This window comes from Polyodon spathula, chromosome 11, assembly GCF_017654505.1.
Source record: "Polyodon spathula isolate WHYD16114869_AA chromosome 11, ASM1765450v1, whole genome shotgun sequence".
In the NCBI taxonomy this organism is placed as follows: Eukaryota; Metazoa; Chordata; class Actinopteri; order Acipenseriformes; family Polyodontidae; genus Polyodon; species Polyodon spathula.
Window position 1 is genome coordinate 7876013 of NC_054544.1, and position 72089 is coordinate 7948101.

The following is a 72089-nucleotide window of genomic DNA, read 5'->3' on the forward strand; positions in this document are numbered from 1 at the left end:
TTCAAAAATACACCACGTGCAAATATGCGAAATCTTATTCCCACAACCTACAGAAATGACCTAAGAAAATGGGAAAAAAAACTTCATTATTTAAGACCTGGTATAGCTCCACCGATACCATAGTTTGTGAATTTGATCTGCAGATTCCTCCAATCAACAATCTACAGCAAAACAGTCTGCTTTAACCTGATGCAGCATCATTCTTTGCACTAGTTGATGAAAAATTGAAATAACAGATTATTGTACCCTTTGCAGCAAATTTGATATTTTATAGAAAACAAGTACCTATTAAATGATGTGATTACGCAATAGGATTTCTATTTAGATGTATCACATTTTTTTTGGTTTTTGCTTGTTGTTTTTAACAACTCTGTCTTTATACTAAAACAGAGCAGTGTCCAAAGCAACTGATAAGACAGACCAGTATGTCTTTGTGTTGAATTAAGTGGTTGGGTTATTTCTTATTTATTCCCATTTAGTGTAGGAGAGAGTCATGCGGTCTCCCGCATGATGGACATGGCGGAAATCTGTGTTTTCTCAACAGTCTAAAACACATGCCAGATTTCTCTTTTCCTTATCATGCACTTCATGTGAGAACTATTTTGTGTTCAACTCATCAATGAAAATTGTGCTTTTAAAGACTGCCAAACTGACAATACAATATATTGTAGAAGTGAAAGCAGTAATCGCTAAGGAACTGCAGTATAAACCTTATGACTCACTTAAATACAAGGTTACCACTGGAGAAAAATGATCACATTTTATTAAAACTAATTGTACTGAATATAGAGAAGGTTACCAGCTACTGTATAGACTGCGTATTATTAGGGGGTAGTTTGGCTATGCTAGTAATCATATCTGGCCTTTGCTCTCCTGCATTGCAGATGTACTTTCAGAAAATATTATTTGTTGCAAGAACAAATGTATGTAATAGTGGAAAACATGGTAATGCTTTATATTATGTGGCATAAATTAATATTATAATATATATATATATATGCAATTGCATATTAAATTAATATTTAATAGATATGCATTGATATTGAATTTACGTTAAATTATTTCTTGTTACTTTCCATTGACATTTAAGTCAGATTAACTGTATTTTCAATTAAAAACATGTAAACAATGGGAAATTGCTACATATTTTCAAGGGTAGCAAAACATAATATAAATGGACGTGATATGCAATTACATTTTCAATCGACATTTGGTTAACATTTAGCAAGAAACCAGCTATTGCATACTTATTAAATATTAATTTAACACTAATTTAATATGCAATTGCATATCTATTTAATATTAATTTATGCCACGCAATATAAAGCGTTACTGAAAACATTTATGTTAAATGTATAGTGACAGGTAATATTCATAAACTGATTTACAAACAGTACCTGCAGCTTACTGTGGTTCAGTATGCAATCAGTGAAACGACTCAAATTTAACAGCCATATGGTATAACAAACGTTCAGAACATCCACACATTGAAGGAGCCAAATCACAGTTTAAATTGTTTTACTGTCAGCTGAACCACATCAAAGCTGTAGAGAAGTGCAGTGTTCATCAAATAATTCTTTGAATCATCAGGATAAATCACTTTATTCAAAGCAAATATTTCCTTGTCATAAGCCTATATACTATTATTTATTTATTTATTTTTTAAATAAAAAGTTCAAGCTAATGTTGTATAGCTTTCCACTATGTATGCTTTAATGGAAACCCCTCTTGGATTTAAATACGTTGAAAACAATAACAAAAACATGCACTGATGAATTCACTTTTCAACAAGGCAGAGCAGCTGTGCCTATTGTTTATTGAGTACATCTGAACAAAAAGATATGGAATTTGTGTACTGTGATGGAACCTATGCTCCCAGAGATTACATAATCATAACATATCAAATAATTGTAACATTCTGACCCAGTATTTTGATAGGGATCATGCATCTAGGTCAGGGTTAGTGTTATTTAAAGTGATTATTAACACTGCCTTTTGAAATGATATAGCTGGGTTTCCTCAGGGAAATACACATTTCTCTGACGTTGGAACATCATATATTAATATTTTGTTTATAAACATACCTACAGTATGCCTATAACCTTTATAACATTCATTTTAATACACCAGGAAAACAAAAAAATAATAAAAAAAATACTAATATGAATTTTCAGCTATAATACTATTTTGCTAAATTCATAAATCTAAGGAGAAGAAACTTGGAACAAATCAAACATTTTTAACAAATTATGAAATAAAAACAAAGAATGATTTGAAAGCCTGAAAGGAATTCAAAATATTTTTCTCTGCTTTGACTGAATGGAAAAACATACCTTAAGAAATATTCAAATGTGTCCAACTTCTACAAATTGAAACAAAAAATGTATTTGGCTCATTCTGTTTCACTAATCTCTAGTACAGTAGGTCACAGACTATTTATACAGTAGAGTAAAGAAAAAAGAAAAGTGTATCATAACCAATTGCTATCTTGCTTGGAGAAACCTTAAGGTACATTGATAGGATTGAAGTTGATTTAGTTCAATATGTGCTCTTTAACTTTTTTAGACTAATGACAATATTATTAGTTATAGTGCATTGTCTGTGTTGTCATTACCAAAATGAGTTACTTAAACATGACCTCAATTTGTCCAGACTTTGACTCCAGCAAATCTTAATGTCATCATTTAAATCAGATGGATTTATGTATTCTGTTTTGACATGTCATCCATCTGGCTGTTATCCTGTGACACTGACTTTTCCCCTAAATGTATCAACCTGCTAATAATTTCATTTTCTGCTTGAATATTTCCAAATTAAATTAATCTGAAGAAATGTGTTAAGAGTACAGATTCCTCCTTACACCTCTGGTTGAAGGGCATTTTCTGAAGAGATGATTGTAAAACCTGGTGACAGACATGACAGGCTGTGAAGAACGTGGAGTTCATTACGAGAGTCTTTGCAGTCCTTAAAGGTTATTCACTCCTCTTTACAAGAAATCTATGATATGGAGTGGCATGTTACTGCCAGATGCCAAACTGTAAAAAAAAAAAAAAAGTTGCAAAGCATCACTGAGAAATCATAATTTGACAATCCATCATATCTTAAAAAATTTCAATTAAATATGTTTAAGGAAACAGTGTAATAGATTGTGCCCTCCACAGATCTTGGATAATGTGTAAAGTTAAAGATGTATCCAATCAACCACTATGAACTTATTCAAGTCTCAGGCTAAACTGTATGCTGACAGACTGATATCACACAGTTTCACCCTTTGAATGAAAGCATTGCAGAACAGTCTTCACATCGGATTACTCCAGTGTCTTACATATTGCTTCAGATACTTTTTACAAATTACACAATGAGTTGATATTATTTATTCACTGTTACTCAGTTCCAGTCACCCATATCATCTCTGTTCTACATGCTTATATTGAAATAATATCACAATAACAATCTCTGTTAGTGTTTATTGGAAGTCATATTTAAATTATTTTAACCCTTCCCCAGCAGTATTTGTTTATTTTCCCCAGTACAGGCAGACACTTTCACTCTTCGCCTGTACAGTCAGTATATAATTATTTTATTGGTCATTTATTTAAGTTTAGTAATTAAGTCGATAGGATGTGCTTGATTTTTTGTCGTCTTTCTCCTGCTTAAAAACTTTGTTTAGAAAATAATGTATGCTAAGTATGTTAGTGGTCTTGGAATCTAAATTAAATCTAATATTCATGTTGTATACAGTGCATTTTTAAACATAAGCTGGCAGTGTGTAACCACTACTATGACTACTACCACTAATAATACTATGAAAGTGTTACCAGTCAGAATGCAATAATAAAATTCTACTTCTGCTGGGTGCTTAATGGGACCCCCAAACCCTCTGTCTTTTTTCTGCCTTCCATTTTTTTTTTTTTTTTGCCAATCACCACTATTTACAATAATAATGCAACAGGTTCCTGTATACAAAACAATATTACAAATTATCACAGATGAGTAAAACAATTTTAATCTTTAAAAAATGAATAAGAATCAGCTCATGACTTTATCAACAGGTTGCTGATATCCTTACAGCCGTATTTAAAACTGACCAAACAAAACAAACACGCGTGCTAAACAAAGATGTTGTTATTCTGTGCTTTTTAAAACTGTTTGTAAGAATAGCAGTGACATAATTGCATAACAACCATAACAATTATTTTGATTCTGAACATTTTTCCTTGCCTCTGACCCTAATTGAGCTATTGGATGAAAATCAAATAGAAAATGCTTTTTTAGACCTTCCCTTTTGTAAGACATCTACTGCTTTTCATTGACATGGGTGTGTGTTGAACCTGGACAGAAAATGGATCCCATCTCAAAGCCAAGGCTGTTTCTCAGTTGTTCACATGAGAAAACTATTAAGAACATTAAAGTTCACTGTTACAATAAGTTTTGTATTCACTTTGGGAGAACATCCATTTCTCATTATATTTCAATAAAAAATGTTTGATTTGTTCTGTTTTTAGATCATTTCTGATGTGGTTTGTGAATGAAACTTTTTCCATTTAGAGGAGACAACGATTCTATTACAATATCTTCTTAGATTGAAAGCACTATAGCACAAAAGAAAAGAAAGCTACATGTGGCTTTGTATATATAATTCTATCTATCTATCTATCTATCTATCTATCTATCTATCTATCTATCTATCTATCTATTTCCATCCTATTTGTCCCAATAGGAAGCAGGTCCCAGACGGGATGTAGCCCATAAATAAATAAAAACGTAATTGAAATCATCCAATATATATAATGTTTATGGTGATTTGTATTATGTTTCCATCATTATTAAAACATGTATGAATATTTTAAAGACCATTAACAAATAATACTAATATTTATGTCTATATTTTATTTGATTAACATGTTCTCCCTGAGGATTGCTTCATGATACGCATCATCTTATTTCCACGTGGTTAAAAAGTGCAGATATGCAGCACAATCCTGTAATTTTCTGCTCATGACACCATATATCATTAAGACTATTACAGTTTTGTCAAGCCAAGTAGACAAAATATAGGCCTGTATTGTATTACAATGATCCCTGATGATAAATGCTTCTGACGGTGATAAATATTACACTCTCCACCATACATCACCAGTTGGTTTTCTATTGCACCACTGATCACTTGATCAAGTGAAAAGGACACAACATTATCAACCACAACATCAAAGTAAAAATAACAGTTTGTCTGTCAGCATATACAAATAAGTCAAGTCAAAATACATGCAACAATGGTGAAAATTTACAACATGGATAAGACATCGGTTTACCTTCCTGTACTATTACCTGACTGAGAAACAACCTGGCCAGAAAACTGCTTTGATCAATATACAACATCACAATATTTAAATTGTAAGGTACCTAACTTATCTTCTTTTCTGTGGTTGGTTCAAATCACAGTTTTTCCCAGATTTATACCCACTGTATCTCTCAGTTCAGTTTCTATGTTGTGTACTCAGTGTACAGCAAACACACTATCCTTCTTGGCAACTACACATGTAGCCTCAGGTGTTGTTTTTGTGGGTTATCCCTGTTTTCATGACAAAAGAAACAGATACACATCAAGAGCAAGAAGAATGCTGGGTTACTGCATGCTGCAGTACCACAGTGCCTGCTTCGGTAATCATAGTAACAAATTGCTAACTGCACAACCCTTAACCTTTCCAGGCGGGCTACCAGCTCTAATATTGATAGCACTGTGTCTAGAACACCAAACTACATGGAAAATCATTACATTCTGTTAACTTGGTCATGAGTGCCAAATAAAGGTCTTAAACACAGAATACAATGGATAGAATGTCACCCCTAAATAGTAATATTTTATATATTACACTGTAAAATAATTTTACATAACCTTTAATACATTTGTATATATAAAATACAGCTTAAACTTATAACCAATATTCTGTTTTTATTTTTTTTTAATAAATTTGGAATAGCCAATTATTTTTCTTATTTTATCCCCAATTCGGTAAGCCGAATTACTGTTTATTTCAACCCGGCTCAACGTTGTCACCCCTCACTGACTTGGGAGAGACGGAGATGGACACAGGTGTCCTTCGAAACATGTACCGTCAGTCTTCGGCTTCTTCCTCCGATGCTTCTTCTACAGCATCGGAGGACCACGCAGCTCTGGGTAACTTACAGGCAGGTGCCTGGCCAGTCTACAGGGGTTGCTGGTGCGTCGAGAGCTGAGGACACCCTGGCCGACCTAAGCCTCTCTCTGCCAATTGTGTGCCGCCCCCTGGGAACACCCGTCCACGGTCAGCAGCCGAATAGCCTGGACTCGAATCGACAACCTTCAAAGCTATAGGGTGCATCCTGCACTCCACACGTAGTGCCTTTACCGGATGTGCCACTCAGGAGTCCACACCAATGTTCTGTTTAAATATTTTATGAGTTTAAATCAGTATAAATATATTTTTATTAACATGATGAATTCTGATCTTTAAAGCTCAAACAAACTCCAGGAAAATAAGTTTCTTGGCAACAGCCATGCTAGTTATAAAATAAAGCCAGATTTCCAGATGAATAAACTTTATAATAAAATGAGTAACGTAAACCTTTTCCAGTTGTGGTTGAATATATTTGAGAACATCGAAAGAATGAAAGGAAAATTCCCCATGTGAAAATTAACAACTCTTGTCAAATAAGTGTGTGCTCCATCTGCACGTAAGGTGACATCAACTAAACGTTTAATATAAAAAAAAGTGGTTTAAAAAAAAAGTGCTCAAAAAAATGCTTCAGCTACAGTAAGTAATGTTCCTTTGGCAAAGAACCATTGCAGGCAGAGGCGTCATGGCGCCACCTCAAATATTTCAGTGTGGTTGAGCCTGCTCAGAGCACATGGCATTCATTTTTGGCTGCAGAGTTACTCTATAGATACTCCTCTTTCCAGCAGTGGGATGCCTACATAATTAAGGTCACAATTAGGGTGGGTGGATCCTTTGCGAATAAAGGCCAAGTTCAGTTTGATCCTTCTTAAAATCAAAATGTTTTTAATCCAACAGTGTTAAAAAATCTACCAGTAAATAGATTACAACATAAATAGTATGTTGTGTCATGTACTACAGTGCAGTTCTGTAATTTATTAGCAGTGCAAATTTATAACACTCTTACAGACATAGAAGTTTTACATTAGAATTGTATGATTGATTGTTTGCAGTTGTGGAGTACTCTCATTTTCTGTATGTTCGAGTAGTACAGATTACAGATGTTGGCTTTTGAGGGTTGCATTTTATGCCACACTCACCTCTGTTTCCACCCTCCCCCTTTTTTTCTGGAAAAATGTTATTTATTTAGAGAGAAAAAAAACAAAACAATGCAGTGTAAAGCTACTGTCAAGCGAGAAAACCTTTATCCAGAAAATTGAGCTTTTCAGCTAAAAGGCTCACAATTGTAATTTAAACTTACACCCTTATAGATCTTTTGATCATTAAAATGTACATTTTGTTTCCTAATATATATGTGCCTGTAATTAACATCCATATAATTCTCACTGAAAATATATATTTTTTATAAAGTTTGCATTTCCTAAGACAATTAGGTGGTAACGAGTCAACGCTTCTTTTCCGCATTGAGCCTAGCAGATACATATTATCATCTTAGAGCTCTATGTCAGTAAACAGGAGGCGCCGAGCCAATCATAGCCAAAATAGAGAATCCCAAACAAACCTTCTTCAAAACACAGACACCACAAAACAGCAAGAACATAGCCGTCCGTACCAACTGTTTAAACCAGAGCTTTAGAACCTGATAGAAAGCTGTGTATTTTTTGTTTGAAAAAAAACTTCATTTTTAAGAGGTATCATCTTTTTTTAAAATAATCTGTCTGGGCTGAGATGATCAGAATTTTTGGAAAGTACATGAATCTGTGGTACAAATAAACATTGTACAGTTAGCATTGCCTTCCCCTCTGATAATAAGATTAATTGGGAAATCCCCCCCCCCCCAAAAAAAAAAAAAAATAAAAATCTTTGGAAACAACACACATGAACTAAATGTCCTTTTCTGTTATTTAGAGACAGAGTAAACAAACATTATGGCTATGCATAAACAGATTGCATTCCATTTGCAAATATAAAAAACACCATTAATAAGTGACAGTACAGTAGCACACCTTCACAATCAATTAGTAAAATAATCTCAGTTTAGGCCATAGGTGACGTCAACTGTAGAACTGTAATAAACTTAAGTACTAAAATGAAGTTGATTATTGAATATCTGGAAAAACTTGCCTAGCTAAGGTGTTAATATCCTGTTTGGTATAAATAATGTTTTACATCATGTAATAAAGAACCAGAGAAGGGATATGGTTGTGAAACACTAAGCAAAGAGAAGAGACACAAAGCATTTTTGCTGCCATGAATTGGCGTAATGTTTATTTAAAGTATTAAAATATACCTCCTGGCACCAAAGTAGAAAGTGCTCTTTTTAGAATGTATAAAATCTGTAATCTGTTAGATGAGACCAGTTTGCTGCTTTTTTGGCATTTAATCACAAAATTAAATCATATGCACATTTCTTAGACTCGCAAGATAAATGATGTAATAACCCTTTGGAGTTTCTTCAGAACCTTACATGCACATCTTGTTTTGCTTTTTTTTTTTTGTTTTTTTTTTACTTGAAATGGTGGGGAAATTCTATTAAGATGCTTGCAGCAGTTCCTCTACACTCCCATCTTTTTTTTTTGTTGTACTGTACTTAATATAAAAACAACAAGTTATGAAATATGTATATATGTATGTTTTGTAAAAAAAAAAAAAAAAAAAAAAAAAAAGCAAATTTAAGCTTTAATTGTTGTCATTTTTCATGGAACTGGCAAGGTGCTTACATCCTTGGCACATTTTTTTCCATACAATTGCTGCATTTACGTTCCAGAATGGTAAGTATTTAAGGTTCTGTTATTACACTGTATGCAAGGGAATACATGTTAGGCTTCATTGATAACAGAAACTTACAAGAATCATCTTCTAGTTTATTTAATTACTGAGAGCATTTTCTGCTTCTGTGTATAGTGTATATATATTATATATATATATATATATATATATATATATATATATATATATAGAGAGAGAGAGAGAGAGAGAGAGAGAGAGAGAGAGAGAGAGAGAGAGAGAGAGAGAGAGAGGGAGGAGAGTAAGTAAGTAGGTAAGTAAATATGGAGTGGAGAGGAGGGCTGTAGTGGAAAATTATCGATCTGAGAGAAGAAAGGGGGCTTTAATGCCCAAAGCCACACTCTGGAGTTAACAATAGTTTTCTTAGGGGACATTTAATTTTCCACTATGGCTGAGTCTGCAGTACATATTTAATATATGAATCAGTCCAGAAAATAAGTGAGGCAAGATTGGATAGTAAAAATGACTTTATATATTTTGTTTAAATACAGCTGATACAACCTATGTAAATAAATATTGAAATATAATTTGTTTAAATATAGCTGATATAGCATAAGTAAATAAATAAATAACAGAAATAAATAACAGAAAATGTTTTGGAAGTTCATACCGCATAGTTATCAATGTTTTTTTTTTTTTTTTTTGATGTACAGCTCTTCGTCTGGTTTGCTGACTGCTGCATATGTAGTTTATATCCCGCCCATTTTGTTTTCGTTGCGTTGAATCTGCTTGAATTTCAGAAAGTCAGAAAACAGTGACAGTCATGTTTTAGTCACCATTTTAGCTCTTGCAGCATCTTTATTTTGTAATATGTTTTGCAATGAATCACAGAATCAGTGTTCAGCCATTTTCTCTTGTGAGGAGTAAAGATGAAAGATGTTCCTTTGAAAAGGGGTGGGACTGACAGTGATGTGAACCAATCACATCACAGATGCAGACTATTGCCCAGTGGTATAAGGATGTCAGGGCAATAGTTCAATCTATTTTGCTCCTATGATGAGGTTTCAACCAATTACATCATAGAACTTCCAACCACTGATTCATAATTTTATTTGTCAGAAGACCTGTTAAAAATAAATAAATACATAAATATTTTCACTCGTATTTAAATAATACTTTACCTTTTGCAAAAACAATGCAGGTTAAGAAAGTGCAGATGCTTATTTTTTACCTCAGCCCTAGACTAAATAGACTGGAGTGCAGTAAGCTTGAAGTGGATGAAGATCAACATTAGGTGATGATATGCACTCACCATAGTGTGTGTGTGTGTGTGTGTGTGTGTGTGTGTGTGTGTGTGTGTGTGTGTGTGATTAGAACCTCACCCATTTTAGTGGCAGACCTACTGAAAGGGAAAATAATTCCCTGCAATTACATGCATGTTTAGAAATTATATAAAACCTGCAGACCTACACATTTTCAAAATGAATTTCAAGCTGTTTCAAGCTTGAGAAAGGATGGAAAAGTTGGTTTTAATGTAGTAAGGTTTGATAATAAAAAATATCATTCATGAACGTTACATTAGAAGTAAAACTGTTGTGTTTGTCATCTGTTGTTTTATGCTCTCCTCTGCATTTATTATGAAAAGTTATTTTGACACATCTTATTTGAATTAAACAGTGGCTTGACATGCACAGCCTACTCATTTTCACTTCCCAGATAATTACCATACTGTACATTACTGGTGTGCATTACATATGTTAAAAAGTATTTCGATTTTAAGAAGATAAAATTAAATGCGTTACAATCCAAAGTTAGCATGCAAAAAGTGCATTAACAGTGCAAATGACTAAAAGCATTTTTTCCTGTCTAACCACCAATTTTTTTTTTTTTAAATGTGAATGATACAACAGCAAGACACAGCAGTGACCTACATATGAATCAAACATGCTCATTCATTCACTCGTTCAAATATTACATTTCTCAGTATTGGAAAACATATCTTTCTATATTTTAAATAGGGTTTGTTTTTACATAATTTTACATTCCAAATATAAAACATTTGCCATTCTGATGGATGTTTTTTTTTTTTTTTAAATAGTTCAAAATTCAATAAATAATTGTTTTTATGAATGCAGCATAAATATCTGTTACATTTTGTTTTGCATTTTACATATGATTGATTGGTATGAAGATTGCTCTGACATCTAAAATGTTCTTCATGTAGTGCACAGGAAAGGCCTAAATAAATAACATACAAATGCTCTGAATATGTCAAGAATACACTCAGTTTATTACGTAGGCAGAGAATACTGCAAACTACTGTTTTAACACTGACATAGTTTTTGCTGTCCTTTTACTTGTGGTCATGCATTGGTTTATATTGCAGTTTTTTTTTTTTTATATTACCTAAAGAAGGAAGATGAAACAGTGGTGGACCAGCCACCACTTTGTGTTTTGCCTCAGATTTATCAATATGAAACAGAGAAATGTCAAGAAAGCCAAATTTCAAGAGATAAAGGCAAATGTTTTATTTGAAAGTTAGTCATTCATAAAGGTATTCTAATTTAAGCTTCTAGATGCTTTGCATCATCCATCTAATTTTTTTTTTTTTTGCATAATCCAAATACAACTCACAGAGGGTTGCATGACAAATATGTCTTTATTACTTTACAGGATGATCAAATGAGGAATTACAATGATGTAAAGGAGGTAATAGTTACCATTTAGCTTTCATTATATTTGATATAGTGGAAGTATTTTATACTGTTATATTCCACAATAAATCCTCTTTATATGTCTAATGTATATATGTCTAATAAGTAAGTTAAAATAATTATTTTAAATAAAAAAAAAAAGATATCTTTATATTGTTTGTACTACAGCTGGTTTGTCCTAATATATATATATATATTGTATGTGTGTGTGTGTGTGTGTGTGTGTGTGTGTGTGTGTGTGTGTGTCCGAAATGCCTGGGCAGTTCACACAGTGCCCAGGTGCGGTGGGCAGATGCCGAATTAGCATTGAATTTTATGTCATTTTGGCATCTGCCCGGGCAGTCCATCAACTGCCCACAGCCATCCAGGTTGATGACAAAGAAAGATTTTTTACAGATACAGCAGCTACTAATAGAGAGTGAATTACTTCTGGCAAAAGCGCATGGAACTCAACAAAATATCAATCCACAGGTTATATCATGGATTAGATACAGAGGGGGGATCAGAATAAAATGCAGCAATGTTTTATTGTAGTCTTATTGCAGTATTGCATCCAGATCTCAGTGCAGAGTTGCTTTGTTTGAATGAGAGATCATAAAACAGACAAAGATACAGAAACTCAGTTATGTAAAATGGAGTTCATATCAACCACATCATGCGTTTAAACTTTAATTTTCATGAAGCCGCGTCCTGGTCAAACTTCACTTGCAACATCTTTCATTCATTCGTGCAGCACTTTCTCTCTATTCTAGTTGTATTCCCAAAATATGATTAATATTGCTATGATAAATTAGTTGTTTGGCACTGTGTTCTTCCTGAGTTTCAGGTAACTACATATAACTGGGCCGTTTTTACACGTTTAAACTGTGATTATTAATCTCTTGCTGATATTGAATGATCTCTGATTCAACGAAACTCTGCACAGAGATCTATATTGCATTACTGCAGTAAGAATACAATAAAATATTTTTGCATTTCATTCTGAGCTTGTTCCCTCCCCTCCCCCAATTACTAACCTCCATATCTAACCCACGATAAAAATAACCTTGTACATTGATATTTTGCTGAGTATAATTACAATTTTGCCTTTCCAGTCCGATGTCGGACATAAAGCACAGGTCTAGTTGTTTTTTCTCTGGTAAAAGCAGAGAAAACCTTTCAATGGCTGAGTGTGACCAATAGGAGCTGCATGAACCGAAGAAAAGGGCGTATCTGATAGCCCCATGCACCACACAGATAACACGGACACAAATAAAGGACATAGCTGCTTCCACATTCAGCGCTCAAGGACTATCATGGGCATTTGCAGATCTTTTTGAAGTGTTATAGTAATAAAATAATGACTTGGATCGCATTATTGAGGATTTTGGTGACAAAATGAGTGATCAGGAGAGGATTTGTCAGTATGCAAGTCTATAAAGAGGTATGTGAAAAATACAGCGAACAAGGGGTGGGGCTTAGCTCGAGATGCAGTACTGAGTGTCCTTTTGCGGTTCAGTGTTCCTTTTAAACCTGTTTTACTCTGAAAAGAAATATTTTAAATAACATGTGTAAAATAAACAGTATGTGTGACAATAAATCGGACTGCTAAGGGTTAAATAAGCATGGTAATGAGTAGCTAGTGGTGCACTTTTGCGTTTAAAGGCAACAGAGGTCATTTACTATCTATTAGTAGTGTATTTTCAGCCTGGAAGCTGTAGTCAGTTAACCCCCGTCAGGCTTTAACACCCGTCAATTAGTTGATGGGCCCGTCCACGACTTTTATGTATTTTTTATGTATCTTTAAACTACGATTAAGCCGTAACGGGTAGAGTCGATCCGTGAAGTACTTTGACTGGACCCGTAAAGCCGTCGTCGACGGGTTAAAGCCTATTCAGCATTGATATAATATATATATATATATAATATATATAGATATATATAATATATATATATATATATATAATACTATATATATATAAGATTAAATTATTGTCGTGATTTTTACACATGCTTGGATTTCATTTTTGCCCATCAGCTAAAGCGTGGCAGGGCAGTGTGAAGTGAGTTGAATGAAAAAAGATTTCTCCTTTATTTACTGATGTGTGAAAGAGCAAACAGTGTACAAAGCTAAGAACAGTGACGAAAGAAAATAACACATTCCTTTGCAATCAACCACACCTTTAACAATGAGTTCAATTAAAAGAATATGAGCCAGTTGAATGCCTTTAGATATAGAATATGCTTTTATATGAAAATAAATCACACTTTGCAGGAGCATACATCATATTCAAGAGTCTAAACATCTCTGATCTCTGATCTATCATATACATTATTTAATTACTTTTGTTTTAGTGGTACTCTGTACGGTTGACTTAATAAATAACTGTGATTTAACAATACAGATTTTCTGCACATGTGCAACTTTAAGTCTTATTTAAAAATTGACAACCAAGTGTACAGCTAATACAAGCATAGTTTCCAAATGTGTGTATTTGAGTTATACTAGAGTTTTAAAACATAGTCCACAATGCAGCAAATGTATTCTGTCGTATTTCAGGGTCAGCTTCCCACTGATCAAGAGACTTCAATCAACAAGCTAAATAAACATTTAAATCTTACAATGCTACCAAAGCCTGAATACAAATTACATGTCCAAGGAAAGATTAGAAAGTATAACAAACAATAAATCTTGTGCTTTAAAAAAAAAAAAAAAAAGTACCCATTTCTTTCACACTGGAGTTCTATTTTAAGCAACTGCCACATCAATAACAAGTTAACATTCTGCTGAATAATTGCAGCTGCATTGTTTCAAATCCATCATAAATATTGTACTTAATTACAGCTGTACCTTGTACAGCAATAAACATATACATGTATTATCACATTCAGAGCTTTTTTTTTCATCATACTGCCTGCTGATGTTTATATTGTACCCATTTTACGAACATTTCCATGAGCATCTCATGCATCCTGCATGCAGTAAAAGCCCTGCATTAAGCTCTACATACCTACAGGGGTACGTTTGGAGGAGAGCGTAGTTCAAAAACCCACAGCCTTTCCGTTTTGGGTTTATAGTTTACCAGTTTCTTCAAGACTGCTAGTAGTTGTTTTCCTTCTCCTGCCAAAAGTGTGACTAAATTAGAAAAAAATGTATGAGAATAAAGACACAGAAGATATTTATAAATGTGTTTCAGATAAATCATAACAGTTATATTTGGAAAAACAATGGGCTAGATTCTCAAAGCCTTTTCATTTGTCGTTAGAGCCTTTTCTTCAGAGAGGAAAAATAAACCCAATAAAGTCACCAAACCAGAAATAAACAAAGACACCATTTAATTTTGGAGCTTGGAAGAAATTGTCAGCTGGTTATTATTTTACTTTTAGAATTGTAGTGTTTTTTTTTTTTTGTTTTTTTTTTACTTTCAGAAAATAAATGCTAATAACTACTTGACATGGGAAGCTTTGTGGACCTTCAGTAGCTTGAGGTTGTGTATTGCCCAGTAGCGATAACTCAGAATGTACTGTAAAATGAATAGGTATTTGATTATATAAATGCTGATATGAAGTTGGATGCTCTAAAAGCAAAGTGTTTGATTACCACATATGTGTACTATGAAATAGGAGTGAAGGAATGCAAAATTATTAGCAGTTGTTTGTATAATAATAATAATAATAATAATAATAATAATAATAATAATAATAATAATAATAATAATACAGCTGTGGTGGAGACGTAACAGTGAGTGTAACTTTCAGTATCACTTAGCTATTGTGTGAATCCTGTTGATTTCATTTTGTCTAAATGAAACAGCTCTTATGACGTCCAATAGCCTACAGCAGGTTTCTTCTTATTGTCCTAATGGAATGTCACAGTGTATGCATCAAAGGATGCCTCATGTTTATGAAAAGTACAGTTTGATGTTTAAGTATAAGGAAATTATTTTACAGCGACTAACATTTTTTTAATTGTATGCCGACTGTGTCGACACAATTATGTTTTATCATCTTTAAATACTGTAATGTGTAAGGCTGATTGTCTTTAATACAATCAGCAGTACATTTCTTTTTACCCTTTTGCTCATCTGTTGCCTTGGAAACACACAAAGTTCTTAATTTTTACATAAACAGGCCAGATGGGAACGCAATAAAAGTTCTAATGTCATCAACTTTGAATGTTATACTGCTTTAATGTTCCTGTATGAAATGAGTAAGACAAAAATAAATAAATAAATCTCTAAAATATTGAATAAAGACAGTCCAGGATGGCGCATGTATTTAATGTCATTCTAAAAAATTTCCGTAAGATAGTTTTGAACCTTATGGTAGACTTACACACTGTACCAGTGAAGTAAGAGTTTGGAATAATATAATATAATATAATATAATATATAATATAATATAATATAATATAATATAATAATACGAGTATGACAGTATGTGGCATTAGTGGTATATGTGCACTTGTAAAAGAGAAAGAGGCAGTTGGAAGACTAGTAAGAAGGGGAGAAGCGGGACTATTATAGGAAGAAAGCCCCCTGTACAGACAGGCTGACGCCAGATGGCTTCTTCTAATAAATATTCAACCTTAACTCGGTTCCCATGTAACTTTTTTGTAATGCTGCCAGCACACCCACACGGATCTGGGCCAGCAAAATGATTACAGTAGTACAAACAAAAAAAGTGCAATAGAGGAAACAGGCAGACAGGGTCCTGTATACAGAGAGATAGAGCTGCGATGTGTGCTGAAAGGCATTATGGTTTGTAAGTGGGAAAGTTAAAACAGTGGGAGGATAAGAAGGAAAACAAACTGAAAAATAAATTCTGATGTGAGGCTGAGGTTTCTGTGTAGTATTTTTAAAGCTCAGGAGAAAGGGTGTGAGTTAAAACCTGTATACTCCAATGTAATGATTTTCTATTATTTTCTGTCATTCGGTTATATACAATATTATGGTACTTATAATAAAACTTTGATGAATAGCAGTTCATCAAAAGAATAAGCCTAGCAAATAAAGGTTAATACTGAAAAACCAATAGCAAAAATCTTATTGGATGAATACAAAATGCATAATTAATGTATGTACTAACAATTAATTGTTACCAACAGCTAAAAAATATAGGTGTTTCTTTTACTTTGGAAAATTATTTTACATGGAAGAATACATATTTCCCTGTTACTTCATTTCATTCATTATCAGCTGTAAAATTGCATTAATTGGTCCTTATGTCCTCCTATATTATAGACACAAAGCTAGGCTAATCGAAGAGTGTTTTTATAGCAGTTGCCATATCATTCGAGATACTTTTACACTGAAAATGAATAGTATGTTATTGTAAGAAGTGGATAGGAAAGACCTAATAGGTAATATCAGCATAATAGCTGACCCCAAAGTAGGCAAATATATAAATAAGGAGATAAACACATCAAACCTTTCCAAAAAAATGCACTTTTATGTTTGACATATGTCACGTCTCAATGCCTGGAAGAATCCCTACAGTGCTGGTCGGCTTAAAGCCACATAAATATGCAAATTAGTGTACTGCCAAAAACACTGATGGGGCTCATAATTTGTGAAACTCTGACTAAAAGGTTTGTTGTAACGTTTATAATGTGGATTGAGGATTTCAGAAAATTCTTGAGGACAACGAGGAGTTTCAGACATAATTTGTTGTGATCTATTCAGCAGAAAAGGGTAAATAGCTTTATCCCACAACAGACCTTAGAAGGAATCATATGTGAGGTGTACTAATGTTTTACTGTTCAGCAGTGACACACCTCTATTTTTCTTTTTATATTGTAGTTCCATCTAAAATGGGTCACCCCTTGTGGCGTGTTTTTGAAGTGGGTTACAAATGAAAGAGTTTGGAGTGGCAGTGTGAAAAAGCCAAGGACTGGTGGAACATGGAGACTAAATTCTCCCCTGGAAAATACAGGTTTGTGATATTCCTGTGTGCTAGTCATATGTGGTAATGTGTATCACAATACACATTTACTGTACTTAACCATGTTATTATATATGTTTATATGTTACACAGAAAAGCACAAAAATGTATGATATATACTTTACATGTTGTCTCTCTGCAATGATAACATTTACTGACTGTAAATATTTTATTGGGAAGCTACCACCCATCCCTGCCATATGGATTACCTGAGTTTCATTAAAAAAAAATCGATCAAAACAATGTTATTTTATATTAATATATGTAACATGTTTGTTTTCATGTAACTTTTTTTTTTAGATGTCATAATTAGATTTACACTGCCCTTATTTGTGTGTGGGTTATTAATTATAAATACACATATACATAATGTATGTGATAAAATAACAATACTTCAGGGTTTTCAAACTCAAGGTGCCAGCTTGAATGTTGCTAATTGAAAACTGAGCCACTTGTCCAGTAAACTCTATTTACTCAGTAATATTTACAGTAATGGCAGTATACAGCTGCAAAAGCAAAATAAGGGCTTTTAAATCTTGGAGAACAAAACATCATACAATTTAAAAAAGCCATCATAATAATAATAATAATAATAATAATAATAATAATAATAACGCTCATAAAAAAGAGTCTCAAAGGGATTTTATTCAGGCCTGCTAAATTAACTTGCAGACATTTTTTTTAAAGAACTGTATGGGAGGATAATTAAAAGTCAATAAATACTAGCCTTCATTGTTTCAATATTTGTTAATTAGCTCCAAAACACCTCGCTGGATTGACTTGATTAATTTAGCTGAGAAAGGATCTGATTAAAGTGTTGTTCAGAATCTTAAGCCCCTTTCACACCAGCATACTCTACCTAGGTCAGAACCTGGAACCGGTAATAAAGCAGGGTTGACCTGGGTGACAGACGCAAGTACACAATATGCTTATCCACATCCCAGAAGCAGCTTGTTATGGACGCTTCCATCCAAGCTTCTCTGGATTGAACTAGCAGCCCAAATGTTGATTAGAGCAAACGTTTCTTCATCCCTACTGCAATCTGGTTCATGGTGTGTCTCAAGCAACACAAATATGGCTAACCAGAATAAACAGAAATGTTTCTTGTGGAAGTGAAACCTTCACACAAGTGTGACTGTTATTTCATCAGCTTACTATTTTGTCTCACTCAACCCAGGTCAAAGTGAGTCAACCCACATCCTGAGGTGGGTTTCTGCAACCCAGGTTAACCCGGTTACGACCCAGGTACATGGTTTCACACTACATGTGATTGTGACCCGGGTAGCCAGAACTCCGATTGGGATCCAGGTAGGAGTGCCAGTGTAAAAGAGGCATTGGTTTGTGAGAATTAACAGTTTTGCATTACTGTAAAAAAAAACAAAAAAACAAAAAACAAACAAAAAACATAGACCGATACAAAAATGCCAGAGGTGGAAATAAAACCTGATCTGTGATCCAAAATGCAAAAATGTACCTTATGATTTGGACTTCAGGGCTGTATAATGTAGATAGGGTACATAAAACTGTATTTATAAAACTTTGTAACAAATACGTTTTCAATTATGAATGTGAAAGTATGCTGGCACTGTCGGAAAGCTGATTTTCCATTTGCTATCGAAAAAAGAATAAAGGTAATTTCTGGTAAATAATTATTGCCATCCTCAACTATCACAACATTACATTTCACTGCTAGTTAAATATTACCTTCAGAAAGTGGCAACATTCAGTAATTATTTTCAATTACAGGTACATTTACTATATGTAATTGCAATGTAGTTTCCTTCTATTAATGTGTATTGCATGCACCTTTAACAGTCATTTTCACAATCAAATAAATTAGTTGTAAATACATGTATTAAATAATGTAATACAAGTGAAAGTATGGTATAACTACTGTGTAGTTAATGAACCTGTGTTTTGATATGTTTCCAAAATCTGCATATTTTAGAACTTCCATTTTTATATTCATCTTAAATAATAAATTTAGAGAAAACAGGGGAGTATTCCTATAATTTATTATTGTCACAAGTATTTCAGATGGCCAATATTTATGGACTATTATTTACTACCTCTTAGAATTTTCAGTCCAAATGTTAATTTAAAAAAAAAAAAAGCAAACGTTCCATCAAATAAAACAAGTCTTTATTTTAGGAAGTAGGCATTTCAATAGGGTGTAGTTTGTTTTCTTATGTTACAAATTACCATATTATAGCATCATTTAAAGAAAAAAGGGTAATTTTAAGGTATGTTTAGTCTCAAAATATGCTGTGAGACCACCAATAATTATATTTTGGCTCAGTTCCCTCAATATATGTGTTTCTAAGTACATGGGGAGCTAACTTTTATCTTCAAGAACGTGTTTATCTTAATTAGGAAAGTCAACAGACTTCCATAGGGAAGGACTGGGTATTTTTTCTGTGGTATCCCAGGCATCAAAGGCCCAGTTCTCATGCTAAACCAATCTTCCTTCCTGCATGCCTTCCAAACCCAGGTGATTGTAGGCAGCTGAACAGATACTTTCCCAGAAGCTTCTATTGACCTGGCTTTAGCCTCTGTCTGCTTTTCTTTGTATTTTTTGTATTTTTTGCCTCAGGAAACCCAGGGATATTCATGGCACTGAGGCAAATAATCTGGAATTAAAAACTAAATTCTTCAGGCCTTATCCTAGCAACAGGCCCATCACCATCTGTTCAGAGGACAGGGCGGCCATTATCTGCTGCAATCTTTGTGCATATCCCATCACCTGTGAGGGGGAGAGACATGGCCCCTGCCCAGGCGTCTTTGTCTTTTAGATAACAGGCCTTATTAGAAATTAAACCATTTTTACACTCTTTTGTCTTATGATAATCCATATTACAATTCAGTCTATGAAAAAAAAAAAAAAAAAAAAAAAAAAACATCTATAGCTGCATTACAAAGCATTTACCAATTAAAACTTAAGTTCTGTGAGATTTTAGATTGGACAAGCAAGGACATTTTCTACTTTATTTAATTTATTTAAAATGATATTTACAGTGTTACATTATATATATATATATATATATATATATATATATATATATATATATATATATATATATATATATATAGGCTTATGGTAGCTGCATAATTTAAACTAACTCCTTCCACATGAGTGAAAGGAAAGTGAAATACATTTGTACCGGATAATGCAATGTTGAGCCTCATTAAATTTGAGGTGTTATCTCCTGGTTGACTTTAGCAATGAGAATTGCTGGCCTATCCTTTTTTTCTGTTGGCTATCTAGGTTTATCAAGCTCAGAAATAACCGATACTGATCCAAATAAGTTCTAGTCTTTTTTTTTGGAAGTCCCTTGACTAGTTTTCACAGGATTACAGTGTAGACAGCTGCCTTATTATAGCCAATGTCACATATATATATATATATATATATATATATATATATATATATATATATATATATATATATATATATATATATCTATAATATATATATATATATACAAGTGTTTGTGTTAGTTTAAAATTAAATGAAAAATTTTAATTTAAAATACAATTATATACTACAAAATGACCTCCCTCCATTGCTTTTTTAAAACTCCTAACCTTAAATAAATATTTTTCCCCAAACCTATAACTTAATCATAACTGTAATTTCATTACCACTGTCCAGTCACCTTGGAATTGAAATATTACTCTATTGAACAGATGCAATTCAGTGTGCAGCACTGATAGAGTACAATGAATCAACAACTTACACTCAAGTGTTTGTCTAACTTGCATTCATGTTGCTGTTAAAATAAGACCTCCTTGTCCTATAAAAAAACCAAAAAAACAAACAAAACACTGCATACATTTTGTAGGAAACAAATGCAACAGTCAGTGCAACAGTCACCCAGCCAAGCTGTCTGCTGGGCTTATTTCTGGAACAAAAAAATAAAATAAGACTGGTTGACATTATCTTATGTATTGGGTTGATGCAGCTTTTTTTTTTCCCCAGAGGCCAATTTGAGGGGCCTGGAGAGTAAACTGCTCCCTCCCACCCCAAGACGACGGTTCCTACAGGACATGCTTGAGACATGCTTGCAGGATAGTGTGGGGAAGCTCACATTGTCATTGATTTTGCTTTAAATAAAGAGAATTTAAGTCCCGTGCATTTCTAATCGAGCAGATTTCTAGAGCACTGTTCAGCACAAAATGACTCAAATGAATATATAAATAATAAATATATGAATTGATAACTTGACGAATGCCATAAATCTTCCAGACTCAGCAGGGTAGCTGTTAGGTAAATGTTCTTGTTTATTAAAACATGTGTAAGCAGAGCATCTATTACAGTAGATCATTTGTTAGCTATAATGATAAGATGAAGGCATATTTATAGTTTAAATAATATTTTAAATATTTAGTAATATATAAACCTAAACGTGTAGTACTTTACTGTAATTAACCAAGTATTTAATAATATATTATTAATACTTAAGAACAGGCTTAATAACACATATTAGCACATATTCCATGTAAAGTAAAAGTGACCTAATCTGAAGTGACAGAGCCTTTGATTGACTTGTGATTGATTGACAGGCAGCACGCAGAGATGGGAGTGCAGCAGGTGTGGTGACAGCTTGGTTTTGTGTGTGGTGTCCCAGGCAGTGTCACATCCTCTTCTCAGACCTGACTTTAGTCACTTAAAGTGTATTTCTGTTTAGTAACGGAAGACAGTTTTCACAAACAAAAATAAACTTGATTGTCAGAGTGATGTGTCAAGGTTTAATTTCAAACAAGGGATTTCACTGCTAATGAGAGGTTTAATAGAAGTATTCACAGAGTAAACACTAAGGGTTTCTTATATCCCAATAACCTGCAAAGATTGCAGAGTTCAGCTGCAGCCTCTTTATCTCAGCATCATTTGTTTAAGATTAGATCAGAGGTTATAGATTATATATATATATATATATATATATATATATATATATATATATATATATAATATATATATATTTTTTTTTTTTTTTTTATTGATTTACTTAATGCATTTGTTAAGTATGCAGATAACTAGTAATAGGAACACAAATATATATTTTAAGAGGCATTCATTTCAAAGTTTTTTTGTCAAGCCAAATCCTAGAACTCAATTTAGTAAGATTTTTTTTTTATTATTATTTTTATTTTGTTTTTTTATGCTCAACAACATCATTTCAGATTACGTTACTTCTTATAATGGACTGAACCAAGGTTCATGGCAGGATTTGTCTCTGTTGTCATTTGCAATGTTTGTTGGTTATGTTAAACAAATAATGCTTAGAATCAATTTGTCTTTGGAAATCATTGTGATGAAAAACAGCCCTAAAGCCAGTCAGTACAGAAGACTGTAAACAAAGTATTGCACCCACAGGTGAGAGGACCAAAACCGCACTCAGCAACAAAGAGCAGTTCATCAATCACAGACTCACTGGAATAGTCATTCTATACTGCACATCCTCTAAAATCCATCAGCTGTCAAAGGCATATATGTACAGTATGTCCTGTTTCAACCAGGACCTAAATATTGGTTTTCGGTTTGCTCATAAAAGCTCATTCAGTCTTTGAAGGTCAGTGGTTTCCATCCCATTTCTAAAAATCTAGAGGCTCTCTGAATGTTCTAACCTACTTCCCTGGTATTGGAAACATAAAAACACTACAAAAGTACAATCACTAAAATCAATCTCAAAACCTCAGAGGCAGTTCGTTATTCTGCACAGCTTACACTGACCTGATGGTTTAGCCTGCTTTAAAAACATAGTGTACAACTTGTTAATCATTGAGATGAGGTGAAATGTTAGCTAAGATATAAACTATAGCAGTATAAAGTATGTTGCTGTATGAAAGGTTTATATGAAATTGAAAATATGAAAAGAATAAAAGCAGGTTAGAAGACTTCTTCAATCCAGGTCAGGTAGGGAACATTGAAAAAGCAAGTTTGTTTTACACATGACAGTTGACAAGTAATGGGATAAAAGGAAATATGAATGAATGAATGAATGAATGCCTGAGGGAATGTATTTTTGCATCTATTAGTAAATCAGCCACCCAAGTCTATTAAGGACAAAGAACACAAAATAATTTAAAAAATGTAATCTATTATATCGTATAACATTTCGGACATGACCTGGGCAGTATAACTATTTACCAGATTTTAGTCTATAAAAGAATTGAATTAAACATCTAAATTTCAGCCTTCCATTTCATGCATGAAATGTGTTACTACTACAAGCGTTTTTTTTTGTTTTTTTTTGTTTTCCCTGAACAGAAGGATAGACAGACCTACGACACTGACAGCTTTATCAGCTGCCTTGCCATTTGCTGAACCCAAAAACTCAGTTAAAAAATAATACCCACAGGCTGCATTGTGTTACATTTTAAGAAAAAGCTAAAAGTTATCTGTTTGTAATGAGATTTCAGTTGGGATTTTTTTTTATTGATTTACTCAATTCTTTCAGAATATCTTGATGTAATAAATTAAAAATTATGTTACATTTAAAGTTGCATGAAGTATATTGATGCACTACTCTATTTACAGTATATTTGTGTTTGATTTTAGTATTATTGACAGATTTTAATGTATCACAGTAATGTCTTCTTTATGTCTATAAGTGGAAGCAAAGCATAAGCATTGTAAGAATTTAAAGACTTGCCCTTTTAAGTTTGTGATTTTCTACAAGTTAGAGGAAGTATTAGGCTATAAAAAAATAAAAAAGCCTTTCAAGTTATGTTTGAAACAAAGCTGCACACATTTCCAGAACAGAAGAATCACAACTATAATTGTTTTTGTCATTTGCACAGCAATTTTACTCCTGAATGCATCGTTTTAGGCAGGAATCAATAAAAATTGCATGTGCTTCAGGTAGTACTGAGCTCACCCTTTTCCACACAGCCCAGCCTGAAGCTGTGAATGCTCCTTTTCTTATTATCAGTTAATAATTCCTTCTCATTCAGGCAAATTAGGAAACTTGACTGTGTTAGAAAGTCCAGAATGCAGCTTGAGGCAAAGAAGAGGCTAAATGGCAGAAATTCCTCCATGAGCAAAGACGCATGAAGCACAACATTGTGTCCACCACAAAAGCTGCTCTGTATTTTTGATCCTTTCTAATTTAATTAGCCCAAGAGGTAATGCATTAATTTGCCAAGAATTCTTCTGATGCAGAAAGCTGCCCCCAATGCAGAAAGGGGAAGAAAATAACTTGTGTGTTACTGTGGCATGCCAGCAAATAGAAAGGGACTATTTTAGTGCTACAAATTGCTTTCCAGTGTTACATAAGACCTTTAAACTTTTTTTTTTTTTTTTTTTAACTATGGTTAGGCCATATGTGTTACAGTGCATTACAAAGTGCAATTAACCTCTTCCACAATGAGATTCTGTTTGGAACTTAGATCCTTCATAATATCAAAGGAAAAGTAATAATAGTTCAGGACTCAGACAAAAGTGGTTCACATTGAATACAAAGCCTTGCCTAAAAAAGAATGTAACATTACTTGTGATTGTTTGTTACTACCACCAATTTTAAAACAAACAAAAGTGTTCCTTTACAAAACAGTAGAATACAATGTTAAACGAGGGTGGCTGCGTACTTTATATGGTGTTTGCTTGAGATTTGAAGAATTAGTGTGATAATGTGGAAAATCTTGGACTTTTACTGATATAGTTTACAGCCAAACAATGTGGTTTTGAGAGAATTACTTTATAAGGGCTCAAAAACGCTGTCCACACCTGTGGTTACTGAACTTGAAGCTTTATGAGTCACTATGCACAAGATTTCCATTACATGAGAGTAGATGTTAAAACTTCATACTGATGTGAACTTGGCGCTCGCCAAGATAAGCACCAACTAAGACGTAGCTTTACAGTAAACTAATGTGATCGATCTGCATCTCCATCCATTTACATTTTTTTCCATTTGATGATGTACATATACTTCTGCCTGGTATTGATGGCTGAAGTGTAATGCTGGCTCCAGGGATTAGCTTATTTTGCCTCCCCAGCACATCAGCACACAGACCACTGCGAGGCTGGCTCCGGGAATCAACCAGTGTGGTCTCCCCAACACATCAGCATGACAACTGTCTGGATTGAGCTAAGTAGGGTAAATCTCTGGGGTCTTCAAGTGGGCACCTTCCATCCTCTATGTTTCGTCCACTAGCCCGCGACACCTCAAGAGGGCTCGACAGTGATTCTGGCGTCCCATCATCAGCCCCGTCCTTCCCTCACTCAACTCAACCCAGCTTACTTACCCATACATGAGCATTGCTTTCTTTCTATTGTGCCCGAGATCTCCAGCCAGAATCTTTCCATCTCAACCACAGCCAGTTGCTGCTCCTTTCTGCTGCTTTAAATAAGTTCTTCATTGTGCGATGCAACTTTTGGCCACTGAACCCAACATCTCTGAGAAACCGGGTTGTAGAGTGTGTCACAAATCCTGGACTCTCCATCCTCGCTGTTCCGACTCTCCATCCTCGCTGTTCCGCTTCAGCAGCTAGTTGAGCATACCGAAGTTTCTTCCTCTCATACTTCTCATCCACAGCATCCTCCCATGGCACTGTTAACTCTACCAGATGAACAAGGCGAGCTGATTCAGACAACAAGATGATGTCTGGTTGCTTGAGGTTTGAAGAATTAGTGTGATAATGTGGAAAGTCTTTGACTTTTACTGATACAGTTTAAGCCAAACAATGTGGTTTTGAGAGATTTACTTCATAAGGGTTCAAAAACGCTGTCCACACATGTGGGTGCTGAACTTGAAGCTTTTTCTAATGGTTTCTAAATCTTTAAATTGATGTGTAAAACGGTCTCCAGTAATCAATTATGATAAAATATTACACTCTTAGATTAATATGAAACCACGTGTACATGACCATGGAGTTAAATGGAACCAAACATGTATATATGTGTATTAACTATAGAAAAACGTTGAGACTCTGGCTTTTCTGACAAAAATGTGAAAAGTTATAATAATTATATGTAGTGGGCTTCTATATGTTTTACATACTCAAATAGATAAAAGAGACATTTCAAAGTTTCCACCATATCATTAAAACCTTGACAAGCACTATACACTATCTTAAGCTGTTAATTAAAGCTATGATATCCCTCACATTTGTTTTTAGACTGGAACTCATAATTGTGGCTCTGGGCTTTCATATTCTATTGTTATCTAAAGCACCACAATTGTACAGGATTTCATTTATTTTTAAACATGCCTTTCTCTCTTTACCATTTAACACAAAATATGGGAGACATGTCAATCAAATGTACTGTTTCTGTTTTCATGAAGTTAAAAAAAGCAAGTATAGTACAATGTTTAAAGGGTAGGGAGGAAAACCTCAGCGAAACACAATGCCAGCAATCTGCTGCATATTTTGTTTAAGCTATGACTGTGTGATGTGCACATTTCTAGTACTCTTATTGAAATGTGCACTGTTAGTTATCCCTGTTGTATGTTTCTTGGGAACAAGTTTTTGTATTTACTTTAAATATGAAAGCTATTACAACAATTCATGAGGAATGTGTTGCTCCAAAATGACTGGCCTTTTCAAAATGAATGAATTTTGAACACTGAAGGTGTGCTGATTTGATTTTTGGAGAGCATCCATTTTATTTGGCGTACAAGTAATAATTGTGTTCCCAATGCTGTTCTTCTTGTTAGCATCAAATAAAATACACATCTGTGCTTACAAATTTTAATTTTTTCTAAAATTCAAGAAGTAAATACTTTTTTTATAGTTGTTTGCCCCACAAGAACCTGCAAATTCCAAAAATGCATGAAAGCATTTCCTTGCATATTTATTTATTTATTTTTATTGCATGCATTTTCACTTTCTGGAGGTAAAAGCAAGAGTGTAGAACCTAACAACACTAAACATGATTAATAATTTAAAGGAACATGTTTGAGCAGGTAAGGAAATTATACTACAAGTTGCAGACAGAAGGTGTTGTACTGTTTCCATAGTCAGAAAGAACTCCTGTGAAAACCAATTGTGACCAACCCTACTGTTATCAAATATTAATACAGGTGGCATTGTTTGTAGGCATGAGTGTGATGTCCTGGTCTGGGCATAAAAATATAACCAAGTAAGTAATCAAATGATCTCTTGGTGAGCTTTCTTTATCAGCTATGTGTTGCTGGCTTACAAGGTAGAACACTCACTTCTGGATAACAGGTTCCAACACATTGTCTATCTACCAATACTCCAACGACACATAATCTATCTACCAATACCCGAACAACACATAGTCTATCTACCAATACCCGAACAACACATAGTCTATCTACCAATACCCGAACAACACATAGTCTATCTACCAATACCCGAACAACACATGGTCTATCTACCAATACCCGAACATAGAATCTTTTGTGTTTGTTTTTCTTTGGTGGTGGGTTTTGGTGGCAGTGCTTTACATGGCTTTTCTACCAGATGTTCTCTTTTCAACTGAGCATCAACGCTGAAGGGGTTACTCTGTGAAAATGTTAAATCTATTTTATACAAACTGTGCAAGCACTTCATGAACATGGAAATTGGGATGTGTCAATAAAACCAACTTTCAAAAGATAAATATAGCACAACTATTGCGCTGCTGACAACTTATGGATAATGGTTATCACGTTGTTGACAACTCATGCTTTTCTCTCACAATAGCTGTCATGAGGGGTGTCTGAACCTCTTGCTTTTACCTGATAAGATCTCAATATATTGTTGGGTCTGCCATTCTGATGCATAAAATGACATGTCAAGACCATATTAAAAGTGGCACATGATCCAGCCCTCCTCTTTATTTCAGTCCCTACTTTCTTATATACTCCATCACTGCAGTGCAATCAAACACTTGACTGTCTCCTTTGTGTGCAAGTGACTCAAATGTTCACAAAAATGTAATGCAAAAATGTTTTTTTTTTTCCCCTCACACAAGTAGCCATCTATATTAATAATATCAGGTGTACTTCCTTGTCACCTTTTTGAATGATTTATTGGAGCTTTAAAATGTATTTATTCCCAAAAGACTGTATTTCTACATTTGCTAAGCTTTTTTTCCATTTATAAGATGAATGAGCTTCAAACATATGTACAGAGATTCAAGAATTTACAAACCTCACCCACCCTTTCCAATAGTAAAAAAAGGTCTTTAAATCTTCATAATAAGATTTAAAAGAACACATAATCATACATTTACAAACTGGCAATCTCTTTTAAAGAGGACATTTGGAATTACACATGTCCGAGAAGAAATGTACATGGCATGAGCAAGAGGATGGGGCTTCTACAAACATGAACAAGTAAATTAACTCCTACATCTCTGGTAAAGTTGCAGTAATTCAACATTAGATTTAGACAAACATATAATTCCATGGTGCCTGTACACTGGAAACAGAACAGGCTGTAAAGAACATAGGTCCACTGGTATACAGTACACCTAAATGAACCAATTGGGGTCAAGAAGCAGATAATTTCAACATGATCTTACAAGGCAATCCTAGCAAAGTTTTTATTATTATTATTATTATATTATTATTATTATTATTATTATTATTATTATTATTATTATTATTTGTGAGACCACCTTTAAGATATGGTGAAAGAGATATTGCTTTGGCATATCAAAGTGATTTTTTTTAAGCCACTGTTAGCTTTCTCTTGCCTTTGGCCTGGCAATGCCCAGAAACACTGTGCCCTTCACGTTGCTGCTTCACTGACACCGTACTGTCCTGCAGTTAGAAGAAAAGGGGGGAAGAGCCTGAAGGCAGAGGGATAATTAAGCAAACGCAGTGACAGCTGTGGCAGGTCCTGGGCAAGGCTGGCTCCACTGAGCTGAATTAATAGCATCAACAGCCCAGCATCTCCATTAACATTTGATCATTAATTATTACCCTTTGACAGCATGATTTGAAACTTGCCTACTAATGTTGAGTTACTAATCTACCTTACCTGTCCTCACGCAAACGTAGACCATCTTTTCCTTTGCATAGCAAAGGGGCCAGGGGGCTTACTTGCCTTTCTTAACATTAAACCTCAACAATGTGCCCTTATCTCCACCTTAGGTTATGCATGCCCCACTTCCTATTTAACCTATCAAGCAATTGACTGAATAAAACCACAGTGTGGTTCCCAAACTAAAATGTGTCTAAATCATATAAAGACCTGTATATCCTGCAGATGCCATGTGTGTAGTAAGTTGATTGAGAGAGGGAGGACACATCCAATGCATTATTATTATTATTATTATTATTATTATTTATTATTATTATTATTATTATTATTATTATACAGAAGTTTTAACCATTGAGACCAAGGCCTTGTTTACAAGGGGGGCCTGTTAGACAATAAAACAATTACAAATACAAGCAACACAATAATACATGTGTAGTTCAAACTTAGACAGCAGTCTACAAAAAAGAACAACATAAATTGGATACATCTAAATTTTAATGTTGACTGAAGGAAAAACAATGTAGAAAACAGTACCAATGAAAAGCTTACAATTTGTTAATGAGAGCCAGCCTAGATTATATACATATGACAATAGTGTGTCAAAGAGGGAACAAATCTGCAGCATGAATTATATATTACATTCAATTTGTGTTAGGACTGCTTGGAAGCAAATTGGTAGACATAGTCACCACAATCTAGGATAGGAAGAATAGCAGCAGTCACTAACTTTAGTTTGCTAGACTGAGAAAAACAGTCCTAATAATTATTCCTAATAAGGAGACCTAATTTAGGTCCTAATTTTGAAGTCAATTTATTAATATGGTAGTTAAACATAAGATGCTCATCAATCCATATGAAGAAACTTTCTCAAGTATCTCTCCATGCAATGTAACAATAACACAGGACAGATTTCTAATCTTTCTCCTATTAGAACAGAACAACGTTGTTTGTGTCTTAGATACATTTAGTAATAATCTATCTTGAAATAATTTTTGCTGTGCAATATCAAATGCAGTGTGCAGATCACTGGGTACAGCCTGAATAGCATATCCTACCATGTACAAAATAGTGTCATCAGCGTATTAATGTATATTTGTGTTAGTGTTAACCAAATCAGATCTTAGGTCATTAATATAAAGAGTTTGTTAAAAAAGAGAATTATATGTGGGCAATAGGAGTTACATATGACTAAATTCTTATGTTGTATTGACTTATTTAAAAGTACTCAATATTACATAATATTATGCACACACACACACACACACACACACACACACACACACACACACACACACACATATATGTGTGTATGTATTATATATATATATATATATATATATATATATATATATATATATATATATATATATATATATATATATAATTTGCCACTAGAATTGCTAACTGAAAAGGACATTGTTAAAGAAATATATATACACAAAAGCTATCAAACATTGAGTTCTAAACAAGTCAGCCCAGTTCAAATGCTACTTGAGTTCACCACAGTATTCTTGGGTTAAACAGACTTATAGCACTGTATAATTGGCTGTAGGTGGGCTCATTTGACAGTTGCTGTCTAATTGTTTTTTGATTGGTTGACACCATCATGCAAGAACTTCTAATTGGACTATTAAAGTCTAATAAACAGAATGTTGGTGGAGGCCAATTTGGCTTGCTGTAGGCTCTAAATGTAGATTTACCTTTCTATATCTGAATCATGAAAACAGACAACAGTAAAACACTGCAGAAAAAAAAAACAGAATAATGTAAGCATTATCCAAAGCCTCATTTGTGCTTCCATTCAGTACACAGGCCATGAGCTGAAAACATATAAAACTAATGGGCATACCTTTTTATCTTCTGAATTTTTAATGAGTCTTATTTTATTTTTAGTCCATTGAACTAGACACAGACATGCTGGTGGGTATCATTTAATTTACCTTTTCCTTCATTTGAATTAGGATTGCCTGGTCAAACAGGGCAGGTGGTGAATATTCTGCTGTGGTTGTAAGTGGAAATTACCGTTTCATTAGGTGTTCATGTTTATCAACCATTATAAACTGTAAAAATGCTTCCTGACTGAACGTAATAATTTTACAGTACCACTGCCCACATGCTATACAGACGTTATCCTTAGGTTATGTAACATGACTGTGCCTCCTATATCTGTTAACTGCTAGTGCAGCTGTGGTTTTTTGCCGGTCTGCACTTCTCAGGAGGAGAAACATTCATAGCTTCCCTTTTTTTCATTGCAAAATCTCTGAGGCGAACAGGTGTGTGCAATCACTGACCGCAGAAAAGAACCCAAAGTGCTGTCTTTGTAAAAATTCCATTACTGTGTGACACCCATGGGTCAAGGTTACACAACTTTGTTTTCCTGTAAGCCATTTTGATGACTCATTACCCTCAAGGTGGTGGATGCTTTAGATAATTTTACCCTTCAGCTTCTGTCTTTGACTTGTTCAGTTTTTTCTTTTTTTTTTTTTAAGACTTGTTCCCCTCTGTTCCTTTAATGAGCAGTTCTAAAAGCAAGTATATTCAGGTATAGTAACACATTGATAGATTTATATGTACAAAGTATTATTATTATTATTATTATTATTATTATTATTATTATTATTATTATTATTAGTGTAGGCGGGGTGATAGTCATCAAGAAGGTTTAAAAGCAAATAATATGCAAAGCATGTATAAAATACTCATTCTATATTATTTCAAGCCTTGATATTATCGATTGGCAACAAACCTGAATTTAATTAAGGTATCAAAATTTCAAGAACATTGAATTAGAGATTCAGTGTAATTTCCAATATGATTAAAACTTGCAATCAGTTTTTTTTTTTTTTTCTTATTTGACTCCTTAGCTCAACCAACCAGCCTTTCTAGCTGTATACTATTGTAAGCAACATCATTATGGCAACACAAATTTCTCCCACTAGAGCTCACTATATTGATGCCAGCCTGCAAGGTCTTGCAGGACCTGTTCTACTGATACAGTCTGTAACCTTGTTTTGCTTATGTTCACCAGGGTTTGTCTTATTTACTTTATCACAGTACGGTATAGTCTAACTGGAACTCAGTACATGTTGGCATTATGTCAGTTGGTGGTTTGATGTTGTTTTCTTATCATGACCCTAAAGGTATAAATGGGGAATTCTTACAAATATAGTTATGCTTGAAATGTATCAATTATTTCTAAGGCTGGTGAAACTGTGAAACAACCACAGTGCCCCTGTTCAACCATAAAGAGGGGTCAGAGACTGATTTGAACAGCACAGCCACACACATGACTTGGATTTCATCAATCCATGGCCCTAGGATAAACTTGACTGGATAGGAAGATACTGTGCATTGCTTGATTGTTGGTACAGGGTATCAGCAGGGTGGTATCCACTTGCAATTTGGTCACAAAATCTTCATATAATCTGTGTATTCAATTCTAACTTGCAAGAAATATTAGATGGCTGTATTAGCCCTACTTTTTCTGGATCAGGTCCCAAATAAATGTAAATATCTAGCACTGCCTGTCACATTACAATATGAAACCATTGCTGGTAGTACAAACATATAGTTCAAAGAGAAATCATTACATTTCTCTTAAATTGCTAGAACTGGAACTGGTGCCAACGTACTGCACAAAGGATCCTTTTTTCTCCTCAAGCAGTTTGCAAATCTCAGACTGAATAAACCCTTCAGTGCACTGAACACCTTGAGGTTAGCACATCTCTAATCATTATTTGATGACAGAAATCTGTAAGCATCACATCCCTAGGAACAAGAACACTGTATCTTAGCAACGCGCCTAGATATTCAAACAATTTCATTAAAGCGTAGCACCTCTTAGCAGGTGGGTGAGTGTTAGTGTTGATAAACATTTGCAACAAGACTGGCTCTGGTGTTTGCCAACATTTGAATTGAACACACAATTTTATAAATTTGTTTATAAGTGACTTGGTATTAGTTTAAGTAAGATATAATATATAAATTAAATATTTCAATTTCACCCACTGGTCAGGATAATATGAGTTAATTTACACTGAAATAACAATTCATATTTAACATGTTCTTGTTTATCTGTAAATTCTGGGTTCAAATATTTGAATTGAGTGTTAATTTACAGAAGTATAAACACTAGCTTATTTGGATCTGTTGTCTTGATATTTAAACATGCTTGTACACAGTAGATCGAAGGTTAAAGAAACAGCATGTGAAAAAGAATCATACTCTTTACCATATATCACTATAAACCTGTATTAATGAGATTACTCATCAGTTCTGATTAACAAAAATGCAATAATGGTGTTTATGCACTAGTGTCTAACAGGGAAAAGAACTACATTGCATGACAACAGCACAATTTTTCAAGCTTGACACCCAACAGTTCTGAAAATAAACACTGCTGGAACAATGCATTCAAGGTTGAATTCCTTAGTACAGCTGAAAAATAAAACAAAGACAGGTTTAAAAAATGCAACACAGTTTAACAGTTTATAAAACAAGGTTGTGGTTTCTATAGGGCTTCGTAAAAAAAAAAAAAAAAAAAATCACTTTGTGCCCTGGACTACAGACATTCCTAATCGATATCCCAAGGCTTGTGTTGACCCAGCACCTTATAACACTAAGGGAATATACACAATCATCTCAAGAAACAAGTGTGTCCTTGAGACAGATACACAACCTTCTCAAATAGTGGCACATAAATGAATAGATACAACTCTTGTGTAGCGTTGGCAAATTACTGTAAAAGTATTGTAAATGCAGCAAACAGGTGGTGTTACTAAAAAACATAATTTCATAGCAAGTAAATGGAAGGTATTAAAAACCTGACCAATTTAAAATATAATAATCTAAAACAATTACACATTTTACCACCTGCTGCAAACTAATAACATTGACATTATGTTGCACAGTTGGAAGACAGTTGGGTAAGGGATTGTACAATTCCAGAATGTTGCATATAACTATTCTAAAACTAAACAGCTCCCTGGTCACCACTTTAGTCCAAAGCAGAACTGTATGGGACAAACATGACGTGTGAAAGCAAAGAATCTTGGCATGGCTTGAGGGCAGCTGTGCACATTTTACTTATGTCAGCGACTTAACAGACTGTCCCAGGTGAATCAGGATATCTGAAAACTTGTAGCTGTAAGAATCTAAAAAGGAATTCTCAACTGAAATCTGGTGCATCTTTCTAAATCAAAAGAAGTTTGTGTGCAGACAAATGCCACCAATTATGGACAAAAGCAAACTGGGCCCAAAGGGACATTCTGAGAAAACAAGATAGGCAAAAATGATCCAAATGGAAATATGGTACTTATATGTATTTCCATGTATGATTAGGAAGGGTTAACTTATATATAAGGAACAAGAAAAAAAAAAACAGAAAGTTAATTTGCAGTTTGTACCTTGTACCTTCTGCCTCCAAGGTAACTTTACCACATCACTGGCTTCACGCTGGACACAAATTAACAGGGCCATAAATCTACCTGAAATACCAGGGCTTCACTGAAGCATTGCGAAATAGGTAACTGAAACCCTCTTCAAAAAATAAAGACCAACCAGACGTCTGGAAAAAAAAAACAAAAAAAAACCCCACTTTCTCCATTCTTTCAATGTTGTCTGCTTGTTCACTTCACCTCCTACAGACCTGCTGTGACGGATGACTTAAGATTAAGGAGTGTACCTGTGTGAAGAAAAGCTATGTTAACTCTGTGAAGACTGATTTCCCTTTCAAAGTGAAAGGTCTGCATTCTCATGTACCAAAGCTACTATCAGAATGGGAAATTAGCTTTCAAAATGTTTGGATAAAAATGGCCCTACTCTAACCCTAATGTGCCTGGGACCAACATTTTGAGAAAGAAGGCCCATTAATCACAAATAAGGTTGTCTGACCCAAATGACAACTGAATAAGCACAAGTGAAACCATCCAAGCACAAGCACAATGGAAATAAGTACCACTCTAAATTATTCTATCATCTTTCAGCAAATGGTAAAAGGAAAGAGTACTACAGTATTAGTTGCATAATCTTAAGCTGTGGCAGAAAAGCTACTCACATATAATATGGAGAACACCCTTGTCTTAAATTCTTTTTTTTTTTTTTTTAACTTACTTGAGTTTGGTGGGAGGCTGTATTTACACCACAACTAAGATCAAACTCTTTATATGTAACTCATAGATAAACCCAGCAGTTAAATCAGTTGCACCTCTTAAGACAGAATGTCTTAATAGAAATACTAACTCAAACAAACATTAGCACAGTACTTTGAAAAGGTAGCAGCCTTTTCTGTGTTGTAAGTGCACCTTGCCTATTCCTAATTTCTACACAGACTTGTTTAATCTAATCAAAATGGATGACTTTAACAGCATATCATTCAGAGGCACTGTAAACACAAAGTGGATATGCATTTGGTGTTTTCCTTCTCAGACAAAAGAAACTGCTACTAGCCCTAATGCAGCCAGGACCCACATTGAATTTTCACCTCAACAGGACAGGGTTAACATTAATTTTGTCACCCAGGTCAAAACTGTTTATATAAAGATGCATATCCTCTACAATAATCAGATCTATAAGGTTGCACATTTGGATCAAATTCCAACCTGACTAGTAATGGCAGCATCTGAACTAATTACCTTATTTTGCAGTGGGTCAGTTGTAGTGTATTGGCATGTTAAATCACCATGCCGACATCATTGTGCCATAAAAAAATGATGACTTAAAAATACAAATCTAAAAAGGCTGTCTGCGAAAGCTATAAAATGTTTATTGAAATAGGAAACAAGGAAAGGGACTTTAAAAGTGTCATCCCTGTCATATTTATTGATTTATGACAGCAATGATAAAAATGACCTCAGTAAAGAGAAAAGAAGTGTTCAGAGTTTCATACAATGAATCAAATATGCTTAACAAGACGTGCAGAGGCATTTTAGCCCACATTTCTTTTATTACATTACATTAATCAAAACCTACCGAGGACATCCATCTGAGCCAAGTGTCACCATGATGTTCTGCAAAAACATCCTTTAGAAAGGGATCATTCCTGACAGCAGTATCAATTGTACTGTCTTAAATGATCACTACGACTGCATTACTTGGAAATTAACAGCTAGAATTTATGTGAGTGCCTTCCCAGGCTTCCCCCAAAGCTGACTCTGAGAAACAAATAATTGAATTGGTACGAGTACATAAACCATTCAAATGGCTAATGTAACATGCCTAACTGGTTTAACTAAGGCAGGGGCATGAACATGAGTGGGGCTGTAAAATCACTGCAGTGCTCTGTTCTGTCTTTGTCTCCTTTTTTCTAATTAAAAGAACCTTCTGCATTACTCACTCTCATACAAGCATTTTCTTTGCCTGAAATGAGGCCTCAAAACCTAGGTGTGTACAGTACAACATACTGCAAAGGGTGACAAGTAAGGGAAGGTAAGATAATGTTGAACTTGAGCCCTTTTTACTTAATTGGTGATTTGATCACTTGTAATTGGTTTCCACTTTTAGCTTTTCAGACCAAGATCTGATATAAAATTGATGGCTTGGATAATGGGGTTTATTTGGGTTCTGTATATAAAAAAAAATATTCGGTATATCCTTTACAAGCTTGCTGTATTTGCATATCCCAGTGCATTCAGTATAATATATATATATATATATATATATATATATATATAGAGAGAGAGAGAGAGAGAGAGAGAGAGAGAGAGAGAGAGAGAGAGAGAGAGAGAGAGAGAGAGAGAGAGAGAGTAATGTCTTTTTAAAGTAAGGTGTGATCTGCATGTATTCTTCCAGATCATTAAAACATTAACTGTTAACCAACATCACAGGTGTGTAACATCATAAACGGTCTGTTCCTTACTATATGTCATACCAAAAAGTCACTAACGCTGTTCTGCTTTTTGTTATACACATCCATTTTTTAATAACATGTTGCTTATCTGCTACAGAAGCACACTCCTCAATCACCCATATGAACAAGAGGATATTTTATTTATCTGATTGCATCCCATGTTTATTTTCTAATAGCATACACAATGAGCCCTGTTTCATCTCTGTACTCAACTGTATGTATTTTTATTATGAGGAATCATGCACCTGACACACATTATGCATAAGAAACAACATCGTTTACTTGAAGTGCTTCCACAATACCCTAAATAATTATGACACCTTCCTACTCCCTTGCTGCATAAATGTATTTATCAAAAAAATGCACAAATTTGGCATTTGTCAATCAAAACAGAACAAAAACAAAAGAAAACAAAACATATATTCACTTTAATGTGGACCAAAATAAAAAAGAAGGCTCATAACAACTTTAAGAACTGATTAAAAGTAGCTTTTGCCCATTTCTAAAACACAATGACCAAGAATAAAACAAATTTCCAGTTTCATGTGCAGAAATTCTGTGCATACACCTAACAACAGTGGTTGACTAATTGTCAGTTGACAACAAGGATACAAATACACATAATCTAATGTAATACTTCCCTGCCCAATTCACACCCTTAAAAGAAACAGGCTTGATAATTATTCGTAAAGGAGAACTTACAATGTTACTGAGCAGACTGTGGGTTTTCAACATAAATACACTACTTATAGTTGCTGCCTCCTATGTCTCATGTATTCCTGCAATACATATTTTTAACAATCAGTTTTGACATCGGGATCCTATCAGAAACATGTAATTGTTTTTGGACTTGTATTTATCTTACTCTGAGTTGAGAGTCTTGATTGGTTCTTCTGTCCACCAATTGCCAACAGTTTAAATTGTATTCGGTGTTATCAGGGAAATAACAAGTTTATGAACACAGATGAAAGGGAACTATTCAAAGTAAAAAATGTAAATAAAAAAATTTACAATTTTAAAATCCTGAGTGCAATATTCGTAAAATGAGATAATGATGAAACAGGGTCAGGCTTTGTAGATCTTGCCCCTTGTTCCTATTAAATTAAACATTGTGTTATTCGGGCCAATGACAAGAAAACAAAATGGTGTTATAAGAATTAAATAACAATCAGTTGTTAGTAAGTTTTGATGACAGGCATAAATATTCATATTGGAGGAATGTCCCCTCTACACGGTGTCCCTGGACTGGACAATGTATGTGATGAGAGCAGATGTTGTGTGCCTCATTAAACATTTTCAATTTGTACTAAGGACAAGTTTAGTTTGCTAAGCAACCTGCAGTTACAAAAGATATTATAAAGTTGGATAGAAAAATCTAGTTTCAATAAGAATTTTGAATATGAGTCTTGGCATCTAAATATATAACAAGACTAAGGTTTCAACTGATAATAACAGCAGCCCATGAAGTGACAAATAGTTTGCCAAAGTGGTGTAATGTGCCAATAAGTGATGCAATAGGGTTGTAAGACAATATTATTGACATTAAACACCACCTTATGCTACATTTAAACCACTCCTGCAACCTATTTTTTATCACTGGCTATGGCAAAGTGATTTCAGGGTGCAGGCGTAGGGCTGATGCAGTGCTAAAGACAATGGCAGACAACAAAGTGAAATGGAGGTTTATTTTTATAATCCACGTCTGATGACAAAACAGTAAACAATAATGATACAAACAATATACAATGGTTTGCATATTGCTCTGTTTAATCCATGGATTGGCCCTGAAATAATAGTCCCGATATTTAAACACCCACACGTAATACAAACATGATCACAAGTCCCAGTGAGTGCTATAGTGCTTGTGGTGCAGATACAGTTAACTGTTTCACAAGTGCAATGTTGTCTGGGTTTGCTGCTGGCTTTTAGCGACAGCTCCGGAACGTGTTAGCCATCTACTAACAACAAACAAACAGTTTTTAGACACGACAAAACAAACAAAACACTCAGGATTACAATACGGGTCTTAGTGTGAACCATAACAAAGGAACAGATCACCTTGCTACGTCCCCTTACATACCACCAATACTGCCTTGGTTGATTGCAACCAATCTACAGCTGCCACATTGTTTCCTGTCCGGGTCGATGATTTAGTGTACCGTAGTTCTGCCCCTTTTCTAGATGGCTGACTTCTGTCTAACCCTGGGAATGAATTGTCTGGCCATCCAGTCCAGGGCACTCTGTTCCCTTTACACAGAGATCTCACAGGTCAGGAGGGAGATTTATCACCAAGAATCATTCTATCTCTGTGACACTGTTATAATGCTCTAAAAACTGTGGTTAAGTATGTTAAATGCAGTTGATTGGAAAGTATTTTAACACATCTTTACTTTGATCATTAAAAGAAACAGCTAGACCAAATCAAATCTGGCCAGATGGATTATTTGATTAGTTTACCGCAGTGAGATGACTACAGGGCATTTTCATGTATGTCTATTGTATAAATACTACATATTTTTTCTCAGCAACAAAAACTATGTAAAAACTATGTACAAAAATACCCCAAAGTTGCCATATCAACTATGTTATTTAGAATTGAAAAGGTATATGCACTAAAAAAGTCTGATCTATTGTTTCAACAGTACAGAAGCAGGGAACATCTGTGTAACAGAATATTACATTTTTCTTTCTTTGGCAACAAAATGATACATTAAAAATAAAAAAATGCAAACCTGATTGTTGTCTTGTTTTCCAGACCAACTTACCCTCTCCACCTCTCAGCTGGATCACAATTCCTTGTTTTGCATAGGTCTTTTGTGTTGTAGGCTCTGAAAGGCAAAATCATTGGGCAAAATTTAGCTACATTGTAAAATAATCTTTCCATCCCAATGTTTCTTTCCTGACTGAAATATTTTCCATTATCCTGCAATTACATCTTCCAAACCTAAACTAATTAAAGAAAAAAAGTCTCAATACCTAAATTGCTTTGCTAAATATCATTGTTATCTGTTGATATTAAACTACCGGGGTATGAAAGGAAATAACAAAGGATTGTAAAACAGACTTTTGTTTTGACTCCAAGAGCAATTTACACAGGGTTTCTTCTAGAAAAAAAACAAAAAACATGACAAGGTCTTTTGATATTTTTCAGTCTGAACCTCACCAAAGGACTTGGACTGCAAATGTGGCAATTATACCAGGTTATGCTTTGACACAGTCTCCATAGGCAAGTGGCCAAAGTGTCTGCAGTAAAAATATCCATGCCAGTTAACAAGCTTTTTTACTCTCCCAAGACCTAGAGAAGAAAGAGAACTGAGGCCTTGAAAAATGAAATAAAAAACAATGAAAAAGAGAAAGCAAGATGCCGCGGGTGTTTTAAAAAGCAAATGTTGTCAGCAAATTGGTCTCATCAAGCTGGTGTGTAGATATCTCGGAGATGCCCATGCTAACGTTGTACAGGGATGTATTATGGCTGTGGAGTCAGATTTTTTTTATTTTTTGCTAATGAACTGCTTCAATTCAGCAGCCTTTTCTGTACTGCAAGTACACCTTGCCTATTTAGCCCAGAGTTGTGTCAGCTTGCTGCTTCCATGGCTCAATCTTCGGCCTCATTTGTTTTAAAAACGCTGTCTTACAGGAGTCACCAGCACACAATGGCCATCTAAACTCATTAAGTAAATTCCGAAAGATCCATTAACAAATCGTTTTTCTTTAGCCAGAGATATCAAGTTTAATTAGGTGACTGTTTTTGACAATGTGCAAAAACAAAAGGCGTGCTCATATTTGAAAAGGCTCAGGTTCTGCTTAGGGCCTCACTGTTTCCACTGTAGATCCACTAATGACTTTAAAAACAAAACATTGAGAAGGGAAAGTGGAAAATCTGTATCTTAGACAAAAGCTTTCCTTTTAGGCCTCTCACCAGGTGATGTTCTGCCCTCATTATGAGACAATGGCCTGAAAGCCATGCAGATTGTAAACATCTATACTAACGGCTGTTTAAAGATCATGGAATAACATCGGTACAGTTCACTGTATTGTCAAGTTGGCAGAGACCACCACCAAGATATGTTATCTTGGCTAAAAAGGCTAGAACCAGTTTGTTTTTTCACCATGGTTTCTCATATTTCCTAAAAAATTGTATTTCTATTGACTGAAAATCAAACATGAATGCTTTTTTTATTATTAAATTATTGTATAACATACCCTGTGCTCCACTTTACAGGCTTGCTAAATTCTTCCAACATGCTAATTTTTTATGTATTGATGCATCTATTTCTTTATTTCTTTGTTTATTTATATATATATATATATATATATATATATATATATATATATATATATATATATATATATATATATATAGTGCCTATAGGAAGTATTCACCCCCCATGGATATTTTCAGTTTGTTGTGTTACAACCTGAAATCTTGATGCATTTAAGTGGGATTTTTTTTGTGTGTTGGATTAACACAACCTACTCAACACTTTGAAGAGGCAAGAGAATTTGTATTCTGAAATAACAGTTAATGAAATAAAAACCTGAAATGTCTTGGTTAGATACGTAATCACAGCGAGTCAATACTTGGTAGAACCACCTTTGGCAGTAATTACAGCTGTGAGTCTTTTGGGGTAAGTCTCTACCAGTTTTGCACATCTGGATCATGCAATATTTGCCCATTCTTCTTGGCAAAATTGTTTACGCTTTGTCAAGTTGGAAGGGGATTGTTGGTGGACAGCAAAAAGTCTCGACACAGATTCTTAATCAGATTCAAGTATGGGCTTTGACTGGACCACTAGGACATTCACTTTCTTGTTTTTAAGCCAATCCAGTGTCACTTTGGTTGTGAGCTTGGGGTCATTGTCTTGCTGAAAGGTGAATCACCGTCCCAGTCTTAAGTCTTTTGCAGACTGAAGTAGGTTTTCCTCAAGAATTTACCTGTATTTAGCTCCATCTATTTTGCCCTCTATTCTGACAAGATTCTCAGTCCCCGTCGATGAAAAGTATCCCCATAGCATAATGCTGCCACCACCATGCTTCACCACTGAAAGCACTACGCAACTGAGGGACCTTACAGAAACAGGTGTATTTAATCTGAAATCCTAAACCACTTTTATTGCACACATTTAACTTATTGTGTGAATTCTGAAGGCAATTGGTTGGACCTGAGCTTATTTAGGAGTGTCATAGTAAAAGGGGTGAATACTTATCTTATATACTTATATGCTTGTATTATAACCTTAATTATACTGTATCTTATTGTCTTAGTTACTTTTGAATTCATCAAAAGCTTTGAGAACTGTACCCTGTGTTTTAGTAATGCTAATATAGTATTTACATTTAAACAGGTTGAAGTGTACTTGTTGAATGGTTGTGTTTACAAACAGCCCAGACTAAAATTTTACAGTACATCCACTGCAGTTGTGTCTTTGTAAAAGCAATGCTCTCCATGTTGTGTGTTTCATCAGTATTTGTCATGACTTCCATTCACTAGATGATATGACAAAGCATCCACAAATGTCTGCAAAACTAGAATTTATACTTGGTGCAGGTCTGTGCATAGACCAGAAATAGCTGCATTTGGGCTGGACAGACCTCAAAGGAAGATGTACTGCTATTGTTCATAGACCTGCTGCATAGTTCTATGTAACAATACTCTAGTAATACTAGAGCTACATGATATTTTGCCGTCATTTATCTGCGTATAATAGAAATTGTACTATCGACATTTCTGTCTGAAATGTTTTGCAGTGATGAGTCCAGAGTGGTGAAATCCAGTAAAAGCAGAACTGATTGATCATGCAGGGAGTCAGTTCTGACTATCCTGCCGAAGCACTATTGTGGAGGTTTATGAACCAGACATACCTGTAGGAATACTTTTCTCAGGATCAGTGATAATGATAATAATAGTAAAAGTTATCATGGTTGATAATGGTATTTGGTGTTACATATCTAACATGTATTGTTCTTGTAATTTGAAATGTATCATAATTTATGTTTTATACAGTTTTGGGACATACATCCAATTGGAGTAGCTAATAATATCTCATTGGGGCCTAGTAAATCAAAAATTATATTGCAATATATCCAGAATAACTGTTAACTGTTTGCAATTTCTCATAATATCAACTCTACAGTACACACAGCTTGCTAAAATAGATTGCAATACAATTCACCCCCCCACCCTTTTTATGTACAAGAGTCTTACATAAATCATGAGATTAAACATGGATTTTAGAAAACTCTTGGATAATTAAGGTTTCTGAACTTGTGACCTCTTGATACAAATGAATTTTTTAAAAGACGGCCTGGTGATTTTACTAAATGTATGATTAATATATCATCCCTCTTCTTTTCTTCAGCAACTACTTCATAATTGATTAAGCAAGATCCCTTGTCTAGTTTGCTGACCTGGATGAACCTAAACTGAAGCAAAATAATGTCATACTTTTGCCTCTTTGTGATGTTTGTAATATCATTAGGAATCAGAATGACCATATTTTTTTTATAGGGCCAGTAAGGATGTAACTTTTGTGTGCTAAAATGTTACCTATTGCATCTAATTGTATATATCTTCTGCACTTTAAACAAACAAAACAAATATATATATATATATATATATATATATATATATATATATATATATATATGTATATGTGTGTGTGTGTGTGTGTGTGTGTGTGTGTGTGTGTGTGTGTGTGTGTCATTACGATGGTGTAATTAGCAGTCATTTTAAAATGTGACGGATGTGTGCTAAACATACACACACACACACACACACACACACACACACACACACACACACACACACACACATGCAGGAATACAGTCGGCCTTTCTAACCAAGGCTTAGCAGAATACAAAAAAATACAAAAAAAACACCATACCATGTATGTATGTATGTATGTATGCATGTATGTATGTATTTATAGAATGAGGCTGCAAATGGGACCAAGTTAACATTTTAAATACTGGTGACTGGTGCAGATGTATAAAGATTTGATATTGCACTTTATGATTTACCACTACATTAATCTTACACTTAGTACTTCAGCCTTATACCTTAGGGGTTGAGAATGTATAACTTAAAGTCATGCAATATTAATCTAAAACATCATTTGTCTTTTATTCTTTGAGGTTAAATGGTTATGGATTATATTTGTTATACACTTCTGTTAAGTAATTTCTCTTTTTTTCGTAAATATTTGCCTTTTCTAATGCTGATACTAATGTAAAACTGATACTTTGGGGACAGAATACTAAGCTAAAGATTTGCCTTCGTTTGGAAAGAATGTGTTATGTGAAAGGGGAAGGAATTACTCTCCTATGAAACAATGAGGTTTTATTTTCTGTAATATCATTTAAGTCACTTGGGATTGAGCCTCAAGATTTTATCTTTTTACCTAATCCTAACTGGGAAACAGCGCCTGTCTCCTGTGCTTCAAACACAACAAGCTTCGGTGATTAATTTGGGTGGAGTAACCCTTGGGGTTACCCTTAACGTGACTTCACAATTAACATGCAATAATACACAATATAAATTCAACCTGAATTGAGAGATTATTCAATTACAGTCAAACACAAACAAAAACATAAAACACCAAGAAACAGATTTGCTAAGCAATATGTATTTTATGTAGTACCTGCTTTTTATTATATTATTTGTGGTCTTTATAGACTACACAATACAATTCTGTCTGCCTTACTGCAATATCTTACCTTCACAAGAACCAGTAATTTAAGACTTTCTTCTATATAATACACTAAACCATCATAACCTGTCTCTTCCCATTTAGTTTATCCTACAACCACCACATACTGATTTGGCTGTGTGTGGCTTCCTCTATTGCCATTTATTACTCCGCTCGACTCCTGAAATTCTGTTTGCAATTTAAGCCCACAAATTAGAAGCGTAAGTCATCTGTTTTTTATAATCCCCCTGTCAGGACTGGAATCACATTGGGAGCTCTGCACTAGGTCTGGGCTCAAGGCTTTCCCACCTCTCTGACTGGCTACACAGAGTGAGAATTGAGCAACACTGACAATCCCTTGGAGGAAAAAAAAAAAAAAACCTTTTAAAGTTTTTTTTTTTTTTTTAGTTCAGTATCACACGCATTTAGAAATAGTTTTACAGTACAGTAGTGCATGACTACTTCCTTTCCCATAGAACAAGTGTAGGTGGATGTAAAAATGACAGAGATGAGAATTATATATTACCTTCATGTGTAATCCACAAAGACTAACAGATGTGCCCAGATAGCAAACAACAATAACATGTAACATTAGATGTAACTTATGGTACCTGCTTTACCTTACCATGTGAGTCTAACCGTTGCTTATATATATATATATATATATATATATATATATATATATATATATATATATATATATATATATATATATATATATATATATATAATAAATTCTTTTGTGAACAAAACTGATAAAAGAAATATAATAACAATACAGAAATACAACATACTATCAAGACTATTACAACAAGATACACTAAACTATTAAAACTACAACATCAAAAAAAGATTGTACCTTAATTCATTGAATGAAAGTCATCTTAGGGAGAACATAATATGCATTTGATCTTACTCAAACAACTTTTGCCATCATATATTAACGGTGGCTAAGTGTCGACGAGTCATAGATCTTTCCAAAAGAATGAAATATTGAAAATACATGACACGGGGCGTGGACTTCACATTATAGGATACCTATGCAATTACCTTGTAATGTTTCTATTAAAAATGAGCAACATAACTTGAAACCAAATGAGCTTTCTGCAAAAAAAAAAAAATTCTTAAACGATAAACTAAGCACTGTGCTCTTTTTACAATTAACATCTGTGCTCCATCTTGATGCAGATTCCACTTCCTACATACCCCCCAATCGCAAAATCACAGCCTCCCCTTCCCTACTTCCACCTCCTTAGCCCCCCCCCCCAATATAACAATTGTCAAAAACATAGTAAATTAAACTGAGAAGGAAGTGTTGTTACAAAAATTTACAATGATAATGAAAAAAGCCAGAGGAAGAACACTGCATATCAGAAATCAGACCACAGTTAACATATGTACTCCCTCTCTTCAGTTATAAATTAAATAGCGAAGTGGCGACAGGAGCTCTATCAGCAAGCAGCTATCCCAGCAATAAGGTCACGTGATCTCTCCATGCATGTTTCTTTATAACACTCATCTTTACTGAAATTCCATAAAACATGCTGTTATTTACTCACATTTGAGCCTAACATGCCTGCATAATTCCTGAATTCCCCCTTCCCTACATAGATCATGCCAAAGCTTTTCTTATAACAGTAAGATTAACTGAATTAAAATGCTGGTGCCACTTCATTACTGAAATTGATGCTGAAGTATGTGGTTGCGCAAGACTGACATTATATGTATGTGACCCCTTTTACTGGCAAGGAACAAAATGATGAGTTCAAGTTCATTTGTGTAAGTACTTTGTGTGGTGCCTATATCGTGTGATGCAAATATTCTGGAAAAGGAATTTACTGACGTTCCTGTAACTCAACTCACACAAGGCCAAGATCAATCTGTCAGTGTGCTGCTGAACTCATTTCTAATACTCTGTTTTCACTTTGAAAAGGTGCAACACATTAAACCGATCCTCTTATCCATGTGCGTTCTGCATCTATTCAAGCTATTTTCTTAGTTGAATAGTGTTGCTTACCAGATTGAAATGGTGGTTATGGGGATTAACAGTTTTAAATCTCTGCCTAGCACACCAACATCAAGGACTGTCTAAAGTATTGTCCCATCAGTGACGTCTTAAAGTGAATGAAGAAGAGGCTGGATACATGATTAAGATCATGGAACTAAACCTTTAAAACAGATCCTCTACAGGTTAACTTAGCCACTGTAGTGTACATCTACCCAATAAGGTAGCTAACTTCCAACGTGTATTTGTATTCTCCTTATTGTCTAGTTTTAAACTATTACTTTACTTTATTCTTATAACTAGGACTAATAACATACAAACCCCCAGATATATTCTACATGTCATATTATCTAAGGAATTGTGTTTGTAAATAAAATAATTTACTTGCTGGTGTCAACAAAATTGCTTGCTGATGCCAGCACAAACTGACTGAACCATATTGCTGATAACTCTTAAAAAAGTGCCATACTACTTAATGTATTTCTCAAGTTTGCATGAGTAAAATAGACAATGTCTCATGTTCCCAATTATCATTACTTCATAACTTCATTATACAGAAGTTATACAGATGCCACTATCTTCTCTTTATTCACTGGAGAGGCAAACCCTGTGTTTTCCAAAGGTGAAGCAGAAACACTGGTGAACAAAAACAACAACAGCAGCAAAAAGAAAAAAAACAAAAAAACAGTTATGACTGAAAAAAGCACAATATTAATTATGTAGATGAGTGATTCACTTCCGTCTTATTAAACTGCCCTTGTTAATGTAATACTTGTTAATAGACCCGCTGCAGTCTGAAGATCCCTGAAGGGCTTCTGATTCAAATAAAATGACTAGCTGCAGCATTAGAAGAATGCCAAACTCTCCCCTTTTCACCAAACTGTGCTTTAATTGACTGGTGCTGTCTTTATCACTGACTAGAAAAAAAGATTCATCAATTTTGTACCTTCCAGAGAAAATAGCAGGCTATTTATTTAGGTCTTCTAATTAGAAGACAGACAAATTAAGACAAAACAAAAATGAATGGGCACGGGCCCTCAGTAACGTGATCGCAGTTCTCACAAAAGAATGCTGTGACGAATCTACTTTGACTGCCTAACAAAGCTCTTCAACTTTGTTTTTTTAAAGCTTCTTACTCATTAGAGGTGTGGATAGACAATGTTTGAAGCAGGTAAAAAGAAATAATAAAACATATATTATTATTATTTATAGAAAGGGCAGGGTTTCTATAATATGCACGTGCCATTCAACTGCCTTAGCTTCGACATATAGTAGGCTGGTGGTGGGAATTTTTCCAATTATTTCCCAACACTTACCACATTCTCATTTTAGCGAGACTGGCCAAAATAATCATGGCTGGGTACTTCCCATTTTCCTCTGGTATCCTTCGTGGTGTTTCGTGATCTCCAGTTTGTTCATACCACACCCATTAATCAGCTAAGTGTTATCTTAACCTAACCTTAATGCTGTTGTTATATATTTTATATATGATTAGAATGCCTTATTGATATAACCTGCCACTATTATTAATAACAATATAATATTTTTTTATAACACATTTATAGATGTATTATTCAAAAGGATTCCTAGCTTTGGAATATGGGGTGGTAACAACTCCACATCCACCAAAAATACTTAGTAAATTTGATTGATATCCAAAAAAAAGACGCATATGGATTCAAACCATCGTAAAAACAGTTACGCTGAAGAACCTCTTGTTTTGTGTAGTTTCAAGTAAATACTAAATACATGGAACTGCCCATTTCTTTCTAGTGGAGTGCCTAGGTATATCATCAGCTGCTTCTTATTAGCAGATACTCAAATTCAATCCACATAATGTGCTGGTGCAGTTTCAGATACCTGAGAGTTGGAGGATAAATTATTGTCCACTGGTAGTTTTGAAGTGAGCTAAATACCTCTGGGTCTGGGACTGGCACAGCCACAGAGAGTAAGCCACACATTGGTTGTTGTTGGTGCTTGTGCTGGATTAGAAGGTTCAGTTCTGTATGAACTTTTACTGAAACCTTGAGTATTGGAATATAATAATTCCATTCAGTATTAAATGCTAAAATGAGAAGATCAAACTCATTTCACTAGTGAAGCTAGATTTAATGGTGTACAAGCTGGTGCAGTGACCCACTGTGCCACCTATTTCAATAAGTAACATTGTAGTTCATCATATTGAGAAATTCATAGTTAATAATCTAATCTCAAAATTACAAGTTAAGTCTACTGTATGGAATTGCCTGGCTTTGATGCAAATCAATTGACCGTACTTTCTGAGACATCTAACATGCCCCTTTTATTGTTAGCGGCTCTGTTTTGTACTTTGGAGACATGATTACTGCATGTGATCACCTATTATATTTGAACTATTATATATAAATGAGAATGTAATCTGGGCGGTATGGTGGCATGTGGTTAGTGCTGCTGCCTCACAGCTCCAAGGTCCTGGGTTTGATTCTGGCCTCAGGGGTCTGTCTGTGTGGAGTTTGCATGTTCTCCCTGTGTTCACGTGGGTTTTCTCCGGGTAATCCAGTTTCCTCTCAGAGTCCAAAGACATGGTGGATTGGCCTCTCTAAATTGCCCCTTAGTTGCACTGCAATGGACTGGCATCCCATCTAGGATGCAGTCCTGCCTTGGTCTGTTGGGTGAGGCTCCAGCTCACCGTGACCCTCTATAGGATTAAGTGGTTACAGATAATGGATGGAGAATGTATTCTTACTGTTGTAACATTTCCACAGTTCTTGTTTCTCCCTTTTGGTTTTTGGTTTTGATCCTATAGATTCTTATTTAGTCAGTTTTTCAATTCCTTTGTATTGGCATTGTACATTCTCAGAATTTTGGTGGGAGTACTGAGGGTTATATATATATATATATATATATATATATATATATATATATATATATATATATATATATATATATATATAATATAATAAGTTCATATTCATTTTTAAACAACACAAGACTAATGTTTTAACTTAAGAAGAGTTCAGAAAACAATATTTGGTGGAAGAACCCTGATTTTCAATCACAGCTTTCATGTGTCTTGGCATGCTCTCCACCAGTCTTTCACATTGATGTTGGGTGACTTTATGCCACTCCTGGCGCAAAAATTCAAGCAGCTCGGCTTTGTTTGATGGCTTGTGACCATCCATCTTCCTCTTGATCATATTCCAGAGGTTTTCAATGGGGTTCAGGTCTGGAGATTGGGCTGGCCATGACAGGGTCTTGATCTGGTGGTCCTCCATCCACACCTTGATTGACCTGGCTGTGTGGCATGGAGCATTGTCCTGCTGGAAAAACCAATCCTCAGAGTTGGGGAACATTGTCAGAGCAGAAGGAAGCAAGTTTTCTTCCAGGACAACCTTGTACTTGACTTGATTCATGCGTCCTTCACAAAGACAAATCTGCCCGATTCCAGCCTTGCTGAAGCACCCCCAGATCATCACCGATCCTCCACCACATTTCACAGTGGGTGCGAGACACTGTGGCTTGTAGGCCTCTCCAGGTCTCCGTCTAACCATTAGACGACCAGGTGTTGGGCAAAGCTGAAAATTGGACTCATCAGAGAGTCCAATTTTCTTGGTTGCAAACCTCAACCTGGCTCTTCTTTGCTTCTCGAAGGGCTTTTTTCTAGCTTGCACGACTTCAGCCCTGCCCCTAGGAGCCTGTTTCAAACAGTCCTCGCCGTGTACTTCACCCCAGCTGCCGTTTGCCATTCTTTTTGTAGGTCACTTGATGTCATCCTATGGTTGCTGAGTGACATTCGAATCAGTTGGCGGTCATCCCGGTCAGTGGAGAGTCGTTTTCGCCCTCTGCCGGTCTGTAGCTTTGTTCTCCCCAATGTGTGCTGCTTGACCTTGTTCTTATGAACCGCCGTCTTTACAATTTTAAGGTTGGAAGCAACCCGACGCTCACTGTATCCCTCTGCCAGTAAAGCCAGAATCGAACCCTTCTTTTCCTCACTCAAAACTTTCCTTTCCAACTCTTTGGGCATGGTCAATAGTTATTTTTTCACTCCAAATACTTTTGAGGTACTACTAGCACTGTTTTGCCATCCAGCTGGTTCTATTGCGAGAGGATAGTGATGACCACAGGAGTGGTTTTTACTTTTCCTCGTTAAATTTTTCCTCGTTAAATAAGATTTGGTTCAGGTGATCCCCTAATCAGTACCTCATTCAGTAGAATGAGGTGTGCCTGTGTTGGAATTCAACAGACACTGGAATGGAATGGCTGCCATACATGTAGAGATGCTGATTTAAGAAAAATTTGCAGTGGTCTCTTAATTTTCAGACTTTTCCAGAGTTGTGTGTGTATATATATATATATATATATATATATATATATATATATATATATATATATATCCGCGATATATATATAGTGGGCTTATTTTTTAAGTCTGTTGACAATTTAAGTTAGTGAGTCCTTAATGGTGTGTGTGTTGAGCCGATTTATAATGGCTTGATCCTTTTGTTTAAAAAATTATAACAGGGCTGCAGAAAATGATCCTGACCAAAGTAAACTCTAAAAAATTTCCAAATTTTAGCCTTGACAAACATGTCACGAGATGGGAGGAGGTAAAGATAAACTGTCTGCAAAATCCTAAGATTCTCCGGGTGCTGGTGAGTAGCCTCTAGGTCAGATAGTTTTTGGAACAGGTAGAAATCGAGTAGTGAAACTTATATCACACTTGAATTAAATTTTAAGTAGCTGCTCTGTATTGTACATATTGTGCACGGGGGGAGGTTGGGTTTGTATAACCCCCCCCCCCCACTTCCCCACCCCCCACACATGTGAGTTAGTTTTATAAAATGTCTGTACAAAATCACAGTTTTAGGGGGGTCAGAAATTACAACTGCACATCTAGTAGGCATTTTTCTAATAAGCTAACATCAGAAAAATGGTGATATATTAAAATTATAAATCCTGCCAAAACAAGTTTGCTTTAAGTATACCTGAACATACTAGGCACAGTGGCAATTTGTTGTGATAAGTGACCTTTTGGACATAAACGTATGGTTTTTCTTGATCTTGCATTGCATCATTGTATGGTACTACTAATGCAGGACATTGGCCAACTCTAACAGTTTAGTTCATCAGACACTCCAATGTCATGAAATCAAAACCAAAGAAAATAATAAAGAGCAAGGCATTTTTGGAGATATTAAGTTAAACTGTGGCAGGGCATAAGAAGTATATGCCATATCAAAAGCCAACTTTCCTTCTCTCCTAGGTGCCAAATATATTTGATTAATCACTTTTAAAAGTACCATGACATCTGCACTTCACTGATATTTGCACAGGTTTATGATATATTTTTGTTAGATTTACAAATTATTCTACAGGGGGTATCATGTGGTATTATGTCATGAGCTAAATAAATAGCATAAGCAATAGTATAAGTCATGGAACTTTCAATCAGACTATATATATATATATATATATATATATATATATATATATATATATATATATATATATATATATATATATAAATGTAGTAAAGATCAGGCCTTTATTTAAACTTTATAATAATAGAAGTGCAATTCTCAACCTAAATGAAAAATATACATTTTATCCTAAAATGACCAAACTCGCTTATCTGTTCATGCATGTCCAAATTAGAATGTTTTCCAGTATTTAAAAGAAAAATCTAATTCAATGAAATTGACGAATGTGACGAAGGGGACGTTTAAGTTTTTCATTTGATTATTATATTTTACGTGTGGGGTTCTTTTTGCACATTTCATTTATATTTTTGTGTTATTAAAAACTCACATGTATTTATATGTTACGTTTGAGTGCATTTTGGATGTGTGTTTGTATTTCTTTCGTTTTTGTTTCCCACTTCCATGGACACTGGTTGCCTCGGAGAAAGGACGCTAGGTGCTTAATGAACCAGATTTCATACAGCTGGGGATGCTTAGACGCTGCATATAAGCCAGAAAGTGTGGACTATAAGGGAATCAGAATGATGGAGAAGCATGGAGAACACCTATAGAAGCCCGACGAAGCAAAGAGAAGACAGACAGTGGCGAGAAGCGGATCGTGAGGAGATTGAGAGACCATCAGACCAGACCGTGAGCAGAGCAAACCAATTGTAGCAGATCCAGTAGAGAGAGATGCAAGTAAAACAACATACCCGAGAACAGACAGCAGCAGCTGAGCAAGCAAAGCAGAGCAGCAGCAGCAGACGAGAGAAATGGAGAAGAATCGACTGTAGCCGAGCCAGCAGGGAGACGCAGCCGGTGCCTGCCAAGAGCAATAGCTGAACCACTAGTATCAACGGGTCACCAAGATGGAACCAAGATACGCAGCTGGCGAGCGACTTCATGGTTTATGAAAGTTAAGCATACCGCCTGCTTTGTGAAATGATCGAGCTATGGACCTTTTAAATGTATTTTAGATTTTACTTGTTTATTTTATGATACAGTACAGAACAATTAATTTTAAATATTGTTTTATGCTGTTTTTAGAAGTTTATTGTACAATTTTCTTCATGTAATAATTATATCATAATTAAACTAATATAAGTGACCCACAGGTGTGGTAGGACAAGGAGTACAGGCAAGTATAGTCTTTTCTAAGGTTTGTAAGTTATTATCAATGGTTCATCGCCTAGTTTGCCAAATTGCTGGACCTCTTCATGGGTTGCTCGTAGATACTGCCTCAGGTAGAAAATGAGGCCACAAGCAAGAGATATGCTGCACGGCAGAATGTGAAACAGCATTTATACAGGAACTAATGCAAACCCTGATCCTTGCTTTTGCTGACTTCTCATTGCCATTTTTGTTTATACAGTTGCCAGACAACATGGATCGGGGGAGGCATTGGCACAATGTCACAGGAAAAGAACACAATATAGTATACACCTGCAGAAGCCTGCACCCTGCAGAAAGAATATAAATTATAGCTCCTTTAAAATCAATTTTTGGGATTAAAATGGGCAGTAACTGAAAAATGTAAAGATTACTTGATGGGAGCTAAGTGCATTGCATATATGGATGGCAACCTGTTAGCCCATCTTCATATTGCAAGATTAAGGGCTCTTGCCATGTCCATTTTGCAATTAGAAATGGCAGGGTAACACATACGCGGCCTCCACTTTTTTAGCATAGTCAGCAGCCCTTCTTCATGGGGGAGCCTTCGGTCCCCAAGTATAAAGATACCAGTCTAGCCTGGTTGCAACAATGGAAGGAACTAGAAGAGCAAGATGGAATATTATGCAGAAAGTTGCTGGACCCAAACTCTCATGAGGTATGTCTACAAGTTCTCTACAAGTACCATACCCACATTAGCCATCTGGGGGTGGAGAAGATGTTGACCGTTATCAGAAGAAGCTTCTTTTGGCCAAGGATGGAGAGAGATGTTTCGTTCTAACCCAATGATACTTATCAGTATATTTTAATGTTTACTGATTTGTTTACCCGGTTCGCTTGGACTATACTATACTACGGATCAGACTGCCCTCACAACTGCTCGGTTATTGTGGCAGAATGTTATTCAGCCATTTGGGTGTTCGACTATATTTCATTCATATCAGGGTCCACATTTTGAGTTGGCTGTAATCAAAGTGCTGTACCAGTATTACGTGGTCCACAAGAGTAGGACTACCCCTTATCACCCCCAGGGGGATGGGTAATGTGAGCGTTTTAACCAGACGTATTAAGGTTACTTGGTACTTTAGAAGTAGAACAATGGAGTAGGTGGCCAGAATACTTACCTGAGTTAGTCCACGCATGTAATAATATGGTATATGAGACTACCGATTACACACCATTCTTCTACATGTTTGGGAGACATGTCCACCTTCCCACTGACATATTACTAGGCACCACAGAAACCAGTAGAGAAAGAGGGTTAGAGGAGTGTGTTACAAAATATTATACAAGATCAGCTAATGATTATCAAAGAACAGAGGAGTGATCAAAACGAGCCGCAGATCAAAGGCTAGATATGATCATACTGCAAGGGATAGCCCATTGCTGCCTGGGGAAAGGGCATTGTTGCTTAATAAAGAAGGGGACAAGGGAAATTGGTCGATAAATGGGAAAGGCAGCCACAGGTAGTGGTAGGTCAGACTGACCCTATGCTCCCAATGTACTGGGTGAAGCCCGTAGCTGGACAGGGTGCGATTAGAGTTTTGGACAGGTACATGCCGAGACCCTGTATTTTGTACCCAGGGGAAGTGCAGCAGGATAGACTGCCCCCTATTCAGCCACAGGTAGAAGAGCCCCTTGTACCTATGTGGGACTACCTCTTCCCGCAAGGGTGTGCTGGGGATCAGGATCACCCCCATTGAGGAGATCCAAGAGAGAAGGTCAAGGATGGCCTCTTGCAAGGTATCAGTAATGAGTATGATTGGTGTCACTGCGGATAGTGTCAAAACCTAACGGGGAAGTATGTGCCAGGTGACGAAAGGGACAATAAATTTGTATATATATAGACTATTATATTTTATGTGTGTTGTTTTTTGAGGTTTTATTGTACATTTATCTTTGTATGTTATTAGAAACTCACATGTATTTAGAGTGTTGTTTTTGAATGCATTTTGGAATTGTGTTTGTATTTATTTCATTTTGTTTCCCCCCGGACGACATTCCCAGGGACACTGGTTGCCTAGGAGAAAGGACTGTAGGCACTTAATGAGCCAGATTTCGTCCAGATGAGGATGCTTAAAGGCTGCATATAAGCCTGAGAGCAAGGACTGTATGGAATCATAAGCACAGAGAAGCATGCAGAATCAAGGAGAAAGCACGGAGAAGCACCACAAAGCAAAAAGAAGACAGACCGTGGTGAGAAATGGATCATGAGGAGAGTGAGAGACCAATAAAACAGACCATGAGCAGACTGAACTGATTGCAGCTGAACCAGTAGAGAGAGACGCAAGTAGAGCAGCATAGCCGAGAACAGGCAGCAGCAGCTGAGCATGCAAAACAGAGCTGAAGAGACAGAGAAGTATTGACTGCAGCCGAGCCAGCAGGGAGATGCAGCCGTGGCCACAATTAAACTAGTATAAGTGACCCTCAGGTGGGGTAGAACAAGGAGTACAAGCAAGTGTTGTCTTTTCTAGGGTTTGCAGGTTATTACCGATGGTTCATTACTCCTGATCATTTTAGTAAAAGTATAATGACAGCCTCCTTCATTGTACTTAGTTCTTTTACCAATTCAAAAAAGAAGACAGTATTTTGGAACTGGTTTTATATAAATCTATTTTTCAACAAAAGCCCTTTTTGTTCTCTTAGCAAATAAATTGCAAGAATTCATTAAGAGTAGCTGTTTTTTGGGGGGAAACTGTCAGCAAAGCCATGGTGGTACCCAATAATTTAATTGGGTCATAAAGTGTTTTTTAACTGAAGCAGTCAGTTCTGGCTTAATAAAAGGAAAACTAAGTCTCCATCCAGCTATAATAAAACCCTTAGTGTTAGCTGTGTGGAAAAGATGTATAGCCCTTTCTCACCTGGATAAAAGTCAGACATAAAAAACAATGATATGTGTACCTTTAAGTAATGGCAGTGAGATAGTATTACAAGAGCCTAAAACAATCCAAGTGAATGCAGCTTGAGCCAAGATACTTGTTATTTCAAAATGTTTCTTATTATAAGAGATTTCTTAAACGGATCCAATAAGCTCCAGTGTTGCTCATTGTGAAAGGAGCTTGCTGGCAATACTATGGCAAAGGTGACTTGGCCTACAAGAACATTGACAGCTTTATAGGCTGTGTGCCTCCAAGTGAAATGTTGGGAAATGATGCTGGCTATTGTCCCAGTCATTCAGGTAAAACAGCGGGTTCAGTCTGTGCTCATGTTAACTGAAACAATCTGGCACAACAAACCCACCTTGGGCCCAGTGAAGTGGAAAGCTTAAGTGTAAGTCAGGCCAAAATGGGGGAGGGGGTATTATTTACCTTCGGAGTGGAACTTAACATCTGGGTTCCCATGTGTAAAAAAGTATTTATGTGCCAGCTTTGAGGCCTTTTATTTTTCATAAGTTGGCCAATGTTGATATGCTTAAACTGCCACCTCAGAGAACAATCTGTATAGTAAAAATGATTTAGAGCCATTAAATATTGCAGAGGGTGTGTGAACATAGAGATAAAAACACAAAATGAGGGGAATATAAAATACATCTATATGGCTAAAGGACAAAACATACTGTTATAAACCAACAGTTATTTAATTTCTGGATGTGTAAAGCAATTTAAAGCAATCCCAGATGTAACTTTGATATTAACATACAAATTCCAGAGAATAATATGTTTTCGAGAAATATTGCTGTTATAAGTTAATTAGTTTGTTTTTATCCCAATGAAATAAAACTTTGACCAAAAGTCTGACCACTCTGCAACCTTTACTACAGTTGTTACACAAGCATATCACATACTAATTTGCATGGTTCTCATTTAAAACAGGAGCATGCTGAAACTGTATAAAGTGACACCCTCCACCCTCAATACAACTGTTAAATCAGTTGGTAATAAAGATGAAAATGTTGCAAAGAGGGTGTGACAGGAAAACCCTGTCGCTGGTGCATGTGTGCCTTTGTGGAAGAAGCTGTGACGTGCAACAGGAAATATGTTGTTCAGCAACTAATTGAGCAGGTAGGTTCCTCTGGTGCTGAGTTGATTGGGAGGTCCTGATTGGCTGGGGGTTGCACCCAAGGAGACTGAGCGCAGCTCAAAAAGGATGTGCACCACAGCTTGAGGCTACTGCGCGGCCATAGCCATACAGATGGGCGCCGAGCGAAAGCTTGCTGTCTTGACATCGAAGAGGAGAGCACCTGCTTCATGGAGAGAACTACTATACAAAACCCTTCCACTCCAAAATGGTGCTCGTGAAGGTATTGCCCAGCCAAGACCGCTTGAAAACGATCGTTTGAAGAGGCCGTGAGAATGAAAGGACTCTGGGAGCACAGAAGTAGGTCAGTTTAAGGGATGTTGATCCCAAAAAGTTTAGAGAGGATTTGCATAGAGTAGTAGGTTCCTGAAGCAGGAAGTTACTTTAAGCGGGACTGGCACTCGCCTTGTGTGGCAAACTTTTATTTTTTAGCTTTGCTTTCTTTTCTTTATTAAATGTGACACAGGCTACCATTGCTGGTACCCTAGTGTCAGCACTTATGTTGAATTTAATCTGTGCGCCTGTGTGTCGTGTCAACACCCAATGCTGGGTCTCCGTCACAGTATTATTCAGTGACGACATATGTAATGTCGTCAAGTTACAGTGGGCAAAATGCATTTTTAAGAACTTGATTAAAATTATTTTCAAATATTTTTTTGAAATAATATACAACTTGCAAAGCACTCATGACCCCCTTACTTAAATTCTATCAAAATAAAGAAATTGAAGTCCTCTCTGTCCCCATCCATCCAACACCAACAAAAGGCACAAAAATGGCTGTACTATGTAGCCAAATTACTTTTTGGATTTTATTTTGAGAGAGAGAGAGAGAGAAATGAGAAGACATGCAGGTCATATTATACCACTAGAAAAAATCTGTGTTTAAGTTTCACCCTTTTGTTAATTGTTGCTCAAAATTAACCCAATAATTCAGACACATGGATCATCTAAAACAGTATCATCTACAATGGGGCAAAACTAAATGTAACTAATGAGCTAAATAAAATTTAAAAAAAAAAGAAAAATAATTATGAATAAAATCTGATAAAAATTAAGATCCCAAACAAATATTACAACCTGTATTACAGAACTGCTTCTCCTGCTTCTCTCTTTTGATGCTTATTTTGTGGGTGGACGCATCAAAGTGTACCTATTTTTAAAGGTGGCAAAGCAGTTAATGACACTATTGTGACTTAGCTGCCCAAGCACTTCACCCTCAATTAATCAGTTTAAGTTTTAATTTGTTTGTTTGAACTGGTAAAATCTTCATTTCTCACCGGATTGGCCTTCGGCAGAGCTGCTGGCATTGCCTCTCTTGAAGAATTTCCGTATATCCATCTAACGTTAGTCCTTAGCTAGACTGCTGTTGAGAAATTGAGAATAATACAATGACATTGTGATCAACACAATGTCACCTTTTCTACACATGACCTACTGATAATTGTTTTGCAATGACCTACTGAATGAAAGCAACTGAGTATGAAAAGATATGTGCGTGATGTTACGTCATCTGTCTCATTTATAGCCTGGCACAGATAGCAAAACTACATTAAATACAACATTAATTAGACATCATCGCCACATAACTTATGTCTAATTTAAAAGACACCGTTAACGTTACCGTTAGCTAGCTCGCAACGTCTGTTACTCTGTAACTTACAGGCAGCCTCACATAAAAACGTATTGGTTAACAAAGCTTTGATTATGACCAAAGTCTATAGTAGTGAATACTCACTCTCTCTGTTCTAACTTACCACAAATTCACATAGTAGCCTATCTGCATGAATCCGTCCTGTCAGAGCCTTTTCCTGCCCGTTTAATGTTAACTAGCAGTCTCAAGCCACAGAAGTTGCTAACGTTAACCAAAATGTTAGCTACAAGTTGGCCTATCAGTCCCCAACGTGTGCAGCAGCCTCCCCCAGGTCCTAGTGCCCGCCCTTTAAAGTGTTTAAGATGCGATGGAATGATTGACGAAAAAAACAAAATCACAGAGAAACTATATTTACTGATATATTGATTTATTGGGGTGGGGGGTGGGGGGCTAATGAATATTTTAGGGTGCTAAAGCCCCCCTAAAATAGGCCTAGTGACGTCCCTGATTTAAATTGTGTGGATCATGTCATATAAAAACAAAGCATTTTTAAATTCCCTTTTTATTGAATTGCAGGAAAGGTGGACTGTGCCAATGAGGAGAACAACCAACAACAGCAGGTATGTATATGCTTGCTGCAGTACATTTAAAAGTATACCTATATTGAACATCAAGTTGTACCCCAGGTTTTAGCTTGATCCCATTTTAAAATAAGTCAAATTATAATAATAAAAGGGCTTATTTATTTTCCTAGAAAACATTAACTTTCTTGTAGCTGTTTGGATTTATTTTATTATAGTAAAATACATCTGTATCCAGGAGCACATATATATATATATATATATATATATATATATATATATATATATATATATATATAATATATATATATATAAGTAGAACTGTACCAACCAAACATGATTTTGTCTCTTTTCCAAATATTGCCCAAGGGGCAGTTTAAGCTAGATATCCAGGGTCATTTTAAACGCCTGCCAAAATATTACACATGTCAATTAAGGATTCCTGAAAAACACCCATTACATCAATCTCAGCAGTGGTGTAATTATTTTCTTCTCTGGAATGCCATCCTGTGAGTCATTGCACCGGAGTGGGATTTCACTGGAAAAAGCCCCAAATAACATTTTATAAGTGAAGAATAGGCGAAGGCCCCTGCTTCTCTGATTATTCGATTAGACAGAAAACAAACTTTTGTCTGTTCCTTGTTCATTGACAATAGCAAATTCAAATCAGGAAAAAAAAGAACGCAGAAACCAGGGAAAATAAAATGAGGATTGTGTGACCAAGATTGTATCTCTGAAAAGGAGCCGTTTGACTGATTTTTGAGATTACAGTATTTCACATAACAGTACTTTAGCAAGCTTCCTCTGGGAAAAATACGCTTTCAAAATTACATTACATTTTTTTTTTTTTTTTTAATAGTGTACTGGTATCTGTACAATTGCTTTGACAGTAGAACAAAGCAATGGAAAGACTTAGACTTACAGTATATAGCTCAGACTTAAACATTGAAATTAGATTTGTTTGTGCAGGATACACTTACTGTCTAAAAACACAGGACCTTTAAGTTGATTTTAAGCACCTTTAAGCTGTAAGACTGGTCAAATGTACTGCACTCCCTAAAATGTTGTTACGTTATCTCTCCAAGACTTGGAACATGTGCCTGAAGGCCCCTTCAGACAAACAGGAAATACATTATCTGGATTTTAAAATATTCCTCAACAAAATGCCTGCTTGTATATTTATACTGTTACTGGTAAAACCTCTCCGAGCATAAATGGTCAAGGGCTATATTCAATTGATGTAAATCTAAATAATGTCACTGTTTACATTAACAATACAGGTCTATTTGTGTACAAGGCTTTTAATTAAAACTTGTAACAGCTACAGTCTGTATTTTTAAAGGTATGTTTTAAATATATTGTAAAAGATTAGAGTGTTGGAGGAAAGAATGAGGAGTCATTGTTTAAAATGAACAGGCCCTTGTATTCGGAATGCAGTGGAATGCAGATACAGACATAACACAACCAATGAGAACTAACACACTCAGTCCACTGTCCAGGGGCCACACCCCACTTCTCATGCTGCAGCTGCTGTCTGTGCTGCAGCTGCTCCATTACAATATGTATTTATATAAATGAATATAAGGTTTGTAAATCTAGCCATCTAGCATGGCAGATGAAATTATAACTGCAACTCCCACAGGTCATTCTCATAATTCTTAGAAAAGTAACACGATGAACAACATAAGGGGTGCAAGTACCACTGGATACAAGTTTGGCCAAACAGGCCAAAAACAATAGACCTGTCAATTATGACATGCCTCCTAAATATCAACCCAAACAGCCCCCTGCAAATTATCAGTTCGGTAGCGGCTATGAAGTTCTGAGAACGGGTGACAGTTTATATGCTTGTCATCTGCATTTCAAAGACAGACTTTCGCTATAAGGCCAGAAAAAATGTTTAATGTAACATAAGACAAACTTCAACACTTCTTTTGTTTCTTTGAGATCTGTCAGCTTAGGAAACCAAGTCTGTGAGTCAATGCCTATGGTCTGGCTTATATACACTGGGCTCTATGTATACAAGTGTTGTTCTTTTCATAAATACCCTTCTTCATGGTACTTGCATGTTTCATTGAGGGTTATAGTTTTGTATTGTCTTTCAATCAACGGAAATTATACTTTCTTGTCCGTCAGCACATCTTTTAATATTCATGGTTTGTAAATGTAAACTTTAATTTACTTATGTTTGATGTATAAACTTTCATCTGTTCATATCGTCTTCCTTTGTAGCTGAATAATTTATGGTGCTCCATAGTGATGTAACGCCAGGGATGTTTTGTGGTGTATTACTTTTAACTAAGTTATTTTCAGGTCACAGTTTTTTATTTTAATTTTTTAATTTTTTATATTTATTATTTGTAGCTTTTTTTACATAATTAAAAACAGCCAACATGCTGTGTGATTTATTTATTTGCAGATGTGCACATGGAGGTCTGTACAGCTATCAGGCTTATAGTAATCTATGTAGGCTACAGTTGTCTTCCAATAACTAATAACAAGGGTGTCTTGGCAACAGAGCTTGCTATACTAAATGCTTTTGTATCCCAGATTCCAACAGGCAGAGACAAAAACAGCTGAGAGCATTTTAACCCTGGAATACATAGAAATAAACAGATCTGGATTATGGCTGGGGATGAACTTAAAAGCCCTTGTTTTTTTTATTTTTTTTAAACCATGTCCCCACCCAATATCATAATAGTAACTGTATATATACTTTATTATTTTTATATCACCATTTCACTCATTATAACCCACTCTGTGTGTCAATATTAAATACTGTATATGTTGGGATTTTCATTGATGATCAAAGACAGTAGGGTTTTTGAGACTGGGAACAAGAATGTGTGAAACTCCCACTTAAGTGTATACAAGATCCCAACATAAAAATTAAATAAAAAAAAAACAAAAAAAAACATACTATTTGAAAACTTGTGGTGATACAATACAAACTTAGAAGCTACGTTGTACTTGAATACGAAAATGGCACCATGATGTGAACAACCTTTATAAATACAGCCCACTGTATCTTAGGGGTGATTTTGTGGTGTGGTAGAACAGTAGGTTTATGCTTTAGCACTTCATCTAGGAGGCCCGAGTTTAAATCTAGTTTAAGTCTCAACCTAGTCCTCATTTGACAGTCGTCCACATTACAAAACCATGCTATGCATCACCATTTGACCCAATTGCCAGTTGCACCTTAGGAATGACCCAGTGTATTAGTCCTTAAGTAGGGTCATTTTACCATGTTTGTCATGTTTTGTATTCACACAGTCATTGCTACCTTTCACCTAAAAAAGTTGTTAACATTTTAGGCTCCTTCCATTATGCATGCAGGCAATGTGGTCAAGAATTTACAGGAAGTGTCATCAAAGAACATAAAGGCTTTTAGATCACTTATGGTTTACTATGTGCACAATCAAAAGATAAAGCAAAGGGAGGCTTAATGTTGTAGAGTACTGTACTAACGTGCTGCATGCAATAAAATGCTAGCAACACCTGCTGGTCTGATTTCAAATTAGAGATGGTTCAGAGGAGCAGAATTTATAATTTAGTTATACAGTCTTCCCCATATGTGTTTGTTTGGCCTACCTGCTCACGATAGAGGTGAAGGAAATTATATAGCATGTATATTATTTTGAATGCATGGTGTGCATTATTAGTGTTTTTTGTGAGCTGTCAACTGTAGCGCTATTGCTAGTGGTTGCTCACTTCTCCTTTAAGAAGGTGACTACAACCCAAATTGGCATTGGCCATGAACCACAGAGCTGAGATCAACAACTCAACACAGCAATGATTAAACAGCTTGCTTTGCATAACCATGTAACACTCTATAGGTGTAAATGGTTTAAAACAAGAGTATACAGAGTCATTTTTGTATTGCTGTGATAATCAAGATAATCTTGATAATTGATTTTAAGAGTTTCTTATACTGTTACTAACTTAGTCACACCTTTGTATGTTGTAAAACACTTGAATTACAAATTAAATCAAAATACAATTATTAATACCAGTAATTAGTGTTCCTCAAAAAAGTTGGTTAACAATTTTAAATCTTTAATAAATATTTAAAGTAAGGCAATCACAAGGGTAATAACCATACCATTAATTTTCCTTAAAGGTCTCAGTAATATAACAACTATATTGCAAGTCCTTTCAGGTATGTTAATAAGAGGTAAGACAGGTTTTTGTTAAGACTTGGTTATTTCCACTTTAGCAGATATTTTATATATAGTAAGCAGTGTGAAAAAAAGCAGAGTGAACATACCTTCCTTATAGTGGATTAACACAGACAGCACAGAACCGTACAACACAGTATATACTGCACATGCCTTCATTTAAAGAAATGGTTGGTTTTAACAGTGGGATTTTGTTTGCATGATTGAGTATGGTAAAAGCTTCTGTGTATGGCACTATGGGTAGAAAACGGGAGGTGAGCAAAACTCTGTACTTCTGTGATAAAAACAAAAAAAAAACCTCTTATTTCCTGTTTACGAGAACCTGATTTTGATGAGGAACAAAAATATGCATGAGAAAAAAGACCCTTACACTCTAATGACCATGCCCTTCAATAGAGTGCATTCTCAAATAGCAGGTTTTGGCTGATTTTAAGATATACACAGCAAAACTGTACATGAGAATAGAACCAACTACAACAACATTTTGTAACTCATCCAGTATATTATCTTGTTTGGGCATTTTGGGAAACTGTCTTGATGATTCACAGTTAGGCTCGACATTGGCTCAACACCAAAACCCTGATTCTAATACATATTAACACATTATACTGCTCTACCCAATTAAATGTATGGGAATACTGGTTGTTTAGAACTGCTAGTGGAATGTGCCTTGAGGTGTTTGTAATCTACCCTAGTTAAAGAGCCTTTTTTAATCCAACAAAGAATTTCATATTTCAGAGTTTATGATGATATGCTCTGTACAGCTGTTTTAATCTTTTAAAAGAAAACAACGCTAATAGTTTCCTTTTCCTAGCACTCAATGACTATTTACTTGCTCTCAGCCTGATGCAGACTTTCCAAACACAAAGAGGGTTCGGCAGGTTTTCAAAGTCTTCCTTCAATGTCAGATTTTTAGGACCATTATATTAACATGAAATTTATATTTGGTCTGTATGTGTGTGCACAGAATAACTGTTACACTGTTACTATTTGTGACCTGTTTTAGATTAATGATTCTATTTAGAACTGTTTAGAATTCAAACAGATGGGTTTTTTCCCCCTAAGTATGAAATATCAGTGCTAGTAGACTGTTTGGGTGTTACTAGATAAATTACATTAATGTTCCCCAAAATATCGAAATCTGATGAGGCTGATTGTTTCGCTTCAGTATTCATTTCACATCCATAACACATTGTAGAAAACTGGTGCCTTTTACAAAAATCACAACCTATATGTGATCTTAACAGATATGATTCTGCCATCAGAATATGACTACATTATAAACTTAAAAAACTGCCACACAGCCCACTTTCTGAGTCAAATCCAACAAGTATTGTTCTGTCCAAATAAAATAAGTGTTGTCATAGCTTGAAAATTTTACCTTTCATAGATGTATAGTATTTCTAGCCAGCAGGGAACATATGTCAACATTATCTATTATAACACAGAAAGAGAAGGTGGGAGGTGGATGTTAAAACAGTACTGTGCTTTTTTCTGCAGAGACATTCAAGGAGTACAAAGCCAGAAGCCTCAGATGGTTTGTCTGTGGTGTCAGAAACCTGGCACCCCAACCTCCCTACCCCCCCCCCCCCCCCCCCCCCATGTATGAGTCCATTACTCACTGGGGGTGTTTCCCCCCCAAAGGGGGAAATCGTTTTTTACATCACACAGACGGAAGTCACGTTTGCCAAAGTCGTGCAGTTGAACTCTGGTTCCAGAATCATATATATAGATATATATATATATATATATATATATTTTTTTTTTTAATTACAAAAAATAATAAAACAAAGGCAGTACACCCCCTTTCCCCCAAACCCAACTCTGCCTGTGACCTGCTGCCTAGTTCTCTTTTCACTTTTAGCCAACATTCTGCAATCTGAAAAGTTTTTTATAGATACCAAGAACAATGTCTCCACCAAAATGAAAAGAAGGAAAAACATATGACCAACACAGGATGATTAGGCTCACTCCCACACATGAAGCAAAGAAACTCAGCATCTGACAATATTTAAAGGGAGTGTACCTTTCAAAGCATAAAAGAAAACATATTATTTTAATGTTTACATTTTTTATTTTGCCGTATAGGTCCCAAGACATAGCTGATACTGCGAAGTCTGTTTCCAGTAGCTAATAATGATAGTGAGTTTAGCTCCCTACCTTACTGGCAGTTCTGGGATATAAAACAGCTCTCTGAACATACCACCTTTTTCCAGTCAAATGTTCATCATACTATTCATATCCGACCACGCGCACGCATATATATATATATATATATCATATATATATATAAATATATAATATTTTTTATCAAAAAAGTCGGTTCTTTTGTTGCCGCCAATTGTTACTGTTTACCTATAAATGATAACTCGGTTGATCGTTTTTCTAGCAAAAAGGGCGTTCAAATCTCTTGATGAATTGAATATATATATATATATATATATATATATATATATATATATATATATATATATATATATATATATGTGTGTGTGTGTGTGTGTGTATATATATATATATATATATATATATATATATATATATATATATATATATATATATATTATATATATATATATACGGATTTATTAAGTTACACACAATGCCTTAAAGTTAATTCAAATAGACCCTAGTGAATTTTTTATTATTTTTATTTCACATGCTGATTGCAACATTTTGTACAATCATTTTGTTAAACACTTCACCAGGCATATTGTTCATACCTGGAAAGTGGACAGGTAAAGTTGACATTCATGCCCACTCAGTAACACAAAGTCTCATTGTTAAGAAACAATTCTGTTACAACACAAATTACATTTTACATAGAATAGGTTCCATTTAGAATATTCCAACCACAGGCTTCTTTACCAGAAGACTTAATGCTTCTGACTGCTTTTTTTTTTTTTTTGACTCTTTTCATGGTTACTGGTTATAATGTCTGACTTTTTTAATGTAACCTTCATCTTACTTTTTGGGCAGCCATACCCATTCAACCACAACTGGCCACCAATGTGACTAACTACTTTTTATTGACCCTGTGCTGTCTCATAATAATATATTATATTTACGCTTTCTATGCTGGAAACTCTTAACAGACATGGATATTAGAAATTTAAGTTAAAACTATCTTAATTTAGTTTTGAAATGTAGTCATTTTCATCTGTAAACAAACCGTAGACAACAGTTAATAAGGATACCAAACTTATTAAAAAAAATTTAAAAAAACTAAGGATTGTGTTTATATTATAACTACACAACACAATATGGGTGGGATTTTCAAAAAATTGATAACTCCAGTGTTAATGAACAAATCAGTATGTAGCATTGATTTTGGTATTTTCAAGCGGTCGTTATGTCTATTTTGTTATTTATTAGCCCTACTAATGTGATTTCTGAAATGATGCTGATTTATTAAATAATTTTAATATCTTAACGAGTAGTGCTTCTTCTGACTATTTCTTTTGTTTGTGTGGAAATGGAAATATTTTAGCCTTTTCTATACTTGTGAGATTTATTCACTTGTTTTAACCATTTGCAAACTTGCGAAATGTTTGTTGTATTGCTAAAATGATATACAGTTATTTTCATGAAGTGTAATGTTACTACCAAGAAATTTTCAATGCAATCTGAACTCTGGATACGTACATTATCTGACAACTGACTTCTACCTAATAAAAACCTAAGAGTAAATAATGAAATCTTGATATATAAAAATGGCATACTAGATAATACAATAAAGTTTCCTTACACAGGTGATTGCGGATTTGCAATGTGTCCTTGGCTTTTAACAGCTGTGTCTAATTCACACAAGAACGAAGAACAGGGGCACAATGCCAACAGGGCACATAGATCCATTAGGAATGTGATCAAGCAGATCTTTGGTTTAATAAAAAGGAGCTTTCAGAGCCTTGACAAATCAGGGGGTGTGCTTCAATATGACTCCCAAACTGAACAGCATAGATATAGGTGACCAAGAAATGTTCGACATACTTGAGGAAGGTAAGGAGAATGTTGCGCCTTATCTTGAACCATTGGGGTCTCCTCAGAATATTCCTCCCTGGGCTGTCATGCAATAGATCATTGACATGGATTTTGCCTAAACGTATTTGTACGGATGTCAGACTCCCCTCACACTTTATGTACAATGTGCACTTTCACCTTGTGACAGGGCTAGGAGCCCTGCACTTTAGAATGCGGTACCCCTTTGCCCCTGTGTTTTCATTGTGTTTTATTTTGTATCTGTTTTGTTTTATTATAATTTATGTATTTATATATGTGATGGTGAAAAGCAGAGTTTTGTTATTTTTCGGCAGCGCAGATGTGAAAGCTCCATCCAGATAACCTCATCCAGAAGGTGACCATCTCCTGAATTAATTAATTGTTGCTAATCGGGAGATGGTCACCAATATAAAAACCCTGTAGTTTTCCCTGCTCGAGTTGGAGAGCAGGTGGGTGTTTGAGAGGAGGAACAGCCTGACCTGCTTATTAGATTTATATTTTGTGTTTGTGACTTGTTTTGTTTATTGTTTTATTTTGCTCTGTGAGCAGTGTTGTTTTTATTTCTTTGTGTTTAAATAAATGGCCCAGCAGTGCCTTTTTGCAACGCATTATCTGTGTCTCTGCAGCTCGTGCATTCTGGCCTGACGTCACCACATCAGCCAATCCTGTCACACACCTTCACAAATTTGTATTTATACTGTAAGTTTTCAGTGGCTACTTCTAATAATGTTGAGTTTATTTATCGTGGAGGTGAGCAAAGAGTACCAGAGGAAATGCATGATTATAACAATTAATTATAAACAGATTGTATTGAGTTAGGGGGTTCGATCAAATTTTAAAAATGTAATAAATATATAATGAAGTGTTACATACATTGTATATTATACAAACACAAATGGCACTTCAAGTGTTTTTATTTATAGTCTACAATCATACATACTAAAATACATCCAAAAGTAGATATCAACATAAGAAAATGAGTCTACATAAACAGCTATCCCGCCCCATCCAATTTTTACATTTTTTTATTTTTAAACAAAAAAATTTGCAGAATGCGCATTAAAAGAGTTGTATATAGTAAGCTTTGGCAAAATATCCCCCCGAATGAGAATAAATGACTAGTGGGTTTTAAGTTTATTTTTATTTTATCTTTATTTAAATCCATGCAGTCTGATTTTTACCCACACGCCGGATAATGTACACTCTGGATGAAATGCACAATTTTAAATGAATTTCAGAAATTACACACAAAATAGATATTCCTTTATTTTTTATTTCTATTTGGCTGCTGCTCGCTGGTGGGAGAGCCGTCTCCCTGAATGCTAGTAGTTTCCATAACAGCAAATTATGCTTCCATTCATTTTTCTTGATCTCATTAGCATGCATTTTGATTAACAGCTTCCCCTTATCTAGTCGTTGAGACAGGAAGTGATGTACAGTATGTGATCTTCAACATTTAAGCTTTTTAACAAAAAATGTTCATTAACAACCTCATTGACTCAATTTCAAATCATTATCAGATTGATTTTATTGACACATAATGTTTGAAAATTACTTGCTACAAAAGCTGTCGTTACTATGCTGCGAGTTCAATACAATAATGCAAAATAACCACTTATATAACTGAAATGTGCTGACAACATCCATCTTAATCCTTCACATGGTCACAGTGAGCCAGAGCCTAACCTGGCAGACACAGGGTGCGAGGCAGGATTACAACCTGCACAGGATGCCAGTCCATTGCAGGGCACCACACCAAGGGCAATTTTGAACTGTGGGAAGAAACTGAAATACCCAGAGGAAACCCATGCAGACAAGGGAAGAACATGCAAACTCCACACAGACAGACCCCTAGGCTGGAATTGAACCTAGAACCTTGAGGCAGTGATGCTAACCACAACATCACTGTGCCACCCATGCTGAACAGTTACATGTTAAATCTATAATAATAGACTGAAATACAAAATACTACAATGGAAAAATTAAATATGAACTTTAAAAACATTAAAGTTTTTTACACTAGAAATACAAGTGTACCATTATATTATAGTTTAAGTAATGAAAGTAAATAATGTTGCCATGAACTTATTTGTTCACTATGAAATTTTAATCACTGTGCTAGGTGTGTTGTTTGTAAATGTACTCACAAATGTTCCACCAATGCACTTCAAACCTGGCGTAAAGGTCCACCCTTGGCTTGGAGTCTTTGGCCTCTACCCAACAGTGACAGTCAATAATGTTTCCAATGGCTGTGCATTATTTGACTACATTTGGGATACAGAATGCTGCCCATTGAGGATTAAGCTGAGACACTGAATAAGTATCCACAAGATGTTTTAAATACCGGTGAAAGCAATTGTACATTAATTCCCTCAATTGTCTGTGTCACCACCCAAATATTTTTGTGATATTAATCCAAAATGAAACACCTGACCTTAAATTACACAAACTTGTATTCCCTAAGCTTTCACCACCTGCTGCTTTCAGTTATGATATCATATATTACCTAATCTTCTTGGGGTGGGAATATTTTCACAGGAGACTTGACCTAAATGCAGATAGTACATTCTGTATATGTGTGCAATTTGCAGCTTTGAAAGCTAACCTACAGAAAGGCTTTTCAAACATACTGGAACCTTGTAAGATGCTTGGCTGCACCAAATACATAAATAACAAAAAGTGGGGTGAATAACTAATAATAGTAAATTGCTTTCCCATACAAACCACCTTAGTGAGAGGAGTGATGATATATATTGTGGAAACATGGTGGTGCAGTGACTTAATGCAGCACAGGGGAATACGTTTTATTGCAGCCTTGTAAATGTTGCAAACTGATGTTTTCAATTATAATGACGCAGAATAGGGGTTCTACCCTTGATGCCTAAAATAAGCACAGCCCTCTATAATCCAATGCTCTGAGCTTTCATAACTTTTCGCCAAGTCATAACTCAGATGTTACATGGGAAAATATGTTTTATTAGGAGAGCATGGAGGTGAGCCACACCAAAGGAGATTCAGTTCAAGTAATTAAAACCACTAACGTGTTCCTTGAGTGTTCTTAAAGACTAGTTAACATTCAGTATTACTGACAAGGATTTGAATGATAATATTTTACAAGAAGTTATGCTTTTGTTCTGATATGAAAGGTATTTTGAATCATTATACAGAGTACATATTGTCAGATATGTAACAATTGTACCTGTTCACTGTTTTTTTTTTCTATAATGTGTAGCACTTTAGATTTGAACTACTTTGTTTTATGATGTATTTATTTTAGCTGAATTGAAAGTTTTAACACTATCAATTGATATAGTTTATTACAAGTGTAAAAGTGTGTTTTTCACTAACTGTTTCATCTGTTAAGTTTATTAATTGAGGCTGACTCAGTGATTAACCAGGTGGGTTATATAAAGAGGGACCTGTGTGAATGAGGGGAACTTGGTTGAGACAGATGACATGTGCCTCAGTGTAAGTTGTAGACTTTCTTTTGTTTTTTACTTTAGTGTGTCCAATTATAATTTGTTTCCCCTGATTGTCTCCCAATTTGGAATCCCAACTGCTTTTCTTTTCAATGCAGAAATTCCCCACATGGCTCAGGAGACCCAAAGATTCAGTGGGCGTCTTCCGATCCCATGACCAATCCAGCTTCCTTTTTAACCCAGGAACTCAAGTGTCAGTGTCAGCGAGCTACCTCTGGAGAATAAAGGCCAGTCGTGCAGGTGTCTGCTCTGAGCTCACTGGGCACCTGGCCAGCAGGGTTTGCTGTAGAGTGATGAGGAGAAACAGTCCCTGTTGGTTTTACCTCTCTAACCCATGTGGACGCCAGAGACAATGTGATGTTCCCTTCGGAGTCCCCAGCCTACTTTGCACAGACAGGATGTGAACCTGCACTGTATGACTCACTCTGTGCACCACGTGGCTTTGCTTCTACCAGATGATCCACTCGGAGACCCCTATTTTTAAGTTTTTTGTAACTATTCTGGAGTATTTGAAAGTAATTTATTTGTGTTTTAAATAAAAGAGCCAATCTATATGAAACAAATGTATTTTTCAGACTTCAACAAGTTCCTTATAAAGAAGTAAGTAAAACCATAACAGCTAATTGTTTATAAATGAAA

The 72089-nt window shown here is 35.2% G+C and overlaps 2 long non-coding RNA genes across 2 annotated transcripts; one reads left to right on the forward strand and one right to left on the reverse strand.

Moving 5' to 3' along the window:
* The first annotated feature begins 8273 nt into the window (after window positions 1-8273).
* On the forward strand, window positions 8274-21868 carry LOC121322703. The gene is made up of 4 exons (XR_005951073.1): window positions 8274-8926; window positions 17377-17509; window positions 18696-18826; window positions 21498-21868. It is a non-coding gene; the product is annotated as an uncharacterized LOC121322703 (long non-coding RNA).
* Window positions 21869-40045: 18177 nt separating this feature from the next.
* On the reverse strand, window positions 40046-59470 carry LOC121323133. The gene is made up of 3 exons (XR_005951118.1): window positions 59377-59470; window positions 58900-58985; window positions 40046-40132 (listed from the first exon to the last, which is right to left on the reverse strand). It is a non-coding gene; the product is annotated as an uncharacterized LOC121323133 (long non-coding RNA).
* Window positions 59471-72089: the final 12619 nt, after the last annotated feature.